Below are 72089 nucleotides of genomic sequence, written 5' to 3' on the forward strand. Positions count from 1 at the left end.
TAACTTGAAACCTTATTTATGTAACCAGTGGTGAATTCATTACCCTAGGATTTTCCTAAAATCAATATCTCCAACTTCAATTCTAATTTTCAATTTAATTTTTTAGTTCATTTTAATTATTATTAGTCTATGAACCATCCATATTGTTATCAAAATTAATTTAGAAATTTAACAATTAAATTAATTTAATTTCACATTTGTCCCTGTGAATCGATACCTGGACTTACCGTTATTCTAAGGAATTTTGGTACAGTTTAGTTTTTATTTTTAGTGTGTAAAACAACTAATCAAATTTTGGTGCTGTTGTCGGGGACTTCTGACAGAATTATTTAATTTAAAGTTATATTCTTATTTTAATTTTTAGTTTAGGATTTTATGTTTTTGTGTTGCTAAGTGTGCAGAGTTTTTGTGAATGGAGCTATCATCGAAGTGCAAGCGGAGCACAATCAAGTTTCGAATAAAACAAAAAAAAACAAAAAACAAACGTAGCACTAAAGTGCTAAAAGCAATTACTAGCAAGCAAAGTACCAAAGTGCTAAAAAAAGAGAGCTTAAGTGGAGATTGGAGACAACAGGCTACACGCCAAGCACCCGCCAGACGAGTAAAGTGTTTTCGTTAAATCGCTATGGGTATTTCCTTCTTTGCTATTTTGCTTTCGTCGTTTAGTAATTTAGCACACAAGAGTCGGAACTGTGTGTGTGTGTGTGTGTGTGTATGTGTGTGTGTGTGTGTGTGTGAGTGGTGTATGCATGGGCGCCATTCTTGCCACCCTGAACTTTGGAGTTTGTATCTCGAACTAGAAAAGACTCTTAGAAACCTTAGAGTCTCGTCCCATGTTCCTAGGCTTGAATACCCATATCCATATCCAGAACCAATAGAGATGGCTGAGCAGAATCCTTTCCTCGAATGGGCCTAACAGGACCCTTAAGGATTACTTCACACCCACTGTATATACTTCACCATCATGCATTCAGTTACTAGACACCACAACTGCTCATTATGAGATTAAGCCTAGCACTATCCAAATTTTCCCATCATTCCATGGACTAGCTCATGATGACCCATATAAATATCTGGACGAATTTCTAGAAATTTGCTCTATAGTGAAGATCCAGAATTTCACCAATGAGGCCCTAATGTTAAGACTGTTCCCATTTTCACTTAAGAAAAAAGTCAAACACTGGTTGAACTCCTTACTTTCTAATTCTATCGCAACATAGGACCAATTACAACAGAAATTTTTGGAGAAGTACTTTCTCATTGGATGGACAAAATTTTTTGGAGAAGTAATTTTGTATCGTAATGTTCCAGATAATTGTTTCACTAACTGATGAAAAAAACAAAGTATGAGACTAAACATTTTTTTCCGTCTACTTGTTGGTTTGATTCAACTATCCAATAAAATAGAAAACATTATCAATTTTTTCCAGTTTTAAAATTGAGAACATTATCAGTTTTTTCATTTTTAATTTTTTTTTAGTTTTGCACATCAATGTTTCATTATCATACTTCTTTATAGACACAAATTTTGAGTTTTGCACAAAAAAAATAAGGGCAACCTTCACTTTACTCCCCGTGATTTGGGCCGGGTGCGGTTTACCCCATTGACATTCGAATATCACCACATAACCCTCATGTGGTTGATGGACTAAAGTGCACCGTTAGCTTTTCTGTCTAACATGACGGAACATGAGAACCACTCACCTATGTGAAGAGTAGGTTCATTTTGAAGATGAAAATACCCCTTGCACAACTTCAAATTTACAAAAAATGCCATTCTTTTTTCTCTCTTTACTATATCTCTATCTGCTCAATTTCTACATATCCATCAACACCTCCTATACTTGCTGGAAAACATCACAATAACATCACAATACCATTCTTTTGTCTACTATGGAAATCTGATTGGGAAAATCAGAGTGTTTGGGGAGTGTCTAAATTTTGGAAGCTTGTAATTTGGGAAAATCGGAGTGTTTGGGGAGAAAATGGTGACAATGAAGAAAAAAAGGAAATCAGAGCTAGTCTTTTCTTGCTTTCCCTGCTGATTCTATGTTAATGAAATAAATAAGTAATAGGATCACATGAAAGATTCATTGTCAAGGATACATTTGATATGTTCAGTGGTAGGAGAAATTATTGTTGATTGGGATCCCTATTTAACAGACCAATTTGAATGACCCATGTCTAACTGTAAATCAAAATTATCATTCACTTGGAGAATGAATTGAAATCAACTCGAAATTCCAATGGTGCTTACTAAATGCAGCCTTAAGTGAGACTATTCTCATTTGATCTATTTATTTTTGGTCCAAGTTTTCTATCGGCATCAGTGCTGCATGATTTGCTTCATATTCAGAGGTACATAATTCTGGCCAGAAACCATCATGGTCAATAAAGAACTCCAAACCCATTTTAATTTATTTATTTATTGATTGAAGAGAGCTTAAATTCCTCCCATACATATACATACATACATATATTTGTATACAAATACAAATCCAAACCCATTTTAATTTTTTTTTGATTGAAAAGAACTGAAATTCTCTCATACATATACATATATATATATATATATATAGTTGTATAATCTGCAGCTATCGGCGCAGCATGTGGAGGCATCGAGGATGACTTTATATCGATTTGGAAACACGCTGTCGTCTTTGCTGTGGTATGAACTAAACTATATTGAAGCCAAAGGGAGGATGAAGAAAGGGTATAGAGTTTGGCAGATTGCGTTTGGAAGTGGGTTTAAGATGAAGATGAGATTGTATAAAGTTTGAAATGGAGAGAGAGAAAAGAAGAAGATGAAAATGAAGATGGAGAGAGAGAACTGGGTTTGGTGAGAGAGAAGAACAAAATGAAGATGAGGGTATAATTGTCAATTTACAACTTCTGTTAACAGAAGTTAGTGTGCGTTTTAGTCCATCAACTACGTGGGGGTTATATGGTGATATTCGAAAGTCAGAGGGGTAATCAGCATATGGCCTAAACCATAGAGGGGTAAAGTGAAGTTTGCCCAAAAAATAATTTAGGTTTTTCAAATTTAAAAAAAAAAAAAACATTATTTTTATTTTTTTTTTGCACATAATTTTTTTTTTATTTTAGTTTTTTCAATTTGAATATTGTTAGAAAGTTTTGAAAATCAAAATAAATGCAAATCATCATGTTTATAGATAATCATAAATGATGAACACTCATTATTTGAAAGGTAATTCTGACTATTAAAAATATAATGAGACTTGAAGGTCTAAAAAATATTAGTTAGAATTTAATAGAGTATAAGTTCATAAATTAGAACTTGTGTGTAAATGCCTCTTTTTTTTAATCTTAGCGGCATCAATGTCATTTGTGTTTGAGGGAGGAAAGGAATTAAATACTAAGGCCTCATTTAAGAACATGTTATTTTAGTAATTTTTTGACTTTTTAGCTAAAATATGAGGTAAAAAATACTAGTATATTTGGAATAATTTTTTAGTTTTTTACGAAAAGATGTGCAAAAAGTAGAGAGAAAAGAGAATCTTTGACTTTTTGGTATAGATTATAGATTTTTTGGTTTCTTTAATAACTTTTTAGCTTTTAAGCTAAAACTATAACATGCCAAACGAGGCCTAAGGGGTGTTTTAAGAAGATAGTTAAAAGTTGGCTTTTTAAATTTTTTTAGTTTTTTTTAAAAAATATATGTAAAAAATGTGAGAGATAATGTGACTTATGAATAACAAATGCAAAAATAGAAAGTCTCTAGAAAAGAAACCAAAAATTTACTCCAAATTTTAAACAAATGGTGTATATTTAATTTTATTATTGTAAGATTACACCATAAATAAAACCAAAAATTTACTCCAAATTTTAAATAAATGGTGTATATTTAATTTTATTATTGTGAGATTACACCATAAATGAATCTTGACTTTTGATTAAAAGTTGTGGGTAAGATACAAGAAAAACTAGATCATCCCAATTAGGTGGATTAAAGTTAAGCTGAATTGAGATGATATTTAACTAAACTTTGTTGAATTCTTTTTTATGAACTTCACATAATTTTATTTGAGTGAACAATTTTAAAGCATGTGTCAACTATTGTGTTATTGATAAAATTTGTCATAATAATAGACATGGAAATTTATTACACTAATATGCAATTTATTGTGTCACACTTGTAATAATACTATTTTTCGTGTCAAATTTGATATCATAGAAGCATCATATCAAATTTCAACACTATGAATCTCTGAGCATTGAATTTTGTAAATTTATTATGGGTAAATTATAACTTAACCCCTTATGGTTTACCCAAAAAACACAGAGCCTCCCTATAGTTTCATTTGTAATACTTAAACATCCTATACTTCATACCAAAGTGCAATTTTGGACGGACATAACAAAAATTGTAAAAAGTCTAAATTACCCTTATTTATTTCTCTAATTTTCTTCTTAATACCATTATAAACCACCATTATGAACCACCAGTCAACAAATTGAATCTATCATTTGATAAGTTAACATATAGACACCTGAGGAGAAGGATAAATGGTGAACCCAAGCTTTGACTTTTCTCTCTCTCTCTCTCTCTCTCTCTCTATATATATATATATATATATAGGTACGAGTACGAAATAATGTTCTCGTATAATCCTGTTAATCAAGTTTGCGCTCCTCCAAACGTCATCGCTTTGCTCCCTGAAAACACAAACGTGAGCTAGCCGGCGAGTGTGTGCCGGATATCTCTCTGATGCCTAAGTCAGCAAAATAGACAAATAGACAAAAGCTCTGTGTATTCGAGAATCAAAGTTGTGTTACCTCTACATAAGTGATGTTGTGAGCTTTTTATAGGTTCCGTGTGGCACAATCCTAGTAGGACTCTTATTCCTCCATCTAGAGTCCTCATAGGAATCACACTCCAAAAAGATAATGTTTATCCTTCAATACCCCCCTCACTGCTTAAGTCAAGTGAGATGGTTTTACCTCGGTAGTATGTGTAGACACCCCATTTTTGACCGTCCTCAAGACTTAGACATCACCGTTTGAACACTCGGTGATCATCCTTGTTTGTGTTCGTCTTGAGTTCCCGGAGGTCTCGGCTACGCGCCTTGCCTCAGGATCTCTCAACTCGACTATTTTGTGTCTGGTTTTGCACCAAACACTTGTGTTTTTGCTTTGGAGGGCAGGGAATGGCTTGTTGGCCATCCCCACACCTCACCGGCCATGGCTTGAGGCTACCAGCCATTGGTTTGTTGCCATCGGCCAAATGTTTGGCCGACCGGCACTCTTTGTGGTCAACCGGCCATCTTTTTTGGTCAAATAGCATTTTTGGCTGGCCGACCACTGTACATCTGCTTTTGCAGATATTTTTATGCCAACTGTGCTAGCTGGCATACACTTTGCTCCCCTCCATACACGTGTATGGAGGGATTTCACTCTTGCTTAGCTTGTTTTAGAAGCTTTGCAAGAGTGAATCTCCATAAGAGGGAACCTCTTCTTCCTCCATTACGGTTACAACATTTTTCCAGAGGGCTCTGATATTAGGGTTAGGGTTTGCATATCCCCCATCTCTATATCTCTCTCTTTTGTGTATAAGTGTGTGTTTTGGTCTTATTATTGCACACAAACACCCACCATTACACCTTACCATGGCTCCTGAGGTGCTAGGGAGCTGTTCTTGAAGTTCTTGACTAGTTTTGAGCTCAAAGAACCAGCTGGAGCACTGTTTGTGAAGGAGGTCTACAAGGGTAACAATCTTACCCCTTTCCCCCCATTTTTGCATAGCTTTTTAACCTATCTTACAATTGTTTTTAGACTTTGTATATAACTAACAAAAGTCTTTCTTTTGAGTGCTTTAAATAGTTGTTTAAGGTCATTTGTTGTTTGAGGTTGTTTGACCCCTCTTAGGGCTTGTTTGGCCCCATTTTTGTGCTATTTTGGTGAGCTCCTGGACCACCTTGTTTGGGCCTCCTCACCACTGAAATCTTGAGGGATTTCAGTGGTGAGAATGGTGGTTTAAGGTCCTAAGAAGGAGAGGGCCATCCCCTCTCCTTGTTGTCTTTAATATATGCCGTTTAAGCCTCATGTGTGAGCACCATTTTTGAACTCATGTTGGACATGTTTCAGTAGGTATTTGCTAGTATTTTGCCATGTTTTGCCTTTGTTTTTTCTTGGTTTAGATACACCATGCATGCCTTGCATACATGTCTTGTAATGCCATGTTTTAGCCTTAACATGCTTTGTGCTTTGAGCCTTGTTCTAGTATGTTTTTGACCAAGCTTTGTGAAGCTTTTGTGCTTGTTTTGATGTGCTAAAGGTCTTTTTTTGGTCATTCGGGTAGTCCATGCTTTGCTTTGTATAGCTACCATACAACCTCTCTTCTATGCCCTAAGCATTGACCCCTCTAGCATGCCACCCTTGCTTTGTTTCAGTGGTTTGGAACCACTTTCCATGCCATTTTAGTCCTTGTGGTATGTTTGTATGCTTGCATTTGGTTTTCCTTTAAGGCTGTAAAGGGTTGGTGTTTCTTGCTCCATGTTTGTGCCTTCATGCACGCCATCATGTTTAGGCCTCTAAGATGCCATGTCATTGTGTTTTTGGCTTTGTTTTAACATGCTAAAACTATGATTTTAGTTGTTCAATTCATGCCATGTTTGGTTTTGTTAAGGGTAGTTCAATACCCCTTTGGTGAGCCTTAGACCTTGGACTTTGTTTGCATACTTTGATTGCCTTGTTTAGATTGATTTGGCATCATTTTATAACATCATTTCAAAGCTTATAATGTATGCCATATGTCCATGTTATCCTCTTTTAAGTGTGCTTAAAAGTTGTCTCCATATGCTTAAGTGTTTAGACCTTAACATGTGCATGTTTGTGTGTGTTTTGCCTCTCATTCCTCAGCATGCTGGCCACTGTTTTGGGCCTGGTATAGGGCTGGCCAAATTGGTATAAGTCCATTGTTCGCATGTTGTCGCATGCTCACCTTGTGTGTTGTCATATACTTAGCCCATTGCATGTGTTGCATGCTTCAATTGCTTTGCATTTGGCACGCATTCTCTTGGCTAAGTTTCCTAACATGTTGTCCATGTTGCACCTTGCATGCTTGCATGGTTAAGTTGTACATTGCATGCTTGATTAGCTTGCATAGTTATTCCACGTCTTGCATACTTATTTGCTTAGGTTGTGTGCCTATTGCATGCTTACTTGTTTGCATCTCATGTTGCACACTTAGCTTACATGTCTAGGTTGCATATCATTGCATGCATCTTTCACCTCTTGATCAAGCCATGATAGAGGTTGAAAGCCCCTTGGTATGTTTCTATGCATTACATTTCATTTGAAATCAAAGTGCACGACTTGGTTCCTTGGGCCATCACGCATTGAAATGCGCAATTGGTGGCCCGAGAATCAAGGAACATACCCCTTTGAGTCACAAACATGATAAGGGATGTGTTGGTGCACACATTTGCTTGAAATACATTGTCATGCCTTGTTTTGCCCTCTGCTGCTGTCAAAACAGGTTCTGCAGGAAGACTTGGCTGGTCGACTACATGGAGTGCCGACCGACCAATTATTGATGGCCGAGAGCTCAACAAATGGTCGATGACCATCTGGACATGGTCGGTGGGGTTTCCGCTTGGTCGGTGGTGATTCACAGTGTCCATGGGGCATACCTTGGGAGTTGTGCAATTTTCAGACGAGCAGAGCAGGGGAAACAGAGGCAAACTTGTGCATGGTGGTGGGTTTCCGAGTGGAACTAAGCGCGCATGCATTGGGCCCTCTTCCCGAGGCTTCTTTTACTGCTTAATTAGCTTAGTTAATTTGCTTAACTAGTTAATTGTCTGTAATATTTAATTAGCTTGATAGTTAGTTAAATTGTATTATTCTTTCGGTTTCTCCGAGTGAGGGCAAATTTGTAATAAGTGTGGGTGTGTATGTGCATGTCTTCCAACCCCCATTTCTTTTTCCCTTTTACTTACTTGCTTTGATGGTTAGTACTAGGGCATATTTAATTTAGCATCCTTATGCTATGCATGCGTGCATCATTCATCAGTATTGCATGCACCGGGCTCGGCGCATCATACTAACTTCATAGTATTTCAAATCAAACTTGAATACATGTTATCTGTCGTATCTCACATGCCATTCATAGATTAGCCGAGCCTATTCTAGTGACATTTTGTATGCGATACATTAGCCACCCTAACATGAATTAAGATCATGCATATGATTACTAACTAGCTCACTATTTTGGCACAGAATACGATGTAAGTATTTATGCTTTAGCACCTTGCATGAGTGTGAATGTTAACATGATAGCATGCTTACCATGTGGCTATATGCTTATGTGATATAACTGCATTAATGCCTATGGGTGAAGGTTGGATTGTTTGAATTGGGATAATTCATCGAAATCCGTATTTTAGCCTACTCGCGAGTAGCAAAATTCAAACCATTTTTCAAACAAACGGAAATGCGATGCTTTGTTCTGACTTAGGCAATTTAGCCAATACTTATTTTGCTGTGCGCATCACATAGTAATTCTAGGCTAATAACCGGTATAAGAACGCATAATGTTTTCAAAACAAGATATCATGGTTAGTAGAGGCCGATCTTCGGATCGGGCAAGAGGGGGTGCTCATAGTTGACCTTCCCCAATCGTACCCAAGTTCCCGAGCTGAGGCAACTTTCGTGATGACGGACACGTGGCCTTAGGCAAACGAGTCAGGGTTTACTGAATTTCCCCATAAAAAATATTTAGGTGGTGACTCTGTATCTGGCAAAGCAGTCCATGTTTGGCACTTCTTTACAAAAAAAATCTGTTTTCAAAAATGATTTGCCAGATTTGGACTCTTTGGTTCAGATTTAGAACCGTGACAATTTGAGTCCGAATTGTAGTGAGCCCAATGTGAACAGAATGGGACTCATCCTTTCAGGGCGTTCGGGGACGTCTACAGTTTCTGGCGACTCCGCTAGGGATTTAGAGAACTTGACTCGAACTCATGATATCTTGTTTTGACTACACTTATGTGTTTCTTTGCATTGCATGTGCATTGGTGCGCCTAGGACACCGTGTTGGCCATCTGCTATGCCTGAGCAGTTTGCCGGAGGCTTGCTTTGAGAAGCGTGCCATAAGGCTGACTGGTTGCGGGCTCTACTAGTATAGGAACACAAACCCCAGTTTTACCGGGGCATCCTTTTTGACCATTCGACCTAGTGCATATCGAAATCCGTAGTGACCATTCCAAGCTAGGACAGGTTGCATACCCGATTATAGGTTGTGTGAAACCGCTGCGTGCGTAGTAAAACCCTAGCTCCTGATAAAATAGGACAGGGAAACCCTACCCCAACATAGGGGTGTTTTGGTTCTCATTTACTTGCTTTGTGCTTTTAGAGTGTATCTCTACAGGAACGCACATGTTAGTTTGCAAGTTTAGTACCAGGCCTAAGGGCATCAGTATCAATGTTTTGGGAAATCGGTTATATCTGCGGATATTAGGTTCAGTTTTTGGGGCAGTGATTTTGGGGAACAGTGATCAGTAGTAAAGTACAGTTATTCAGCTACGCCTGTGTCTGTTCCGTCTGGGCTGAAATGCCGCTTGTTTTCCCTTTCAGTTCAGAGATTTGGGTTCAGAGATTTGGTGTTCTCCTTCGCTAAGGCAAGGCAGACGTCTGATCTGTCAATCGCCGATTGCATCATCACCGTTCAGTTCAGCGGACTTATGATGACGTAGAGTTCAGAAGAAATCGTGGTTATGGAAACCGCACTGGACCGAGGAACCATCTTGCAGGATGAGCCCAATGTCAAAATACCACACCTACCCAGGTCGCCCGCCGCGCGCCCGATCTGGGAGCCCCAATTGTTTCAAGCTTGTGAGCCCACCACGTTTGAATTGATGGGAATGATCGGCGACCTCCAGAGATCTGTGGCCGAACTGGTCTATGGAATGTCGGCTTCACCACCGGCTGCACCATATGCCGGGAATTTCATACCACAAGAGCCCCCGTTACTGGGACGAATTGTGATCGAGCTCAGCCAGCCTGAGGTTGTCCCAAGCTATGGCAATGACATGTCAACAACAACTGGGTTCCGCCCTGATATAGCAACCCAAACCCTCAATCAGGCTGAGGCTAGAGGTAAGAATAAAGTGGGAACAGATGCTGATCCTGTTGAACAACTGCTATGGGCAGTCGAGGCTTTGAAAGCCGGGGGGGTTCAGTAAGCAACAAGTACTCGCAGTCATGGCTAAGACTGTGGATGATGCTTTTCCCACTCCAACCGAAGGCAGTTCAAGCCAGGCAGAAAATCGAGATAGGCCCCGTCATGCCAGAACAGTTCCTTTCGCTCCCAACCCTGCATCGAGAAAAGATCAGAAAGCTAAGGCAGTGCCTGCCGACCCTTTCGCTAGTGTGTCTAGCAAGAACCCTCAGACTTCGAAGTATCTGCCTCGAGGGCGCAGAATCTTTCATGCCCTCTACATGCCTTTGTCTAGGGCGTTTCAAATTTTGGTTAAAAAGGGGCATATTAAACCCCTCGAGCCTCGACCTCTCCCGAAGAATCTCCCTCTCACACATGATGATGCCTTGTACTGCGCGTACCACCAACAAACCGGTCACAGCACCAACAGTAATTTCCGCCCCACGAAGTGCAAGATTTGATCGACAATGAGGTTATCCTCCCACCCAGCTCAGCAAAGTTTGTTACCACTGAGTTGTTGGACTTCGAGGATACTGCAAGTATGTGATCAGGGGTTGGACCACCTGCGGGCGGCACTCGGTGTACTTCAGATATGGCATTTGGCACGCACTCTCAGGAGCATTTGCGAATGTAGTTTTGTAATTTCTGGCTTGGGTGTTGAGTCAGTTCTTTGTTTTGTTTTGGGTCTGTCTCATTGTCTTGAGTCAGTCTTTTGCTTAAAGGTCTGTCTTGTTGTGTCGAGTCAGTCTCATTGTATAGAAATAAGGTGATTCTAGGGTTGTTGCCTTGGATATCATTATTTTGTTTTGTAATTATCCTTTTTCTTTCTTTTAAGTCTGTCTCTGCTATGTAGCCAGTTGTAACCAGGAAATCTGAATGAAACAGCTGCGGCTATCATGTTTCCGTGCTTATTACTACTTTGAGCTAGTTGTGCCAGAGCATTTGAATGAAACAGCAGAGCATCTCACTTACTCTTCTGCACCTCGAATTCATTACATTGACCTAAATTTTTCAAAACTTTTTTAACACTGTGGTGATGAAAACGAAGAGGAAGGAATTCCTCAGGATTTGTAAAACTTTGATCATTTGAGAGAAAGAGAGGCATGCTAAGCCCTTAATGATTGAAATCATGTTTGTTAACATGAGTACTGAGAAGGACCCTGGCTTGATCCAGATTGGTTCCGCACTATCTTCAGTGCGAGTGATTTGTCGCTTTCTTAAAAATTTTCAAAAACAAAATGTTTTGCGCGTTCCTGTGAAGACCTGTGTGGAATCGCTCTTGAGATTGTGCAACATATGATCGCTCTCAGCCTCAAGACTTGAGCCCTTGCTTTCAAACCTTGGACCTTAGTTCAAAATGTTCAACGGTCAACTACAACATGAGGCTTGCGTGGCCAAATTTGAAGCAACCCTCGAACAAGAGGCCAAGAAAGTCAGATCAAGAAGATCGAACCTCATCAGAAGAAGCTTGCAAAGCTAGAATAGAAGCACCCCTCGAACTAGGGCCAAAAATATCCGATGTGCTCGAAGAGTCGAAGATGGATCTTTCTGTAAATCAATACAACAGCCACTCTCCTGGATATGGATGGCTTCAAAATCTTAAAATCATTTGGCATGGACTTGTTACACTTTTACCCTTTGAGAGGCTCGCTGGGCCGAAAACCCGGAAGAGCGACCCAGGCAAAAGTTAGAGCAAGAGAAAAATACAAAAAAAGATGCAAAAAAAAAAAAGAGAGAGAAAAGAAAAGATAAAAAAAAGAAAGAAGAAAAAAGGAATGAAAAGATACAAAAAAGAATTGAAAAGAAAAGAAGAACACAGCTCGCAAGGTCGAAAACCCAGAAGGGCGGCCTTGGCAAAAGTTAGAGCCTAAAAAGTGATTGTTAATACACGAGTGTACCTTAACCGGAACTACGTAAGGCTTGATTCCCATGTTTGGGATACGTAGGCAACTTCATCCTGAAGTCTAGCCCCCAACGCTTTTATAGCGACTAAGTCCATGTAATGGTTTTAATCATCCTTGATTCCCATGTTTGGGATACGTAGGCAACTTCATCCTGAAGTCTAGCCCCACGCACTTTCAAAGTGACTGTGTCCATATATTGGTTTTGACCATCTTCGTCTTCTCTGTATCCAAGAGTCTGGTTGCAATCATCACCAATGAGGATTGACTATAGCATGCTGCAGCGTTGTCCAGACAAAGGGCAACTTTCTGTTGCCATGAGTTGCCATGAGTCGCCATCCAAACCAGAGGCAACTTTCCGTTGCCTTGCTGTGCCCTTTGGGACAAGGGGCAATTTTCCATTGCCTCCGATCCGAGGTTATGCATCTCGAGAGTAAGTTCTGTGCTCGTTGAGTAGTGACCATTCGCGAAGATAGTTTTTGAGAATTTTTTACTGAGGTTGACTATTTTCTCGAAAATTATTTCATTTCTCTAAAACTGGACCATTTTGTTGGACCCAAAAAAGAAAAAATTTCAGTGCTCATACCCTAACTTGCATGATTTCAAATCAAAAATTGAACAAGCATGCTAATCTAACTCTCATCTTGGTCAAAATTGTTTTAGTGGAAAGCCAAAAAATAAAAAATGGTCAAAATAATGAACTAGGGGCACAGTTGAGTCAAGCTTCCTGTCTTTCCCCCATCGCCAACATACTTGCCAAAAAGGGCACAATTGGAGCTATCTGTAAAGGGCTGAAAGCTCTCTCAACCTCCGAGCAACGAGGTACCAAACCAAGTGCGAAGCACAAGCCGGAATGGATCAAAATACTCCATTCCCTCATCTGGGGCATTGATTAGGCGTCACCGGAGGGAATAGCTGCGAGCTAACAGTGTTGGGCATAAACCCACAACCTCTTGTTTATTCACCGACCATATCTGGGGAGGGATGAAAAAAAAATGAGAGAGTAAAGAATAGAGAGATGTGTGCTGAGAAAAAAAAAGTGAGCAAAAGGGTTTTGAGAGAAAAAACCGAGCCTGAGGGCCGAGTGATGTGAGAATCACAAATAAGAAGAGGGTGGGAAATAATACCCGGAGAAACTGGCTCCTCTTGATCTGAGAAGTCTCTCGTTTTATAACGCGTCTGTGTGTCGTGTCTTTTGTTTTGTTTACCTTAACTCTTGTTTTGGGTCTGTTCCGAGTGTGTCTCATTATGTTTAGGTCGTATACCTTTGGTAGAGTCGTAGTATGCTGTGTTCAGTTGTAGGCTCAATACTCGGTTGAAAACCCTCTCCTCAAATCATTTGTGCTCAGAGTGCTGTGCCATTCTCCACATTTGTACAAAGTGACATTGGTTCTTTCAACAACCGCTGGGTTTAACCCAGGACTTGTGAAAACAGTAGAACCAGGACGTATCTGAAGCTTTTGGGTTCCAAATTGCAAAGCAAGAAATTTTGGAGCATTTGAGTGTGTTTCAACTTCGGCAGAGTTCAGAATGAACCGTGTATCCAGAATGGGTAATGTGCTGTTGTGGGCTATGAGTTCAGAATGAGCAGTGTTCAGAATGGGCCGTGTGTTCAGAATGAGCAGTGGGTTGTGCAAGTTATTTGTCATTAGCTGGTTCACTATTTGGTTATTGCAATGCAAGTGTTTGATTTTCAGACAAAAGATTAATCTCATTTACATTGTTGTGTAATATGATACGACGCGATGCGATGCGATATATGAAATACACAAATGCAAGACTTTTTCAGACAAAAAGTTTGTTTCATTTCATCATCTTTTCAAGTACAAAGTTTCGAAGAAAATAAAACCTGCCTGCGGCAATACAACGTACTCAAGCTACCAGCAGAAAACAAAAGTACGAACAAAAAGAAGAAAAGCAACAAAAGTCTGGGTCAGCATCGATCATCTCCGGCCTACGGGTCTGTCCTCGTCCTCTTCCTGGACGAAGGTCCAGGAGCATCATCATCAACACCGTCATCTGAGTCCGAGCCATCTCCAGTCTCCTCCTCGGACGACTCTGCCTCTGCCTCCGTCTCCGCCTCGGACTCATCATCATCAGGAACTGGTGCTTGTGAGCTACTTCCAACATGAGTGCGCTCCGCTTTGGTGCAGGGATATACTCTGCCATCTCGGACAGGAACAGAAGGCCCAGCTGAAGCACCTCCTGCGGCCGACATCTGGAATGGAGGCTGAAAAATACAAATGACTAACGCATCAGTATGCTACGCAAAGCAGGGTATGAATGCCGGATACAGTATGTGAGTACAGTGTATGATTGTTGTGAGCAATGTATGAGTGCAGAATATAGTGTATGAGTACAGTGTATGAATGTTGTGAGCAGTGTGTCGGTACAGAATGCAGTGATTGAGTGCAGTGTGTGGATGCCGTGAGTAATGCTGTGAACAGCCTGTGGTTATAGTGTATCGAATGCTGTGAGGGCCGTATATCAAGTACTGTGTTGACAGTGCGATGCATCAGATTATGTGAAACAGTTTATGTATGGTTTGAGACCGTGGTTAGAAGAACATACCGGAATACTGTAAATGGCCAGCAGATCGAAGCTTCACTGTACCATCCCCATCATGGAGGCGTTCAACTCCAGGGACTAACGAGTGTACTTGGAAGAAGCCTGCAAAAGTGTTAGAAGTATCAGTATTCTACGGAATATCAAGAAAAACGAAATGAAATGACAATGCAAGATACAAAATGCAAAATGCAATAGTACATACTGGGGGTAAGTCGTAGAACCCGACTAACTCGTGATCAGCTGGAGGGGGAGTGAAGGGGATCTGATAGGTCTCCCCACCCTGCCCTCGGCATGTCATCATCGTGGGCAGTACTGGCCAACTAGCCCCCTGTCCTCTCCAGGCCCCACTCCTGCCACGAGCCTGAGCCATCCTCGATGCTCCCGCCCCTACTCCTGCTCCAGTTGCTGGCGCCGCTCGCCTCTCTGTCCCAGATCGACCACCACTACTCAGAGGCCGCATGATGTAGGTCCAGACGTACTCCGTGTAGTCGCCTATGCCTCTGAAGCGTATCGAGTCCCAGCCGATCGTGTAATCAGCCATCTGCTCGGGAGTGAACCTCTCGGTGTCCCTCATATGGTCAGGAGGGTGAACCGGGACTATCTGTCCCGACAAACCCAAGGTCTGGTGCAAGAAGTGCTCACCCAGGTACCAGGCCCGACAGACAGCGCCCTCCAATAGAAGCCTGAAGCGGGCAGTCTCCTCCGCACCGGCAAATCGCTCCTGAATCCCGGCTGGCAATAGAGCCCAAGGCTGCTAGGTGATCTGTAAGCGAAATGCAGTTTGTTATCTACTGTTATTGAAAATACAGTGCAAAGTGAAGCTGAAATAAACTCTAAAGTTGAACATACCTTTGCGGCGGTGATGGTGTCAAAGTAGTGGCTGAAGAAGATGAATGACTCCCGCGGTCTCTGCACACACCTCACATCGAAGCGTCGAGAGAATGGAACGCCGAGGGGAGTCTCCTCGTCCGGCACTGGGGCAAGCCTCGGGAAGTAGGCATAGACCCACAACTACAGAGTAGATATCAGTATGGTTATCGGATAAAGCAGAATGCAGAATAAAGCAAAAATCGCAGAATCGTGTATTGTGCAGTGTATTGTGCAGAGTGTACAGTGTGTGCAGTGTACAGTTAGTGTAAAGCAGAGTATATGTTTGCCGTGTGTGCAGCGTACATTTAGTGTGAAGCGGACCGTAGTGTGTGCAGTGCACAGAGTACAGAAAATGAAAGGCAGAAATGTAAAACAGAGAAAGAGGTGTACCTCCCAAGCTCGCCAGTAGCCTCCGAGCAGCTGTTCGCTGCAACAGGAGGCTGAACTCATGTATCCGTACAGAGTGGCCAAGGCAGCGCCACCCCAGTCGTAACGCAAGATCCTGGTGACATCCACAAGAGCGCTGAGCAGACAGAGGGGCACGGTGTTCGCCTGCTCCACCTCCTCCTGAGCCATCGGTGCCTCCTCGGCCAAGGCCGGCTGAACCGTGAAGTTGCTTTTGAACCATGAGTATCTAACGAATCCTGGGCACACAAGAGGCGGCATCTCGCCCAGCAAGTAAATCTGAGCGGCCTCCCACTCGTCCATGTCTGTGTCAAAGGGGATCGGATCACCCCCTACCCCGATGCCGGTGAGCATCGAGAAGTCATAGGGAGTCATCGTCATGTCTCCCATAGCAGAGAAGTGGAAGGCGCCATCGTCATCATCATGTCTCCACTAGAGCGGCAATGAGAGGCCTGCTCGCAGTGAGGCGCGAGAGTCCTCTGCAGAAGGCGCCGAAACCGGCCTGGTCTACGATGTGGCGGACCGCATCTGGCAGCTCCATATACCACTCTCTGGCAGCAACGTTCCCATACCCCCGGAAGGCATGGGAATCTCCCTGTATTCGAAAGCAAGCAGTTGCGAAGCAATATAAAATGTACAGTTTTGAAGAACATTCAAAATTGGTGACAATACAGCGTGTGTGCACGTTCTCAAGTTCAAACAAACATCGGGTGCCAATGTGCTTGCAGTAAACTACAACATGTGACGTGTCGGCGTGTTTGAGTGGGTCAGTACAGATACAGCGTGTGCGCACGTTTTCGAATTCGAACAAATATCAGGTGCCGGTGTGCTCGCAGTAAACTACAGTGTATGAGGTGTTAGTGTGTTTGAGTGGTTCAGGGCAAATACAGTATGTGTGCACATGTTCCAATTCAAATAGATACCAGGTGCAAGTGTGTTCACAGTCAACTGCAGCATACAGTGTATCGGTGTATCCGAGCTAAGCAGTTAAAGAACATAATCATTTGAGTTTTGGGTTAAAATATTGAGTTAAGTTCAAAAACAAAGACATTAATTTTGTAATTCATCATTTGAGTTTGATTTTTGATCTTTTTCATGAATTTTTGCTCCATCTTTACATGCATCATTGATTTGTACAAGTTTTGATATCTTAACTTCATGTTTGAAAGGAAAATGAAGAAAAGTTATGAAATCTTTATATTCATGAAGTTTTGGTTTTAATCTTTGTTAGGTTTTTGTTATTGGAAATCCCGTTTGACAAAATTCCTTTTAGTTGTAATTCTATTCGCTCTTTTATTTCAGTGAGGATGTGAGTGTTTAGATACGAATCCAACCTGAATTGTGCCTATATAGAGAAGTTTGTGATCTTGATGCTTTCATGTTTGCCAATTCACTGACTATGTACGGGTGACATCATCTAGTATTTTTGTAGAGCGCCTGAACTTCTGGGAAGTAAGTTTTATCGCTCGAGCGATTACAGTTGCGCTCAAGCGGTCAGCCTATATGCTTTGCACCACATTTACTCATATCGCTCGAGCGGTGAAGTGTGCGCTCAAGCGGTTTTCGCAATTCAGTTTACTATAAAATACGCAGTTTGTTGTTTTTAGGATTTAAGCCATCCAAAATTTTAGAGAGAAAGAAAAAACAAAGAGTTTTCTATTAAAAGATGTTTTATATGAGTTTCCTTAGTGTATAGAAGGTGATTGATTGATCAACAAACTATAGATTGTCAAACATCAAGCGTTGTTCTTATTATTTCGTTCACAAAAGAGAGAGTTATTCTTCGGTGGATTCTAGGGAACTTAGGTCTGAAGCTTTGGTGGATTCTAAAGTGACTCATCATCGTAGATTCAACATTGGCGTTGTGGATTCAACGTTGAGCAAGACAATTCCAAGGTGAAGAAGGTGGTGGAAGAGGCGCAACGGGGTCAGTTCAATTCGGGTGTGGATTCGCTAGGTGATTGAGGATATACTTGTGTGATTCCTTTTTGTCTTCTTAGTAGATTGTTTTGTGGCTTTGACCCATGGTTTTTTTTTTTTAATCACAATTGGAGGAGCTCCAATTGTGATTTTTTTCACGTTAAATCGTTGTGTCGATTTATTTTGATTGTTTAACTGGGATTATTATTTATTATTTTAAATTGAAACACAATCACAAATCAATATTTTTGGGAATTTAGATTTTTCAATCTTGAAATTGAGGAAATTTTGATGCAAGTGATTTGAAATTCATTATGTTTTCATGTTTCTTAATGAAATTACATGTTTTGAGTTGAGCCATGCATGAACCCAAGCTTTGAAATTAAGTTTTTGGAACCCATTTCTATAGAATTTTCGAAACAAAGTTTTTGCAAACCGCTCAAGCGGTCTGTTCACCGCTTGAGCAAAAATATATATGAAACAGTATTTTATGTTGCAGGTTGAACTTCTGAGAATTCGAGTTCACGGCTCGACCGCTCGAGCGGTAAAAGTACTGCTCGAGCTGATTGCTTTATTTTAGAAAATTTTGTAAACTATCTTTTTGCTCATATTTTCTCTCTTATCCATTTTCCAAACATCATTAGGCATGAATTAAGTCTAATGAAGAGTTAATCAAGTTAGAAATCAACATAAAATAATTGGTTAGAAAAGAAAAGTAAGAATTCAATTGAATGTTATGTGTTATCGATGTTTGTATGTGAATATGTAGGTTGGACTATTGAGGAGACTTACTGAGATTAGGCCCACTGTGAGCAATATCCTTGTAAAGATATTTTCATAATGTAATTTTTAAAATGTTATGATATGATATGTTTTCTGAAATTATATTTTAATATGGATGAATGAGCTTTCCATTTTATTATCTATTGTGGCATCCTTAGCGAGTCCTAACCTCGGGGACATTTATATGCCTCGGCTTGCGGAGATCTCCATCATATTTTGTTCTAGACCCGCATTCTATATCTAAATGGTTGTTCTGTTTAGTGTTAATGGATGTACCACACAATTTGTTTAGTTTTTGAAAGTCTGATAAAACTTGCGATTATTTATATCTATGAAAAATGTTATGAATATTTTGATACAAGTTTTGTAATCATCTTTGAAATGCTTTATGACAATGATATGAATGTTTATGAATATCTGGAACTCATTCATTAAACTCTTTATTCTGATATTACTCATTGGGTTTTAACTCACCCTCCTTCCCCTATATGTATATAGGTGAGCAAGGTGAAGAGCAACCTTAGAGTTTGCATTTTAAGACCTTTTGTGAAAGCCTATTTGGGAGTTGTCGCCTTTGAGCCGAGGCTTTTGTTTGCCTCCTTTTGGGAATGTTTTGAAGAGTCATGACTTTGAGCTTATGTATTGCGAATATTTGTACTTAATGTAAATTATGTGAGTAAAGTAATAATATGTATGTGATATTCCCATGTCATTTATGCACTGATCAATGGATAGATTTATTTTCTGTATGCTTTCACTTCAGGCCCCATTATACTAAAAAAATAAAAAATAAAAAATAAACATTTTGAAAAGGGCTTAACAGGGTCTAAAAAAGTTTGGCCAAAACGGGTGTAAGGTTGGATTTAAAGCTTGAACTTGGCTCTCTTGCTGAGGAATTTAGAAGATAGTACATTTCAACTTCATCATCGGGTGTTTGGAAAAAAGCGTCCAAGTCTTCGGGACAGTCAAAATGGAGTGTCTACACTAGTATCCTTTGCAGATCCAACAATAAGTAAATGTATACAAGATTTATATTTTACTTTAAATACAATTGTACCATCATGATTAGTTATAGTTACTCTTTCAAAATGCTCTCAAACAATACTAGAAGTGCCTCTAGATGATAATGCTACTGTTGAAAGAGAGATACTAGGTACAATAGAAGGAAAATCAACAGATTAATGTTGTGTATATGCATCAATATTGACATAAACATTAGGAATATTAGGACTCATAGTAATGTAAGTAAAATAATATATATGAACTAACAATTGATTAAAATAATGAGTAAACAATAATGAATTTCGGAATAACAACTAATATATGTTATGAAATAATTGACGTAAAAAAATGAGTAACTAATAAATATTAACTCAAATAATTAACGTTATCGACTGGCGAAAGTGATACAAAAATTAGATTATTCTGATAAAATCTTCTTCTTGTACAATTACAATTGCCACTTAGGCATGAGGCTTCAAAATTAATTGAGAGAGTTGAGAGAGAACGAGAGTTTAAGAGAGAGATTTGTTTGTGAGAAATAAAATGGGAGAGGGGTGGCATTTATAGGAATTGGGAGATGATATGAGTTGATTTATAAATAAAAACATTTGTGGCTGTTGTAGAGAAACGGACATTTGACTGTTTGAATCAGTTTTTTTTCAAAATTTTTTTATCGTTGGAGTTTGATGCCTAGCAGGGGGGCATTGGAGGGGTGCCCGAGCCGGCTAGGGTTGTAAATCTGCCCAGCCTGGCCCATGTCAGGGCTCGCGAGCTCCCGCCAAAATTCAGGTCGGACCAGGCCAGGCCGAGCCGGCCCACGGGTTAAAAAAATTTAGGCACAGGCCTATGCCCAGGGGTATTCGGGCCTGGGCTTGGCCGCGAGCCTATCCCTTTTTTTTAATTTTTTTCTACCAAACTTTTATTATTTTCTACTAAAAAAAACACTGGGTCTCGAGCGGGCCGATCGAGCTGGGCCTTGAATGGGCCTTAAGCAAGCCGATGGGCTGGGCCCCGGGCCGGGGTTCAAAATGATGGTTCAGCCTCAGGCCCAAAAGATCAGACTGGGCTCGGGCCCAGGCCTAAACGGGTCGGGCCCACCCTGTCTCGACCCAAACCCACCCCTATAGATTTAGAATCATAATCGGCCAATAATCCTAGGATTACTGAAGGCCTCTGAATAGATTAAACAAAATTAAGGGGCTAGCGGAAGCAAATACATAAATATAATTGTCCAATGAGCTGATCTGACTTATATGAGACAGAAAACTTTAAACATTTACATACATATGTCATAACATCATTATTACGCCAACCAAATGCAATTACAACATAAATGGAGCTTAGCCCTGAATACAAAATAAACAAAAGACATTAAGAACTTAAAACTTGGTCACAAAAACATCTAGATCACATTAACTTTCAGAAACCTCCATGTGAGGCACGCCGGTTGGCTTGACAAAACAAAGGTTAGACAGAAGCCCTCAAGCTTGGTCCTGCATACGCTCACTTACATATATATATATATATATATACAAACAGTGAACTAAACCCCAATGAATAACATTAATGTAAAGAGGTTAGTGAACGAATTCCGAACATATCATATTCATAAAACAAATCATAACATAATCAATTCTCATATCTGAAATAATGGTACATCCAATAGAACATATCACATCCTCATCCAACTATAGTAATCGGTTCCGTATGCCGATTAAACACATATCACCACAATGAAGTGGCTAACGAGATCTCGTAATCACGTATATGTCATGGACCTGTATTGACATGTCGTCTCCCATGACTTGGAACTATCTATGGATGCCATAATAGATTTCAAACATAAGACATTCGTTCGCATAAACAAATATCATTTCAAAAATCATAACTTATCAAATCACATTTGGAACATAATTCAGATGAACATATATTTACAATAACGTTACTCACTGTGGGCTTCCAGAAACGGTTGGTCAATCTTCGAGTCTTGACCTACAAATACAAATGTACATAGCACAAAACATGTCTCATTATTACTCATTTATATGATCATACATGGCTTAGCTTTCTTGCTTTAACCTCTTATCCATTCCATGTCACATAACTTGTTCATATTGGACCACATACTCGGATTTGACACATATTTTCTAATTCACTTGCGAAGATATGTACTTAAAACATATTTTGAAAACATGCTAAAAATAAGCTGTTGGCTAGAGCCAGCTTTTCTTCACTAAAGCCAGCTGAAGGCAAAAATCGAGCTCGCTTAAGCCACCACTTGGTCGCTCAAGCCAGCTGTGAATTTCTGGGCACCAAGCTTAACAAAAATGGCTTCCAAACAACTTTCAAAACTTGGGGTCTTGCATGATTTGATCAAACACATAAAATAGCTTTAGAAAACTTCAATACAAGACCCGTAAAACATCTTTTATTCAAAAACTCATCAATCCTTGAAAGATTTGAACCAAAACTCTTTCATGCAATATTTTTCAACTCTTCTCATGGTTTTCCATAACACGTAAATGGTGATCAACAAACTCATGAATTTTTGAAACAATGGACATGATTTAAACTCACATGCATGCAAGGACTTTAAAACTCAAACTCAAAATGATAAAATCAAAGATGATCTACCATGAATACACATGAAAGCCATCTGTAGACACCCCATTTTTGACCGTCCTCAAGACTTGGGCGTCACCGTTTGAACACTCGGTGATCATCCTTGTTTGTGTTCGTCTTGAGTTCCCGGAGGTCTCGGCTACGTGCCTTGCCTTAGGACCTCTTGACTTGACTATTTTGTGTTTGGTTTTGCACCGAACACTTGTGTTTTTGCTTGGGAGGGCAAGGAATGGCTTGTTGGCCATCCCCACACTCCACCGGCCATGGCTTGAGGCCACCGGCTGTGTTTTGTTGCCATCGGCCAAGTGTTTGGCCAATCGGCACTATAGATGGTCGACCGACCATCTATTTTGGTCAAATTGCATTTTTGGCTGGCCGACCTCTGTTCATCTACTTTTTCAGATATTTTTGTGCCAGCTGTGATAGCTGGCACCCACTCTGCTCCCCTCCATACACGTGTATGGAGGGATTTCCCTCTTGTCTATAAGAGGGAGCCTCTCCTCCCTCCTCTAGGTTAGAAAACATTTCCAGAGGGCTCTGAGTTTTAGGGTTAGGGTTTGCATAGCTTCCATCTCTACATCTCTCTCTCTCTCTCTTGTGTATTAGTGTGTTTTTTGTCTTACTTTTGTGCACAAACACCTAGTTCTACACCTTCTCTTGGTTGCTGAGGGGCCAGAGGGTTGTTATTGGTGTTCTTGACTGGTTTTGAGCTTTGAGGACCAGCTGGAGCATTATTCTTGAAGAAGGTCAACAAGGGTAAGAACTTACCCCTTTTATTCCCCATTTTTGCATAGCTTTTTCACCTATCTTGCAACTGTTTTTGAGCTTAGCATGTAACATATAAAAGTTCTATTTTTTAGTGCTTCAAATAGTTGGTTAAGGGTGTTTTATGCTTTGGGGTTGTTTGACCCCTCTTAAGCCTTGTTACGCTCTATTTTTGTGCCATTTTGGTGAGCTCCGGGACCACATTGTTTGGCCCTCCTCACCACTGAAATCTTGAGGGATTTCAGTGGTGAGGATGGTGCCTTGAGGTCCTAAGAAGGAGGGGCCACCCCCTCTCCTTGTTGTCCTTGAAAAGGTCCATTTTTGCCTCATGTGTGAGCACCTAGTTTAGGTTCATGTTGACCATGCCTTAACTGTTATTTGGTAGTATTTTGCCATGTATTACCTCTGTTTCATGTTGGTTTAGACACACCTTGCATGCTTTGCATACATGTCTTGTAATGCCATTATTTAGCCTTAACATGTCTTATGCTTTGAGTCCTTGTTCTAGCATGTTTTTTGCCAAGCTTTGTGAAGCTTCCATGCTTATTTTGGTATACTTGAAGTCTGTTTTAGGTTGCTTTGGTCGACCATGGCATGCTTTGTATAGCTACCTTACATTTTGGCTTGTTAGCCTTGAGTTTTGCACCATGTTGCATGCTTGGCTTGTCTTTGTTTAGTTGGTTTGAAACCATTTCTAACATGATTTTCAGAGCTTATGTGCATGCCATTAGTCCATGTTTGCATCTTCTTAAGTGTGCTTGAGAGTTGCCCTTTGTGCCTAAGTGATGGACCATGGTTATATGCATGCTTGTATGTGTATTTGGCTCCACTTCCTTAGCTTTTGGCCACTGTTTTGGGCTCAGTATAGAGCTGTCCAATTAGTGTAAGTCCCTCCTTTGTATATTGTTGCATGCTCTCCTTGTATGTTGTTGCATATTTGTATGTTGTTGCATGATTGAAGTTGCATAATTGAATGAAGTTACATGCTTACTTGCATGCTTGAACACCCACATTGTGTCTTGCATACTTGTTGGTTGCATTGCTTCATGCCTTGCATGATCATTGTATGCCTTGTATGCTTCTTTGCATTTCCATGATTGCATACTAGCTCACATGCCTAGGTTGCATCACATTGGCACGCATGCTTAACCTCTTGAATTGATTGTGATAGAGGTTGAGCCCCATTGTTTGTTTATGTGCATTTCACTCCACATTGAAAATGCACAACTTGGTTTCTTGGGCCATCACGCATTGAAATGCACGATTGATGGTCCGAGAATCGAGAACCATGTCCCTTTGAGTCATGAACATGATAAGGGATGTGTTGGTGCATACATTTGCTTGAAATGCATTGCCATGCCAAGTTTTGCCCTCTGCTGCTGTCAAAAACAGGTTCTGCAGGAAGTTTTGGCCGGTCGACTAAATACAGTGCCGACCGGCCATCCATTGTTGGCCGATGGATCAATTTGTGGTCGGTGATCATTTCCCTGGGCCGGTGGTGTTCCCCTTCAGCCGGTGGTGTCCCACAGCACTCAAAGAAGCAACCTTGGGACTTTGGTAGTCTTCAGAAGAGCAGAGCAGGGAAAACAGAGGCAGCTTGCGCATGGCAATGGACTTTCGAGCGGGACCGAGTGCACATGCATTGGACCTTCTTTCCGAGGCTGCTTTTACTATTTTCCTAGATTAGTCAATTTGCTTAACTAGTTAATGGACTGTAATAATTAATTAGCTTGTAGGTTAATTAATTTGTATATTCTTTTGGTCCCTCTGAGTGAGGGCGAATTTGTAATAAGTGTGGGTGCATGTGTGCATGTCTTCCAACCCTCGCCTCTTTCTCCCTTTTACTTACCTGCTTTGATGGTTAGTATTAGGGCACGTTTAATTTAGCATACCTTATGCTATGCATGTGTGCATCATTCATCAGTATTGCATGCACCGAGCTCGGCGCATCATGCTAACTGCATAGTATTTCAAATCAAACTTGAATGCATGCTATCTGTTGTATTTCACATGTCATCCTTAGATTAGCCGAGCCTATTCTCGTGACATTCTGTATGCGATGCATTAGCCATTTTAACATGAACTAGGATCACGCATGAGTACTAACTAGTTTATTATTTTGGCTTGGAGTACACTATAAGTGTTTTATGTTTTAGCATCTCGCATAAGTGTGAATGTTGATATAACAACATGCTTACCATGAGGCTAACTGCTTATGTGATATAACTGCTTGAGTGCCTGTGGATGGAGGTTGAATTACCAAAATTGGGATGATGCACTAAAACTGTGAGTTTTAAGCCCACTAGATAGTGGCAAAACCATCTTTTCTAAAGCCCACTTGAGGGTGGCAAAATCTGTATTTTAGCCTACTTGCGAGTAGCAAACCATTTTCAAAACAAGCATGAAATGTTTTGTTCCAATTTAGGCGATTTGGTCTATACTTGTTTGCTGTGCGCATCACGTAGTAATTCTAGGCTAATAACCGGAAAAAGAACGCATAATGTTTTCAAAACATGATATCATGGTTAGTAGAGGCCGATCTTTGATCGGGCGAGAGGGGGTGCTCATAGCTGACCTTCCCCAATCGTACCTAAGTTCTCGAGCCGAGGCAACTTTGGTGATGACGGACACGTGACCTTTGGCACCGAGTCAGGGTTTCCTAAATTCCCCCAAAATAAAATATTTAGGTGGCGACTCTATATCTGGCGAAGCAGTCCATGTTTGGCACTTCTTTTCTAAAAATCTGTTTTCTCAAAACGATTTGCCGGATTTGGACTCTTTGGTTTAGATTAAGAAACGTGACAATTCGAGTCCGAACTGTAGCATGGGGCCCACGGGCGCATCTATACCATCTACATGTTCAAAGAACTATTTTCTTGCATTCTTATGAAAGTAGCTCAAAACTTGATGAAATCATGATACATAGAGGAATAGCTACAGAAATTAGACATAGAATCCTTACCTAAAGCTTATTCCCAAATTATAAGAGATGAATCTTCCTAGTTCTCTTCTTCTTCTTCAAACTTTTGAGCTCTCACACTCAAAAGCCAAACTCTCTCTCTCTCTCTCTCTCTCTCTCTCTCTCTCTCTCTCTCTCTCTCTCTCAACACAAAGAACCAAATGAGCAAAAGGAATGATACAAACATTCCCTCACTCAGCTGAATATACACAACACACACTTCACTTCTTGAGCACAATACACATGCACACACATGCAAAACTCCAACACACACACACAAGGGTTTTAATCTCCTACTCTCAACACAAAATGCCCAAATCAAACTACACTTGATCAAATGTTGAATCATAAATAGGACCAAATAAGATACTAATCATGTATCATCTTAATTAAACACAAGTAGACTAAATTTATCAAGGTTAACACATAAATCAATTAACCCAAAACAGTTCTAATTAAGGCTCGATTTAATCACATGCGACTTTACTGAACTGAATCAATTTTTAATAAAATTTTTCATATGATTCTAAAAATTTCGAATAACATATTGACGTAACCAATTTCGATTTCAGAGGCCAAAGAGGCTTTTAATTTTCAGATCAAAGCAGAATTCCAGACAGATATTTCTACAAGTAACAGATAGAAAGTCAAATAACATACAAAATACACAATTAGCACATAATTTCATTCTAAACACTTAGTTAGCATTCTTAATTACAGATCAGTAGTTAATTACGGGTCGGGGTTGTTACACACCTCGGGCCACGGGTAGGCCGTGGGCCATTTTTACACTTCTAAGGTTGGCCAGAATCAGACATAGCAAAAAAAAATTTGGACCAAAGCAAGCTAGGGTGGGCCAGGCCGAGCTGTGAAATAGACAGCCTAGGCCCAGGGTACTGGGCTAGGCTCGGGCCTAGGGCTGGTCCTAAGATTTATGGGGCCTCAAGCGGGTTTTGAAAGTAAGGCCCTCGTACATATATTTTTTTATAAAAAAATTATGGATAAAATATTAAGTTACCAATAATTTTTTAATTATTTAGTAGCTACAAAAAGTTTCCTTACACATATAATCATTAAAATTTATTTTCATATATTAAGATACGAAAAAATCATTACAATGACTCAAAAAAGATAAAATAGGGTCGTTCTGTTTTATAATTTAGCAATAATCAACACAAACAAGATAATTCACTGATATGTGATAACGAAATGATTATGTTATTATAATATGATATCTAATAACACAATCACAATCCACACAAATCACAATCCACTAATTATTTGATAACACAACATAAATTATTGGAATAAAAATTAGGAGAAAAAACTAAGGCAAAATTATTCAATTAAATTATGATAAAGAGAGAGGGCAAAAAAATTAAGCAAACAAAATTAAGGACAATAAATTAGGGTTAAAATTATTCAATTAAAATATGATAAAGAGAAAGGGCAAAAAAATTAAGATAAACTATATATTCTATTAAAATATTAACATTAGACTCTATTTGGACTCATTATATCATATATATTTGTTTGGACTAATTATATAAATTTTGAATTGGGCCTCACAATGATTATATACATGTATATATATATATATATATACATTTTTAATTTGGGCCAACAAATTTTTTTGTGGAGCCTTTTAGACTGTGCCTCAAACAATAAAAAAAGATTGGGTTTTGACCTTTTAGTGTAATATAAAACTAATAAATTTGGGGTTTTATTTTGGGCTAAAATTTGAGATCCTAAACACAAGCCGTAGTGGCCTTAGCCAAAAGCTGGCCATACTCGGGCCCAGGCCTAATCAAGCTGGACCCGCCCGAGTCGCGAGCAGATTTCAGATGACCCACGAATTGACGGGCCAATTTTACACCCCTAATCTTATACTAAAATTACAGAGAAGACAAGAGAATGGTGAGAAGCTTTGCATGGTGTCTCCATCATATCTAAGGAGATAGACATATCATCTCTATTAGGTATCACTATTTTTGTGTCTGTAAGATTAATCAGAGCTCGTTTGGGATGTAGGTTAGCTTTTTGACTTTTTTATTTTTTGGCTATTTTAGCCTGGAGCTAAAAAATCTCGTTTAGAATAGGTTTTTTGGTTTTTTTAACTTTTGTGAGAGAGAAAAAATGAAATAATATGTGATATTTTGTCTTATTCGACTAAAATAGGCTATTTTATCTTATATGACTATTTTAACCCCAAAGGTATCCCAAACAAACTCTCTGTCAATAATTTAGTAGGAGTTAATTTGCATAAATCAAAAATGTTTCAGACCTCTAAATGAGGAGCTCTAGAGGTGGGTCCCACCTTATGATTTGATGTTTTAATTTGTGATTTTATATATATTTTTATTTTTTATTTATGTATTGTCACATCATTAGAAGTGACATTAAAACTCCAACTGTAATGCACTCTATCATTACCGTTGCATAAATAGATGATCAGGAGGGATGGTCTCATGACTCCCTCAAATTGACTGCTCATTCATTTTTGCCAACTGTCAACTGAAATTTGTAGTACAGACTCCACCCTATATACTTTCCAATTTGGATGTTTTTTGTGACAAAAAATCTACGAACACCTAACATTAACGGCTTATATACTAAACGTTAAGTTTGATTAACTTTAGTGGTTCTTATTTTTTTATATATAATTTTATGTTGTTTGTTAAAGCCATGGAAATCCAATTTTTTAATTATAGATTTTGAACAAATTTTGAATTTATTTTTCTAGAATTAATGAATTACTTTTAAAATGAATAGATTACACTCACTTTCCTTGAGGTTTGGAATAAATACAATTAGTCTCATATTACATATAGGTCCTAATAGATGAACTTATTGTCCAATAGATCTTATAATAATTAATAGCGTTTTTTATCAAACACTATTTAATAAAAAGTCATCAATTGATAATTTTTAGCCACAATTTAAAAAAATTGTCATAAAAAATGTCACTAATTATAAGCTTTAGTGACAGTTCTAAAAAATGTCATAAAAAAAGTCACTAATTTTTAACTTCCAACGTCTATTTGAAAATTTCATCACAGAAAAATGTCATTTATTGTAAGTTTTAGTGACAATTTATAAAATCTTAATACAAAAAAGCCACTAATTGTCAATTTTAGCGACATGTGTAAAAAATCATCATAAAAAATTATTTTTAGCAATGATTTTATTTGGACTTATTTTCAATAGGACAAATTAAGTCCAACTATTATGACATATTGATAGTTTACTCTTAGTTTTTACATAAATTTCCTTAGAGATTTTAATTAACATAATACTTAAATTATTTTTTATCAATAATTCGTGACTCGTGTAAATGAAAAAATGATATCGTCGTTTTTGTTTTTTTTTAAATTTATAATTACCTTGACTTGTTTTAGTATTTATCCATCATATATATTAATTTTGATCATTTTAATTTGATTAAAATAAAAATTAGTGTAATTATATACATTTATAGTATTAATTATATATTTTTTTCAAATTTTAAAAGGTTTAAAATACCTCTTTTTTATTTTGTTTATTTAATTTCAAAAATATTTTGAAGCTCTAATTTGTGAGCTCCAATATTTCTAATATGTATGTGGGGCTTATCTGATGTGATGTTTTAGTCATGTATTTTTTTTTTTTTTTTTTTTTTTTTTTTTTTTTTTTAACTATTCAGCTTACTAAAGCTCAATTAAAGCCCTAATTTTAAAAGGATGTATCATTGTTGATTTATTTTTATTTTTTTTATAACCATATTTAAAATATCACTCCGACACATTAGTTTGTTTGTATCTCTACCTATCTATTTCTATCACTGCTTATCGATATATGTCTCTACTTTGTTCGCGAAAGGTCACCTATTAATTTGATAATATATTCTATTTAATTAAATTATATTCATGAGAAAATGATAAATTCACGGCCATGTGTTGTGTGTGTTGGATATCTATCACCCCATGTGAGAGTGATCTCTTCTCATGTGCTACAGCATGTGAATGAGCTGGCCATGTGAAGGAACAAGCTGGCCATGTGCAAGGCCAGCCAACCTCTCCACCTTCTCTTAATGTGTATAAATAGAGAGGGTGAGAGGAGAGTTAATTGAGAGAGAGAGAGAGAGAGAGAAAGAGAGAGCAAACCAAAGAGAGTGAGAGATGTGGGGTGGAGAAGCCGTCTCTCTCGATGTGAGTGAGGGAGACGGGTGAGTGAGGAGAGTGTGAGCTCCTCCTCTATTGTAATCTTTCTGTAATTTCGCCATTGTTATACTGATAACCGACTACTCTCCCGTGGACGTAGGCATTGAGGTCGAACCACGTTAAATATGGTGTCTCCTTGAGTGTGAGTGTGTTTTTTCTGCTTGGTATAATTTCTGGAAGGTCTTGGGTGGGATCCCCGATCCCCAACAAGTGGTATCAAAACCTCGTCGGTCGTTTTCGGAACAAAAACAGTGTGTTGTTCGAAACTAGCCAGAAATCAAGTTGCTCAAAATCAAGTTTTGAGCATACCAAGACCAAGGTCTCGACGAGAGAAGTTCAAAAATGCAAAGCAGAGCCCCAGAGGACACCGGACACGCCCTCACGTGCTTCTTGAAGACGGCGCGTGAGTTCCAGTCTCAACACGCGCCACCACGCGCCGTATACTCAGCCGGCGTGTCTGCCTAGTTGCGTGCATGTGCCACACGCACGGTAGAGAAAGAACACGAGACACGCGTCGCCACGTCATCGCCACGTGGCAACCCATTCAATGCCACGTCGCTGCCATGTCAGCGCACGGAGGAGTGATCCAGTGCTTCGCGACTAAGGTGCAGCCGTAGGAGCAGTGATCCAGTGCTATGCGGCTAAGGAGTAACCACAGATCTGAGGTGTCCAAAATATTTTAGCTTCATCTAAGCCATTCGTAGTCCATTTCTGACGATCCAATAGTGCTTTCCTGCTATTTGGAGTATTCTGGACACATCCGTGCGGTCGGGTTTTGGAACCAGAATTTCTGTAAAATGAAAGAAGATCAAAGTGGCAGACGGCATCAGGTGTAGTGGACGGAATATTTCTTGAACTTCTAAAAATTGGAATTTGGCTCAGAATTTTCAGAAAATTGTGGTATGGCCCAACTTTCGAGGATGTTTTTCAGTGAGGCCCCCGAAAATGCAGCGAAGGTTGACCCTAGCTAAACGGCTCGTTCCGGATGCAACCGCGAGGTCAAAATAGTGAAATTTTGAACGGTTTTTAAAGTTTGTCAAAACATGGGAGTTTGTCATATTCGATAGCCGAAGGAAGGTTGCCGAATATTATGGAACGCTACGAATTCACTAAAGAGGTTAGAATGGGCAGATTCTGACCAGATTGGACAACTAGATACAGATCGAGATAGATCATTGGAGACCAAATGAGATCAAGCTTGATCAAATGGAAGATTAAGGGAGATCAGGATTGGTCAGAGGCGATCAGAGGATTGCAAAGATGATTATCTCCAAAGTTCATTGGAAGATCTGGTTTAATCAGAAGATAAGACCATTCATCGACGAATAGATGATTTGGAAACCAGTTCAGGCTCAGGGAAATGCTGTGGCTGTTGGAGCTACTGTATATGAGTAGGTACTGGTGACACGTGGACGTAGAGAACAATAGTTGCAGAGGAGCATACTGAGCGCAAGCATAGAGGTACAAAAGCACAAGTGAGTACGTAAGAGTGTCATACAAAGTGCAGATATACAGTGCAGAGAAGACGCGAGAAGAGCGTGTAGCAACGAGTTGTTGAAAGTTCACAGGAACTTACAGACAGAGAAATTAAGATGGATAAAACGCAAGAGTGTGCACCAAGGAATGGCAAGTCTCTTTTCTCTATGGTGGTTTCTTGAGTTCCATGGCAGCAGAGGATAGAGTTGATGTGGATCTCTCAAGCGAGCTCGACGCAGGGAGACCAGAAGCCATGGGTGCGAGCACTATGAAAAATTGCATAGCTGACGATGCTTTGATAGATGGAGCTACTATCAACCATCAATCTACTGAATCGTATATCAGGGATTACAAAGGCATAGATGACGAACGTATGGGAATGCTAGGAGGTTGTTTAGAAGTGCAGAGGGCAAAGGCAGATAGTTTAGATACAGAGCTCCGAGCAAAGAAAACCGAGGGCGTTGATGGGATAAACAACGAGTTTTCTATTACTCCAATGACTGGTCCTGCGAGGTAATGCATGACAGTCAAGGGCATTCCAACAGGGGGTGTGGGACATCCATTCAAGGGTGTCGGATATCTTGGTTACGCAAGTTCAAGCATAGCAAGTGAAGGCATCCAAGACAGGAAACATAGAAGAGATCTGTGGGAGATAGGAGCAGAGGCTCTCTGTCCAAATCAGAGAGTGGTGTGAGTTGAGTTGAGAAAGTAGGATTCCCTCATTCTCTTGTATCTCTAGTGTATTATCTCTAGCTTCAGGTGGTGCAAACGTCTCAGTGAGGAGAAGCAGACTATGCTGAAATTTGGGCATGACAAGATTAGAAACAGTGTGTGCAATGGATCACCTCACATGGGTTGAGGGAGTGATTTGTTGGATATCTATCACCCCATGTGAGAGTGATCTCTTCTTATGTGCTGCAGCATGTGAATGAGCTGGCCATGTGAAGGATCAAATTGGCCATGTGCAAGGCCAGCCAACCTCTCCACCTTCTCTTAATGTGTATAAATAGAGAGGGTGAGATGAGAGTTAATTGAGAGAGAGAGAGAGAGAGAAAACCAAAGAGAGTGAAAGATGTGAGGCGGAGAGACCGTCTCTCTCGGTGTGAGCAAGGGAGACAGGTGAGTGGGTGAGTGAGGAGAGTGTGAGCTCCTCCTCTATTGTAATCTTTCTATGATCTCTCCATTGTTATACTGATAACCGGCTACTCTCCCGTAAACATAGGCATTGAGGCCGAACCACGTTAAATATGGTATCTCCTTGAGTGTTGGTGTGTTTTTTCTGCTTGGTATAATTTCTGGAAGGTCTTGGGCGGGATCCCCAATCCCCAACAGTGTGATAGAACATCATTCTCCTACCTCGCATGTTGGGCCTTACATTACATACATGATGGGGGACTTGGGGTTGGGCACAACACTATTGTGCCCCTTTGCGGGAGTTTTCAATGTTTTTTTTTTCTTTTTTTTTTCTTTTTTTGATAATTTGAACCGTTTATGTTTTAGGGTTCGTTAAGAATATTATTTATATAAAAAAATCTAGTTAATCGGATATTCATGACTCTATGATTAGGTCTTAATTATTTTTAAAAATTTATATAAGTTATGTTAACCGTTAATTTTATAAAAATAAATGTACTTTGATTATAGGGTTACAGATATCCAATCAACTTAATGTTTTGCATGAATGATTTACTCGACGAACTCTACAATATAAACGATTCAAATTATCGAAAGAGATTTGAGATGATACAACACAAAGAAACACAACAGCCTGCTATGCCCAAAGGCACACCAAGATCCTCAGATCCAATGATAGGGGGGTTATGGGACAATTTACTATTATTAAAAGTTTGAAGTACATATATATATATATATATATTATTTTTTGTATTTCGATAATATTCTTTCAAATGTATTAATTACACAGTAATTTTTATCTACCAAACAATTAAACATCCTCTCGAATTCAAATATCTTCAAACATTATAATATAATTATTTTTTTAATAATTCTACTACTGTGACATGTTCAATATTTATCTCCTCTAATACCTTCTCATAAATGGTGAGCATTCAAACATCATAATATGATTATTTTTTTAATAATTTCACTAATGTGACATGTTCAATATTTGTCTCCTCGACAATCTTCTCATAAACAGTGAGTGAGAGACATTTTGTGACATTCAAATTAAGAAAAATCATAAAAATATATAAAGAAAATAAATTTTGTGAGATTTAAATCAAGAAAAATCATGAAAATATATAAAGAAAATAAATATTTTTACAATCGATATATTTTGAATGAGTAGTGATGATTCAAAATGGCCTTACAAACAAACCGATAGCCCTTGAATTATTTTTTTCAATTACGCTTTGTGTATTAATAATAGACTCTGTTTTGAAAGGTTCAAAACAACCGCCGATCACAATCCACTATAACATTTTTACAAATAATAATCAATTCTACTCTAGAGGGTTCGGAACAACCATGTTTCACAATCTAAAATATCTGTTACATAACCAAATGGTTTTAAATTAAAACATATACAGCTCATTTTGTTTCAAAAAAAAAATTTAGATCGAGGCAGGCTGGGGTGGGCCTAGCCGAGCTGTGAAATAGACGGCCTAGGCCTAGGGTCTTGGGCTAGGCTCGAGCCCAAGGCCGGCCCAAAGATTTAGGGGACTTTAGGTGGGTTTTGAAAGTAGGGCCCTCCTACATATATTTTTTTTATAAAAAAATTACAAATAAAATAATAAGTTGCTAATATTTTTTTTATTATTTAGTAGTTACAAAATGTTTCCTTACAGAGCTCGTTTGGGATGCTCCATTGGGGCTAAAATAGCCATATAAAACAAAATAGGCTATTTTAACCAAATAAGACAAAATGTCACATCTAACCCATAATCATTTTATTTTCTCTCACAAAAAAAAAAAGCCAAAAAGCCTATCTCAAACGAAACTTTTTAGCTCCAACATAAAATAACTAAAAAGCTAAAAAGTAAAAAAACCAACCCACATCCCAAACGAGCTCACACATATAATCATTAAAATTTATTTTCATGTATTAAGATCCGAAAAAATCATTACAAAGACTCAAAAAAGATAAAATAGGGACTTTTGTTTTATAGTTTAGCAATAATCAACACAAACAACATAATTCACTTATATCTGATAACGAAATGATTATGTTATTGTACTATGATATCTGATAATACAATCATAATCCACACAAATCACAATCCACTAATTATTTGATAACAAAACATAAATTATTGGAAAAAAAATTTGGAGAAAAAACTAAGGCAAAATTATTCAATTAAATTATGATAAAGAGAGGGCAAAAAAATTAGGCAAACAAAATTAAGGAAAAGAAATTAGGTAGAAGTTATTACTCGGAGTCATTACCAAATTCTTTAACTTAATTCAATTTCAGAGATAACATGCGGAAATAAACTCATACATTCAATCCGTAGAAGTGATTAACAATACTCTCATTCGTATGCAAAGTAAATATTACATGAACTAACTTAATAAATTGCCCTTGGGCTTACATCATTAAAAGTACAAGAAGAAGGGTGTAACCCTTTACAACAATGGCATTCCGCCAACATAACTGAGGCCCCGTGGCCAACAAATAAGAAGATCCAAATCTTGTAGCACACCCTGCTAAACACCTGAAGAAAAAATTCAACAACGTGGGATGAACATATAGTCCAGTAGGGAACTCAACATGCTCCTTAACAATAACAACATTACAGATAGCTATGATCATGAACACCCATTCTCATACTAGAATAATAATGTGACAGTTTATACAAAATATATATATATAAATATATATATGAACTTTTCTTGAAAACAATCATTTAATTCACCGCTATAAGCGATTTATCCTTCCTTTTTCCTTCCATTAACCCCCGTTCCCAATCTTTTATAACATTAACAACTACTTAGAAAAATAGATTCATTAAGCCCGTTACTCTTTCATTTGCCACACATACAACAGATGTGCCTTTTCAAAACATATTTGGCATTTCAATACAATTCCAATTATATCATAATTATCCATGCACACCTCTATAAAAAAAAAAAACAACTCAACTACATACATAAAATCAATCAATGAGTCAACTCGTCCCTCTAACACTATAACAAATACAATCCACAATGTTTCCAGATACACTGAAACAATAACAAAACAACACTGCACTACTAGCTATATGTGTAGTAAGCCAAAGATACACTTCTCACCACAATCTACCAGTTTACCAGGCGCTAGCTGGAAGGGTATGGTACCTTAGATTATCAGCGCGTCAGTTCTCCAGGCGCTAGCTGGAAGGGTATGATACCTCTGATTATAAGCGCTGAACACATAAGTGTGTGGAGTCCATCCCCTATCTTCTCACACACACTGGAGTACAACCCCTCTCTTCCCCCAACCGGTATGCAAATATAATGTAATTCAGCATTTCATTACATATGATGTTCAATCAACAATGGTGTAATACATACACAACAATTCAACACAACCTTATCATCCTCCACTGATGACCAAAATCTCCAGATGCATGCATATTATACATCTACTAACAGACCCAACTAACATGAGATTACAAAACTCAGCAACAACATGAACATGGTAGTTAAAGCTATACCCCACACAAGTGTGTTCAATACTCAAGAGACAACATTCCAATTTTATTATACTTGTTTCAAAATACCTTTCCCATTTCACAAAATGAATTCTACTTCCTTTGTTTTCACAAAAATCATTCCCATGGACAAAAGCCATACTTCATTTAAATTGGCTACATTCTTTTCAAAGCCATTTCAAACTAATTATGCACATTAAGTCATAAACAATAATTTAGGGTCTTTCCTTCCTCTTTCTCAATATTGACCAAAAAGGCCCAATTAACATCAACAAACAACAATAACCACAATTAAGACTCAAAATACCTAAGTATTTTCCCAAAGATCAAAACCCCTCAATTAATTTATTAAATCAAATAAAAGAAATTAGGGTTTCCTCTCCTTTCAACAACTACATGCTAATTAACACTCCAATTAGCCCAAACCACAACTAATGATAATAAACCCAAATTCAACAACCAACCCCAGGTTCAGTCCCAATGATTTTCCCAAATCCAACATGATACCATTTTTATGCAATACAAAAACTACCACATGTCTATCTATAGACGAAGTATTGAAAAGAAACAAGGAGAATCCCTACCTCGAACGAAGAACAAAAATGGAGAAGATGACCCAAAATCCAAGTGCTCCAAATCCACTATTTTTCAGATTAGAATGAAGCCCAAGCCGCCCTCTATCTTTCTTACAAAGAACTTAAGATGGATTCACACTAGAAGTAGATGAAAACCTAGAAAGAAGATGAGTTTAGAGAGAGAGAAGTCGTACCTAGGGTTTGGAAACTAGAAGAGGATGAAAAGACTGATCAAAACCCGCTGCTGCCTATTTAAACTGGACAGTCTCGCTCGAGCGAAGACTTGGTCGCTCGAGCGACCAGACACAGGAAAGCCTCGCTCGAGCGAAGAAACGCTCGCTCGAGCTAAGAAACACTGCTCTCAGGTCTAAACTAGACGCAAACTCTCACTCGAGCGAAGAAACCCTGGCTCGAGCCACCAGACACAAAACCCAACCCTCGCTCGAGCGACCAAACTCTCGCTCGAGCGACCAATCCAAATTCTGGACAGTAACACCTGGTTTCCAAACCCAACCAATCTAAAACAAACCTGCCCAACACATTCCGATAACTCAAAAAGAGAAAATAAAGGATGACAACCACAATTATACATTGAGAGAATCCAGGGAACCTAAGTCCGGATACAACAACCAAAAGGAGAAAGACCGGGGTCGCTATAATACATATATATTTTTAATTTGGCCAAACAAATTTTTTTATGAGGCCTTTTAGACTGTCTCAAACAATAAAAAAAAAAAAAAAATTGTGCTTTAAACTTTTAGTATAATATAAAACTAATAAATTTGAGGTCTTATTTTGGGCTAAAATTTAGGAGTCCTAAACACAGGCCGTAGTGGCCTTAACCCAGAGCCAACCCTACTCGGGCCCAAGCCTAATCAGGCTGGACCTGCCCGAGCCGTAGGTGGATTTTAAACGGCCCACGGATTGACGGGCCAATTTTACACCCCTAATCTTGTACTAAAACAGCAGAGAAGGCAAGAGAATGGTGAGAAGCTTGGCGTGGTATCTCTATTAGGCCCCGTTTGTTTTAGAAGATAGAGGGGGGATTGAGATTGAGATGGAGATGGGACCCAGTAATGTTGTGTTTGTTCTGGGAGATAGAGAGGGGATTGATCATCCCTTCGAAATTAAGATGGGTCTTGAGGAGGGGATTAAGATGAAAGCTTGGGACTTGGTATTAGAAAATAGTCTGTCGGACTATTTTTTTATTTTTTATTTTTTATTTTTTACATGTTGGACATTTTTTTTGAACATTAATGTTTAATTTTTTGTATTTTTTGTTAAGTAAAAAATCATAGTTTTATTTTTATTTTATTTTATTTTTATTTTTTACATGTTGGACATTTTTTTTGAACATTAATGTTTAATGTTTTGTGTTTTTTCTATTTGTTTTATTATTTTATATTTATTTTATATAAAAAATAATTTAATAATCCCTCACTATCAATCCCCACATTACGAATCCCCTCACTTAATCCCTTGACTATCAATCCCTTCACTACGAATTCCCTCCATGCTACCTCTGAAAACAAATGGGCCCTAAGGTATCACTGTTTTTGTGTCTATGAGTAAGATCAATCAGAGCTCATTTGGGATGTGAATTGGCTTTTTTGCTTTTTAGCTTTTTGACTATTTTAGCCTAGGGCTAAAAAGTCTTGTTTGACATAAGCCTTTTTGACTTTTGTGAAAGAAAAAAATAAAATGATTATGGATTAAATGTGACATTTGATCCTATTAAGCTAAAATAACTTATTTTATTTTATATAACTATTTTAGCATAGAAGTATCCCAAACAAGCTCTAGTCAATAATTTAGTAGGAGACAATTTGCATAAATAGATGATCAGGGAGGGATGGTCTCATGACTCCCTCAAATTGACTGCTCATTCATTTTTGAAAATGGCCAACTGAAATTTGTACTACAAACTCCACACTACATACTTTGCACTTTGAATGTTTTTGTGACAAAAAAATCTACGAACACCTAACATTAACGGCTTATATACTGAATGTTAGGTTTTATTAACTTTAGTGGCTCTTATTTTTTATTTATAATTTTAAGTTGTTCATTAAAGCTACGAAAACCCAATTTTTTAATGAACAATTTACTCATAAATCTCACATGAGAAATATTGATCCATTTAGTTCTAAGAGTTTTCTTATGAATCAATTAGTCCTTTTTATTTTAGAAAATTGTATTTATTTGATTTGGTACCATTTGACTTTAAGTGAATGCCTTTTATGATTCATTTTTCTAATTTCTAATTTATTTTTAGGATAGGAATGGAAATCTGAGATGTGGAAGAATTTTTTTGGAAGAATTATTCGTTGAAGCGTTGGTTGTCGAGCGTAGAAATCTACATTTCTGAAGTGTGATTTTTTGGTGTTACATTGAAGTGTTACATTAGAGTGCTAAATTTAGAAAAAGTACATTAGGGAGTTTTTGTGTGTTACATCGATTGGAGTACTACGTTTGGTTCACACTAGAATGGGACCTTCAAGTCTATAAGAAAAAAGGGAGGACCAAACAATTTATAAGATTACTATTTAAGATTTATTGGCACTTCATCCTTTTTTAATTATAGATTATGAACAAATTTTAAATTTATTTTTCTTGAATTAATGAATTACTTTTAAAATGAATGGATTACACTCACTTCCCTTGAGGTTTGGAATAAATACAGTTAGTCTCACACTTACGTATAGATCCTAATATGTAGACTTATTGTCCAATAGGTTTTATGACAATTAATAGCGTTTTTTTATCAAATACAATTTAAAAAAAAAAAGTCATTAATTGTTAATTTTCAATGACAATTTAAAATTTTTGTCATAAAAAATGTGTAGACACCCCATTTTTGACTGCTCTTATGACTTGAGCCGTCACCGCTTGCGCATCCAATGATGAATTTGTATATGCTTATCAAGTGTTCGAAGTCCTCAAAAGAATGCACAGCTTTGAGCCTTCAAACCCTACACACCTTTGGCCTTGTTTTGGACCAAAACCACAGTTTTTCAAGCCTAAAAACCCTGGGACCTGCAGGCCCACTAGTGTGGGCTTCCAGCCACCAATGTGGGTTGTCGACTATTTGTGTAGCCTGCCGGCCACTTATGTGTTTTTGCAGATATTTATGTCAGTTGTGCCAGCTGTTTCCACAGGTGAATGCATCTGCTCACACGTGTATGTTTGGATATTTTTTAGGGAGTTTCATGTATTTTTATAAATAAAAGATCTCACCTTCCATTTTTTAGGGTTGAAAATTTTGGAGCAAAAATATTTCTCTCTCTCTACAATTCCCTCTCTCTTTTGCAAATTCTTAAGCCTTTGCCTATACACTCTAAACCAAACATTATGGTATTTGAGCTGAGGTACTTTTGAGCTTACTTTCAACTCTTAAGGGTGTGTAAGTGTTTGTTTGCCACTTAAAAATAGTTCTCCTCTTCAAGAGGTATAAGTCTTGGCTTGTTTATTTGATTTATCTACTATTTTTCCTACTGTTTTTGGACTATTTTTTACACTAAATTTTTGTCCTGAAACTTGTGGTTTAAGGCCATTTAAGGTAGAGGGGTTGATAGCCCTTCTTTGAACCTTGTTTCTAAGGCCTTTGCTCTTGTGTTTCTCACTGTCACGACTCAAACTTGCCCCTAAAAGTTTGGCATCATAACCGGCCAGTAATCTGAGATTACCAAAGGCCTTCCTGTACAATCAAACATAATCGGGGCTAGTGGAAGCAATAGACAAAAACACCAATAATCTAATGAGCTATGCATCTATATGAATAAATATTTACATGCAAAAACATTAATTTATCCACTTAGAATACATCACGTATAACATAATATTATATGCAAAATAAACACACGTTAACAACGGCCTCCCAGGCCTAACCCCAACTCGGAGGCATACGAAATGACTCGGTAGGCTTCAAAACGGTAGCTCAGCTAAAAACCCCTCTTAGGTTTGTCCTCCAGAACACTCATCTATACATATACATAAAAACAGTGAGCTAAAGCCCAGTGAATAACATTAAAGTAAAGGGGTTAGTGAACAAATTCCAAATATATCATGTCCGTAGAACAAATCATGACACAATCATTCATATCAGTCTCATATTAGTACATAACATAATGGTACATCTCACAAAATATATCACATATCGTCTTCAGACTACAGTAATCAGTTCCGGATACCGATTAAACACATATCACCACAATGAAGTGGCTAACGAGATCTCGTATCATATATATATCATGGACCCGCATTTACATGCCGGCCCCCATGACTTGGGACTATTTGTAGATGCCATAATAGATTTGCAAATAGAACATTCATTCACATAATCAAAATAGTATTTCAGAAATTATAACTTATCATATAACAATGGAAACATAGTTCATATCAACATATCTTTACAGAAATGTTACTCACTGTGGGCTTCCAAAACCGGTTGCACGGTCTCCGAGTCTTGACCTACAAACACGAACATTCATAGAACAATTTCTCAATACACAGTCAAATCATTCAGTTGATTCTTAACCTTATTCGGCTATCCGATACTTGTTCATTCAATTATTTCCATGCTTATGAGATGCATATGGATGTTTATGACACGTGAAAACCATGTAAATGAAGGCTCAAAAGTCAGAAAACAGAAAAGAAAACAAAATTCGAAAATCTGCCCTGTTTTGCCGTACGTGCAGTGGCCTTGGCCGCATGTGCAGTGGTCTGGCCGCTCCTGCGGTGGCCTGGCCGCACGAGTGGTGGAACTTCATAATCAAATTTTGGCCAAACCAAGGTTGGCCGCTCAAGCGGTGGCCCAAGCCACTCGAGCGGTTTGGGTGAAAAACCAGTCCGAAAATCTGCTCAAGTGTTGGAACTCAATCTTTTACAAAATCAACCTCAAATTCATACATTTCAAGGCTCAAAACACTTGAAAACAACTTGAATTTCCCATTTCTAACTTCATATAAATATCATAGCTTCAAAACAAAATCCAAATGTCCATGTAAAAGCTCACAAACTTGACTTAAGTTGGTAAAAAGAATAAACATGCATATAAGAGTTCCATTTCTCAAATATATGGAGTTTCCTCCCCAAATATGACAATCATGCAAGAAAACATGATTTATAAACATGAATTTCATAACATTATGCCATGCATGTGATACATATGAACCAATTTCCTCAATTCTTGCCATGTATGCTCATATATGATTTCTAAGTTAAAATATAATACAACACTCTCAATTAGACATGATTTTCTCTTAATTCAACTTAACTACCATGAGATCATGAGTGTATCAACCCTCTTTTAAGATATTTGAGGAAGATTCTTACCTTATAGAGTTGGTTTATGGAGATCTTGCTTATCTTCCTCCTTTTTTCTTTGAACTCTCTGTTCCTTTTTCTCTCTCTCTCTCTCTCTCTCTCTCTCTCTCACACACACACACACACACACACACACAGATATTTGATCTTAAATAATAAGGATGAGCTCAATATGTATAACAAGCCATATAAATCTATTTAGGTCAACCAAACATAACTTAACGAATCAGACGAAATCAATTTTCAATTAAACTTTCCAAATGGCTCTAAAAATTTTCATTAGCATATCCATGTGCTCAATTTCGGTTTCTGAACCCATTATGGTCGTCAATTTCAGTTCCGAAGTCGTAGCCCCAACATATATTTTCCCAATTCAGACAGATATTTCCAAATTAAATCATATTACCTCATAGTTCAAGCAAGATAATTATGATATGCATTTTGGGACTGTTACACCCACATTCTCAACACCTTTTTTAGCTTTTTATCACTGAATTTCAGAATTTTTTCAAAGGTTAAAATCATGTTTTAAAGTCCCAAAAATGGAGGGGGTAGCCTCCTCTCCATGTGCTTGCTTACTAGCTTTACTTGTTCCATGTTGTAGCTTATTGTTTTAGCTTCTTCTTCTCTTTTTTTTTTCTTCTTAATTCCAGCATGTTTTAGGGCTATTTTAGGACTATTTTTAGTTGTTCATTGCATTTGAGCTTTGTATAGCATGCTTGTAGTGTAATTGTTCTCATAGGCTTGGTGGTTTAGGCCTTAGCCACCAACCTATTTGAGTTAATAGTGTTTATTTCTTACTTTCCATACTTTTATTCATATTTAATCACCTCTGCAACCTTCCTCATTTCTTGGCTTTTTATTTTCTTTGAACGTTGTTTCAAACTATTTGCTTATTTAAGCTTGAGATAGAGGTATTGTGCTTAATGGTTTAATCCCTTTGGAGGTTCATTACCAATGGTATGACACTTCTATCATGTCTAAAACAACACTTGGTTTGGTACTCCTTTCCATTAGAGGACTTAACTTCACTTTTGAACTTAATGAACTAAGGAATGATTGGTAATTAAAATGAAGTAATAGAATTGGGACTAAAAGTGATGCAAGATAATAAGCAATTTGGTGTTCAATCGGATGTTAATTGAATACATGAAAACTTGAGGCATTTCATACTTACTAGTGATGAAATGGTTCTAGTTTCCAAGGTCAACCACTTCCCTTGCTCAATCCATGATAGGGAGGAGGTTTTTTTTATTGTGCATTTCTTGAAATTGTACATCTTGGTATATAGGCCATCATGTAATGAAATTGCATCGATTGATGGCTTGCGAATTCAGCTTACCACTCCTTTGAGCTGTTTGATGATAAGGAGGGGTAAGGTATACAAACATTCCTTGAGGATGCTCTGTTTGTGCTCTGTTTGTCCTTTGTTGTAGCAGGAGGAACCAAGCTTCAGTGGCTAGCTGGCCACTTTTTCTGGCCGGCAGGCCACTTCTTTTGGACGGCAGGCTACCATTTGTGGCCAGCCGGCCACTACTTTTGGCTAGCAGGCCACTTTTGTCAACTTGAGCAGCAACTTTTTGGAACAGAACAAAGCAGAGGCTGAGGTGATGAGGAGATGGTGAATCAGCTTTGGATGGATACTGTTGTAGCTGAGGAGATGAGTGAGGAGATGAGTGATCAGCTTGAGGCTTCTGCTTATGAGTCCCCCTCAAACTGAGGGAATTGGGAAAGACCTGAAGTTTGCCCTGAAGATATTGAAATCTGGAAATAGAGAGAGGCTTAGTGAGGACATCTGCAATCTAATCAGTGGAGGCAATGTGGCAAATAGCAGGTTTCTTGGCAGCAACCCTCTCACGAACAAAATGATAGTCTACCTCAATATGCTTGGTCCTAGCATAAAAGACTGGATTGTGGGCCAAGGCTATGGCAGACAAGTTATCACACCATAGAGTAGGAATATCCACAGAGACATGAAGTTCAGCAAGAAGCATGTCAATCCAGCTTAACTCAGCAAAAAACTGCGCTAAAGCACAATATTCTGCCTCAGAGGAAGATCTAGAAACTGTTGGTTGTTTCTTAGCACACCAAGAGATGAGATTGGGACCAAGAAACATACAGTAGCCTGTTGTTGATCTTCTATCAAGAGCACTGCTAGCCCAATTTGAGTTTGAAAAAGCATTAAGAACAAGAGGGCCAGAAGTAAAATGCATGCCATGACTCAAGGTGCCCTTGAGATATCTGAGGAGTCATTTAACAACAACAAAATGACTATTCAACGGATTTTGTAAAAATTGACACAGATAGTTGACAGTGAAACTAAGATCAGGTCTAGTAAGAGTGAGGCATTATAGAGCACCCACTAAGCTTCTGTAAAGACTAGGCTGAGAAAAAGGAGAGTCCACCTCTAGAAGAGCAGCCTTAGTAGCCATGGGAGAAGAATATGGCTTACAGTCACTCATCCCTGCCTTTGCTAAGATTTCAGAAGCATATTTTTGCTGAGACAAAATATATCCTGAAGGAGAAGAGGCAATAGAAATGCCAAGGAAATAGTTGAGCAAACCTAACTCTTTTATAGAAAAGGCTGAGTGCATATGCTAAACAAGGGTAGAGATATAGAGAGGATCACTCCCAGTGAGTAGTATATCATCCACATAAACAAGTAGAATAGTAATAGAAGTAGAAGTGTGTTTGACAAACAAAGAAGAGTCACAGTAACTAGGAACAAAATCATGGGAAAGAAAGAAAGAAGAGAAGGTGGAGAACCAAGCTCGAGGAGCTTGTTTTAAGCCATAGAGAGCCTTGTGCAATTTGCAGACAAGTGAGGGATGATTAGCATCAATAAAACCTTGAGGTTGATGCATATAAACTTCTTCTTCAAGAATGCCATGAAAAAGGCATTTGAAATGTCAAGTTGCTTAATAGGCCAATGATGATGAAGTGCTAAACATAAGAGAACTTTGATGGTGGATTGTTTAGCAACATGACTAAATGTTTCATGATAATCTTTACCCTCAGTTTGAAGAAAGCCATTAGCAACTAGTCTGGCTTTGTGTCTAGCAATAAAACCATCTGAGTTTTTCTTGAGCCTAAAAACCCACTTGCAGCCAATAGCTTATTTATTAGGAGGAAGAGAGACTAAAAACCAAGTACCTTGTCTCTGAAGAGCCTAATATTCATCTAACATAGCAGCTTGCCAGGCTGGAGGCTGAGCAGGTGCTTGATAAGTCTGTGGCTCATTGGAATCTGAAGATGCTGCAGAAGGAAGAAGACAAAGAGAAAGGGAAGAAGCAACAGGACACTGACTCTTACTCTTGAACCTAGTGATCATAGGATGAGTATAAGAAGAAGGTATTGCAGGAAGATCAATATAGAGAGAAGAAATAGGCACCTGAGAAGAAGCAGGAGTAGACAAAAGAGATGGAAATCCTACAGATGTAGGAGGAGCTGCTGCAGAGGAAATATGTGATGTAGAAGGAAAAGAAGCAGTGGGAAGAGCTGCTGGAGAGGAAATATGTGATGGAGAAGAAGCAGGTGTAGTAAAAACAGGCTAGAAAGCAGAAGAAGAGGAAGACCATAAAAAATTAATGAAAGTAGGAAGAGTAGGGACAGAAGAAAAGCTAGATGATGCCTGTTGAAAAGGAAAGATAGATTCATCAAACACAACATGTCTAGACACATAGATTTTCTAAGTAAGAGGGTCAAGACACCTAGAGCCCATAGTAGATGGTTGATGGCCAAGAAATATACAAGGAATATATCTAGGTTGGAGCTTATGAGAAGAATAAGGCCTAAGCCAAGGATAACACCTACAACCAAAAACTCTTAAAAACTGATAATTTGGTTTGTGATGAAAGAGGACTTCAAATGGAGTATGATTATTTAGTTTAAGAGTAGGTAATCTATTGATCAAGAAGACTGCAGTAGCAAGAGCATCAAACTAGTAAATCAATGGCATGGAAGAATGATGCATGAGAGTATGAAGAAAGAGGATAGAGGCCATGAGCATAAGGACCTCTATGCAACACTTTCTGAGTAGCCTTGCCCTGAATCAGAAAAGAATGGGCATCCAAAGTAACAGAACAGTTGTTGTCTTTAGCTCATACAGCTGCTGTCATGTATCTGGCATAGGCTGTTGCAGTTGAGGAGATGATGAATCAGCTTTGGATGGTTACTGTTGTAGCTGAGGAGATGAATGATTAGCTTGAGGCTTATGCTTATCACTAACTGCTTTATTTTGGTATTAGATTTATGTTTTAAAGGGCAATACCAAGATAGGAAGTGTAGTAGGTGTCGTAAGATGATATGATGGGATCTAAAAGGCGATAAACTAAAAATATTTAAGAATAGAATAAATAAAGAATGTAGTTGGGACTTAGAACCAATTGTATGAGAAGAATCTTAAGGGAAGTCCTTAGAGAGTCAAAAGGAAAGGAATCAAATTCTAAGGAAACTTGGTGGTGGAGGGAGGAGGTTGAACTGGTAGTAAAGACAAAAAAATAGTGCTTTAATTAAAAATTGAAGTTATAGTTTTAAGGGAGATTGACCAATAAGTCCTATATTTTGGACTTATAATTCATATAGTCCCATATTTTTCTTGTTATCCATTTAGTCATTTTGAATGCGTATTGACTCATTTGCCCGTCATATTAGAGTGTCACATTTAGAAAAAGTACATTAAAGAGTTTTTAGTGCCACATCATACCCGCTACGTTAGAGTGTCATATTTAGAAAAAAGTAAACTACGGAATTTTTAAATTTTTTAGAGTGTTACATCATACTAATCACGTTGGAGTGTCACATTTCACGTTTGGAAAAAGTACACTAAGGAGTTTTTAATTTTTTTAGTGTCACACTATACTCGCCACGTTGTCACGTTTGAGAAAAGTACACTAAGGAATTTTTATTTTTTTTGAAGTCTCACATCATACTGGCCACGTTGTCACTAGGGGTGGGCAACAGTTTATCCGAACCGCTCAAACTGCCCAACCCGCCCAACCTGCATATAAATGGGCGGTTTTGCACACATAATGCGGGCGGATGCGGTTGGAAAAATGACAAATTTACGAGTTACGGGCGGGTCGCGGGTTAAACCCGCAACCTGCAAAAATCGCCCGCAATTTAATTATTAATATTATTATTATTATTTTTTATATACCAACTTTGTAACTTTAACAGGAGCACCATTATGTTCTCTATGACACTAGGATTCTTATTTTTAAATATTTCTCAACTTTCTTAATGCCGTAGAATTATTAAGTCCTAAACTTGGTTTCTTATATGATTTTCATTGGTGACTCATCCACTTTTTCCTAATAAAATTTTCCTTCTAGTGGTCGATGGAGCTTCTAGTTTGATTATTGATTACTGAACTGGCAATTCTAATTGAGTACAACCTTTAATGCATTGATATATATTTTTTAATGCATTGATATACATTTTTTTCATGACAAAAATGCTAGTGTAGGGTCTCTTTGTTTTGGGTATTTTCATTTAATGCATTGATATTCAATTTTTATTTGTAAACTAATCAGAAAATTGTTGTCAAATGATCACAAATATATAAAATGAATCTGATGCCTAAATTCAATGGGGAAAAAAAAACTCAAAAATTAATTTTTAAAGAAAAAAGTGTAAACCGCAAACCGCCTGCAACTGCCCGCACATCTGGAAACCCTATCCCCACAAACCGCAAACCGCACTGCAGGCGGCTGCGGGTTGACTTTTTCCCAAATCGCATAGATGCAGGTGGGTTCAAAACCGAACCGCAAACCACACAAAATCGATCCGAGAGCAGCCCTAGTTGTCACATTTGGGAAAAATACACTAAGGAGTTTTTATTTTTTTCAAAGTGTTACATCATACTGCAGACGTCCCCGAACGTCCCGGGAGGGAAATCCCGTTTTGCTCGTTTGTGGGTCACTACAGTTCAGTACTCAAATGTCATGGTCCTGTATCTAATCTCGCAGAGTGCAATGCAAGACCGATGATTCATCAAAGAGTCCAAATCCGGCAAATCGTTTTTGAAAACAGATTTTTTGAAAAGAAGTACCAAACATAGACTGCTTTACCAGATACAGAGTCGCCACCTAAATATTTATTTTGGAGAATTTAGGAAACCCTGACTCGTTTTCCTAAGGCCACGTGTCCATCATCACCAAAGTTGCCTCGGCTCCAGAACTTGGGTACGATTGGGGAAGGTCAGCTATGAGCACCCCCGCTCGCCCGATCAAAGATTGGCCTCTACTAACCATGATATCAAGTTTTGAAAACATTATGTGTTCTTATTCCGGTTATTAGCCTAGAATTACTATGTGACGCGCACAATACAAAAATATAGACTAGATCGCCTAATTTGGAACAAAGCATCGCATATCCGTTTGTTTGAAAATGATTTAAGGTTTGCTGCTCTCAAGTAGGCTAAAATACGGATTTCAATGAATTATTCCAATTCAAACAATCCAACCTTCACCCACAGGCATTCAGGCAGTAAATCAACTAAGCGGTTAGCCTCATGGCAAGCATGCTTTCATGTTAACATTCACACTCATGTGAGATGCTAAAGCATAAATACTCACCTAGTACTCCAAGCCAAATCAAGGAATATGTTAGTAATCAAATGTATGATCCAAGTCCATGTTAAGATGGCTAATGCATCGCAGGAAAAATGCAACTAGAATAGGCTCGGCTAATCTATGGATGGCATGTGAAATGCAACAGATAACATGTATTCAAGTTAGATTTGAAATACTATGCAATTAGTATGTTGCGCCGAGCCCGATGCATGCAATACAAATGAATGGATGCAAACATGCTATCATAAGTATGCTAATCAAAACATGTCCTAATACTAACCATCAAAAGCAGGTAAGTAAAAGGGAGAAAGAAGTAGGGGTTGGAAGACATGCATCACACATACGCACGCTTATTACACAATTTGCCCTCTCTCGGAGGGACCAAAAGAATAATACAAACTTAACTAACTAACAAGCTAATTAAATAGTTACAAACCATTTAACTAGTTAAGCAAATTAACTAAGCTAATAAAGCGGTAAAACAGCCTCGGGAAGAGGGTCCAATGCATGCGTGCTCGGTTCCGCTCGGAAATCCACCACCATGTACAAGCTGCCTCTGTTTACACTGCTCTGTGCCTCTGAAAATTGCACAAGTCCCAAGGATGCTTCAGCATCACTCCCTGATCATTGTGGGATGCCACCGGCCATAAGGAATGGTCACCGACCATGGTAAAGTGGTCATCGACCAGTTGTATAGCTCTCGGCCAAAGATATTTAGTCGGCCGGCACTGAGAATGGTCGGTCGACCATATCTTCCTGCAGAACCCTATTTTGACAGCAGCAGAGGGTAAACAAGGCATGGTAATGCATTTTAAAGCAAATGTATGCACCACCACACTCCTTATCATGTTTGTGACTCAAAGGAGTTTGGTACTCGACCCTCGGGCCATCAATCGCGCATTTCAATGCGTGATGGCCAAAGAGGCCAAGTGTGCCATTTCAATGTCAAATGAAATGCACATAAACAAATAATGGACCTAACCTCTATCATGGTGATTCAAGAGGCAAGGTATGCATGCAAAATGCAACCTAAGCATGCGAGCTAAGTATGCAATATGAGCATGCAAATAAGCAATGTGTACTAGGCATACAACCTAAGCAAACAAGCATGCTAGACATGTAACAATAATGCTAATGACCAACATGCAACAACATGTGAGGGGGACTTAGCATAGGAACATGTAAAGCAACTTAACACAAGATGCATGCCAAATGCAACACCACTTAAACATGCAACAACATGTTAATAGGCTAAGCATCTAAATATACAAACATGTATAGCATGCAACAATATGCCAAAGGCCAAGTGTGTAACAACGTACAAGGCAAGCATGCAACAACATGCGAATGATGGACTTACACCAAGATGGACAGCTCTCTACTAGGCCCAAAACAGTGGCCAAATGCTATGGAAATGAGGTCAAATTTACATACAAACATGCATGCAAACATGGTCCAACACTTAAGCATAAAAGAGGGACTTTTAAGCACACTTAAAAGGAAACAAATATGGACAAATGGTAAGCATGATAAACTCTGAAAATCATGTTAAGGATGGTGCCAAACCAACTAAACAAAGCAAGCAAAGCATGCAACCAAGCCCAAAACTTGAAAACTAGCCACGGGACTCAAACCAAGGCTAAATGAAGCAAGCCCCAAAGGGTGATGGGGACCTACAATAGTCCCAATGCAGATCTAAACAAGACCAAAAACACACTTAAACGGCATTCCAAATGCCTAAGTCTAAAGGCATGCACAATGACCAAAACATGGAGCACAAAACACAAACCTTTTGAAACATCAAAGGAGCCATAAATGCAAGTATACAAGCATGCTATATGGACTGAAATGACATGACTAATGGTGCCAAACCACTGAAATGATGCACGTAGAGCATGCTAGAGGATCTAATACTCAAGGCCTACAAGGGAGATTGCATGGTAGCTATACAAAGCAAGTCATGGATGACCCAAATGACCAAAATTAGACCTCAAGCACATCAAAACATGCATAAAATCTTCACAAAGCTAAGCCAAAATCATGCTAAAAACAAGGCTCAAAGCACAAAGCATGTTAAGGCAATTTCATGGCATTACAAGACAAGTATGCTAAGCATGCATGGTGTGTCTAAACCAATTAAAAACAGTGCTATATCGTGGAAAAATAAGCACAAATACTACTTAATACATGGCCAACATGAACTCAAGAAATGTGCTCACACATGAGGCTAAAATGACAAGTATTGAAGACAACAAGGAGAGGGGATGGTGTAGACACCCCATTTTTGACCGACCATAAGACTCAGACATCACCGATTGAGCGCTTGGTGATGTTGCATATCGTGCTCGTTCAGAGGTTTTAGAGTCTCGGTTGCGAGCCTTGCCTCCGGACTTCCGGACTCTTTCATGCTTTGCCTCGGTTTGCGAACCAGGCTCTGTTTTCTCTTCCCGAAGGGAGGGAGAGGTCTCGTAGATCATCTCTCAGTGGCTGTAGGCTACGTTTCGTGGTCGTAGGCCATTTTGCCCGTTTGGAGTCCGGTTTCCAGTTTTTCAGAGCCGTTGGCCGTGTGCCTCGGTTCGGGACCGCTTAACCACCTCCGTTTGCTCTGGTTTTTGGCATGCATCTAATTTTCTCCCTTTTGAGGGACACTGTGGCTCGAGAGACCAACTTCGTGGTCGAACACCACTTCCGGTGCCTAACAGTCAGTTTTCGGGGCCTCGGACTGCGCGTTTCGGCCCCCGAACCTCCATTTTGCATCGGTTTGAGTTCATTTTTGGCAGGGACCTCTGTTTCATTGTTAGAAAGGTCGTAGAAGGGTGGGAGGCCAGTAATTGTTCTGACAACCAATTTTATTCCTCCATCGTCCTCCGTCGCCCGTTTTTCTCACTTGAAAGCCAATGTTGACCACCCTAAGGCCACTTTTTCTTGCCCCAAACCACATATTTGTGTTGTACACACCTGGGAGGCCACCAATATCACATGGCCGGCCAGTAATTGTGTGTGACCCTTTTGAACCCCTCCTAAAAGTGGCCTTTTCTCTCTCCTGGATCATTCTCTCCAGTTTTTGACAACATGGTTGTGTTGTGCACACATGAGAGGCCCTCTTTTTGGCATGGCTGGCCATTAACCTTCATTGACCCTTTTGACCCTTGGCCGACCAGCCATGGGGAAGGCCGACCGGCCACCTAAACCCTAGGAAACCGGCCGACCATGATCCTCTCTCCAGGTACTTTACAGAAATGCCCTCTGTTTCCCCCCAGATTTTGTATCTGGGAGGGCCAACTTTTGAAGGGAAATTTGAACTCCATTCCCTCCCTTTTCCCCCCCCCCCCTTTTGCCTATATAACAGCACCTCCAGCTGCATTTCAAAGGGTTAGAAATTTTGGTTTGGAGCTCCTATATTGTATCTCTCTCTCTCTACACTCCAACCCTCAAAACCTCTCAAACCCTACACCATTTCTACACCACCACCTAGCACCACACCACCACCATCCGTTCCAGCCACTTGGAGCTGTTTTCTAGAGCTAAGGAGCCACCAAAATTGGTCCAAGAGTTTTCAAAGATTTGGTCTTCAAGGGTAAGTCTTCTCCTCCCTCTTTCTTGCCCTATTTTGCTCAATATATTAGCCATACTTGCTTGCATATTTGGACTCCGACCCTAACTGAAAATAGAATTATTTTGAGGTCTTTTTAATGTTTGTTTTAGGGTCCTTCCATGTTTAAGGTCTCTAGCTACCACTTTCTTCTTTACCTCTCTTGTATGCCTCTTTCTTTCATAGTATTTTAGGCCTATTTTTAAACTGTTTTGAGCTTGGTTATAAACTGTAAAGTGGATTATTTTGAGCCCTTATTCAAAATTGTTGAAGGGATCTTCACTTTTTGAGGCTTCCTTTTGTCACTTGCCTCTTTATCCCTCTTTTGGCCTTATTTTTGCATGTTTTGTTAGCCCCTTGTGCTTGTATTTTTGGGCTCTAGTCCGAACTGTAAATAGCCTTATTTTGACCCCCTCTTCATGTTTGATCAAGGGACTTTTGCTTTTCGAAGCTCCCTTTTTCTCTTTGTCTTTAAACCTCTTTTTAGGCCTTATTTTGCATAGTATTTTAAGCTTGCATGTGCATTGTTTTGGGTTTGGTCACTAACTGTAAAACACCATATTTTGGGCCCCTCTTCAACTTTATTGAAGGGCTCTCCTCTGTTTGAGGCCAGAAACCATCACTTACTTCTTTGTCTCCCTTTTGGCCCATTTCTTGCACAATAGTTTAGCCATACTTGTGTTTGTTTTCGTGGCTTGTTGTAAACTGTAAAGTATTTCATTTTGAGCCCCTCTTCAACTTTTTTGAAGGGCTCTTGGCCATTTAGGGCCAGAAGCTGATACTTGCTTCATTATCTCTCTTTTGGGGCCATTTTTGCATGTTAACTTAGCCCTATTTGTGTTTACTTTTTGGCCTTTCTTAAAACTGTAAATATGCTTGTTTTGGGACTTCCTTGATTCTGTATTTATGCTTCATATTCAAATAATGCATGCTTCGTATAGCTATAAGTCATTCCATGTGCCTAGTTTCGAGTGTCGGGTCTCATTTCATGCATCGGGTGCCATGTTTCCATGTTTTGGGGCTGTTTTACATCATATTTTGGTACTGAAATTTTCATGTTTGCATATCATGTTTCATACCTTGCCATGTCTTGTTAGAGTGGCATCCGTGTCTTAGGATTGGTCCTCGGTTTGCGTGCATGTGTGCACGCATTTCGAGTGTCTCATTTTTCATCTGATGGCTACTGATGTGAGTGTGGCTGTGGTCCACTCATGTTGGTATAAGTCCATTGCGCATTGTGTATGCCATTTCATTTTATAGCATTGTGTATGCTAGGTTGTATGTTAGCGCATTGTGTATGCCATGTTACATCGTACATCGTGTATGCCATTTCCAAGCATTTTGCATGATAGGTTGTATCTTAGTTGCATTCATCCATGTCATGCATATTGCATTGTGCTTGGGATAGGAGTTAGCCCGAGCACGGGAAACGAGGGACGTTTCGTACTTCGAGTGACGGAACGTGTCTCAATTCCCTGTCACTGACACTCTGGATTGCCCATAATGGAGTTAGGTCTTGTTGTATTTTCATATGCATTCATTCTATATTGAGTTGCACAATTCGACTCCTCGGCCATCACGCATCGAGATGCGTGATTGGTGGCATGAGGATCGAGGCATGCATACATTTGTGAAAATACATTGCCATGCCCTTTTTCTGCTCTCTGTTGCAGCAAATCAAGAATCAGTAGCCTTTCAAAAGCCTTGCACAACATTTCGGCATCAATCGCAAACAGTGGCTAATTGGGGCATCGTAGTGGATTTCCGTGCCAAGCAACCCGAGCATGCATCATTCATCATCCGGAGCGGAGTCGAGGCAGTCCCTAGCTTGCATGCTAGTTTACAGCTTTCTTAGTTTAATGTGTAAATTAATTAGGATTTCGTATTTATTCGGGACTGTATTATTCATTCATTTGGGACTGTATTATTCTTTCGGACCCTCTGCGCGAGGGCACAACTGTAATAAGTGTGCGTGCGTGTGATGTATGTCTTCCAACCCCACGTCTTTCTCCCTTTTATTTACCAGCTTATGATGGTTAGATTAGGGCATGTTTCAATTAGCATACAGTATGATAGCATGTTTGCATTCATTCATCTGTTTTGCATGCACCGGGCTCGGCGCATCATACTAACTGCATTGTATTTTCAATTCCAAGTTGAATACATGTTAGCTATAGCATTTCATATGCCATGTTTAGAATAGCCGAGCCTGCTATAGTTGCACTTTTGCATGTGTTGCATTAGGCATTTTTGTATAATTATGATCATGCATGGATTTCTAATTAGTTTCTGTTTTGGCTTGGAGTACTCTGTAAGTTTTATGCTTTAGCATCCTTGCATGCGTGTGAGTGACTGCCATGATATCATGCTTACCATGAGGCAAATTGCTTATGTGATATAACTACCTGAATGCCTGTGGGTGAAGGTTGGGTTATTTGGATTGGAACAATTCATTCACTGTGTGTTTTAAGCCCACTAGATAGTGGCAAAATCATGTTTTCTAAGCCCACCTGAGGGTGGCAAATCCACGTCTTAGCCTACTTGCGGGTAGCACCATCAAACCATTTTCAAAATAAACAAACATGAAATGTTTTGTTCCACTTCAGACGATCCAGTCTATACTTGTATGCTATGCGCATCACATAGTAAATCTAGGCTAATAACCGGAATAAGAACGCATAAAGTTTTCAAAACTAGATATCATGGTTAATAGAGGTCGATCTTCGATCGGGCGAGCGGGGGTGCTCACGAAGTGACCTTCCCCAATCGTACCCAAGTTCCCGAGCCGAGGCAACTTTGGTGATGACGGACACGTGGCCTTAGGCAAACGAGTCAGGGTTTCCTAAATTTCCCCAAAATAAAATATTTAGGTGGCGACTCTATATCTGGCAAAGCAGTCCATGTTTGGCACTTCTTTCAAAAATCTGTTTTCTCAAAACGATTTGCCGGATTTGGACTCTTTGGTTCAGACTTAGAACCGTGACAATTTGAGAGTCCGAACTGTAGTGAGCCCAATATCGAACGGAACGGGGGACTCGTTCCTCTCGGGGGCGTTCGGGGACGTCTACAGTTTCTGGTGACTCTGCTGGGGAGTTAGAGAACTTGACTCGAACTCATGATATCTGGTTTTTGAAAAAATCTAGAAATTCCCTAGATGTTGATTTGTGATTATGTATCAATTTTAAGCAGAATATAACAATCCTAATCAAACAATCAAGACAAAGAGAAACAACGATTTAACGTGGAAAAAACCACAATTGGACACCTCCAACTGTGATAAAAAAAACCACGGGCAACAGCCACAAGAACAATCCACTAAGAAGATTTAAAGGAATTACACAGGTATACTCTTAATTACCTAGCGAATCCACAACACCTAATTGAACCAACCTCTATGTGCCTCTTCCAACCCCATCTTCACCACGGAATTGTCTTTCTGATGAGCCACTCCGGATTCCACCAAAGCTTCAGGCTCGAACTCTTCAGAATCCACAACTGAAGAATAACTCTCTCTTTTGTATAGCAAACCAAAAAAACCTTTGATGTACTCTCTTTTAAACCATGAGTTGAATACTCAATAAAACATCAAAGAAAACTAGCAAAATCTCTCCAGATATAAACCTTAAGATCCAAAAAAAAATAAGATCTGGAGAAGTCCCATCAATCCCTTAGTTTTGGGAGAAAACCAAGTATTTATAGAGAACCAAAAGTAATCCTAGATTCAGAAGAAAACCAACTCTTTAATCAAATCTGGAAATCTGGGATCGCGCGGTCCGCTCGAGCTCAACACAGCCCGCTCGAGCGGACTGACCAAAAGCTGCGTGCGAACAAACTGAGATGCGCTCGAGCGTAGGAGAATCCGCTCGAGCGTAAAATCACACCCACCAGTATTTTTTGCTTGCCCTGACAAAATACTGAGACCTGCTAATCTACGCTCGAGCTCACAAGGCTCCGCTCGAGCGGACAGAAAAAAAACACAAAAAATTACAATTGAATCAACACAATGTTTTGTCTCCGGATTTGACAACATAGGTAGTACCTTCTCTGAAAAGCACAATTCGGGTTGGATTCGCATCTAAACACTCATAGCCTCACTGAAATAAAAGTGCGAAAAAAAATACAACTGAAAGGAGTTTTGTCAAACGGGGTTGCCAAGAATAAAACCTAACAATCTCCCCCTTTGGCAATGCCGTGACAAAACACACCTAACAAATAAAATCCTAAACACCCCAACCCATTACAGCCAACAAAAGCCAACTTCTTTCTCAAGGTCATGATCTGCAAAACAGTTATTAGTGCCACAATCTCCAAAACAACTATTAGTCCCACAAGAGTATATGAAAGAGTAATAGACATATGACACGATTATCTTGAAACATGAGATGGAAAACATGAATAGATGAAAACTAAGACTCATGAAAAACAACTCTCAAACAACAAACGCAAGGTCATAAACCACACAAGCAATGATATGACGATGTAAATACCATGAACATACAAGAAGGGTAAATAGGGCATAGCAACATGGAAAACATATAGCCAATCTCCCTTACCAAACATAACAAAGTGTTCATGCTAAACAACTCTTGCAATAATAAACCAAACTCCATTACCAACCCACATCAAGATGAACCAAACTCACCCTCACTAAAAGCAACCACAAACACTAAAAACAGTGAACAAGAAGAAAATGATAAAAATAATATGGTGGTGCAAGTAAGGAATTTCATATTAGTACCTTAAAACACATAAGATTATCCAAGAAGCACCATTACTAGTAAACACAATGGGCACAGTCTGTAGAAAATTCCTCATGAAAGAAAGTGATGCATTATGTGAAAAGCATAGATCCCATGATAAAAAGTGTGTGTGTGACTCTTGGAGTTCGAACAAACACTAGATTCAATCCTAGTAGTGATATGAAAGCTGGACCTCCGTCAAGAGAATCTAAGCACAACAAAGGAAAGTCAAACCACTAGGAATCAAGGGGTATTTGGTGAGTAAAGGCGGAGGCTCCCCCTCAAACAATGAATCTTTATCCTTTTTTTTTTCACACACTTTTTCTTTTCTTTCTTTTGCACATTTTTTCTTTTCTTTCTTGTGCATTTTTTTTTTCTTTTCCTTTTTTTTTCTTTTTCTTTTGCACAATCATTGGTGGGTGACACGCTCAAGAGTATGGAAACCGAACCAGAGAAGCATGGATATAATAAGGATGGCCTGGTTGGTGACTCTGAGGTAGCCTTTTCCTCATGGCTAGATTGCAAAGAATTAAGGGGAAAGCCGTGGAGATGCAAAAGGATGGTAGGTGGTTAAGAGACTCAACATCACCCAAGATATGCTAGTATAGGTCAATTCCTCTAGAAACGCAAAAGATCAATGACAAAAGTCCATAGAGAAAAAATAATCACTAAGGCGGAAGACTCTAAAATTTGCTAATCCAAGAGTGTGTACAGAATGAGACATACTTATCAAAAACACACACTCCATTAAAAACAATACACAAAAACCCAAAAGCTAAAACAAATAAACAAATTAACACAAGTCAAGTTTTCTCACCCAAATCTTTTTGATCTTAACAAAATTAGGTCTAGCGGTCTTGGTAAATGTCGTGGTGTTGTGAACACCCTCATGAATCTTGGTATTCCGCTTAGACATGTAAGGCTGTCTCCTAACCCAAAAAGTATTCGAATTTCTACCCTTTTGAGACACTTTCCCATGCAACTTATAACAATAAGGGCGAATATGACCATGCATACCACAATGATGACAAATAAAAACAGGGTGTACCTTCTTTTCTTTTACCTTACCAACTCTAGGGAGTTTGAGAAGTCTTTCCTCTTGTTGAATCTTTTGTCCTCTCTTTCCTTGAGTTCTTGTATCATAAGATGAGGAAGCAATCTGGTTTTGCTCTTTCTTACCACCAAAGCCAATGCCACTCTTGTCACAACTCATTTGTTGAGACCCAATGATATCCTTCAAAGTCTTTGATCCTCTGTTCCAAAGACCAATGGTAGCCATAGCACACTTAAGCTCTTCCTCTTTCTTGGCCATTAGTTCTTCCAAAGCAACTTGTGACATCTCGAGAGATTCAATCTTTTCTTCATACATGGCATGGGTTTGCAGTAGCTCATTCCTCTCTGTCTCACAAGTCAACAGTTTTGCACAAAGAACTTGTCGATCATCAGCTACCTTGATGGCATTAATTCTGGCCTCGGAAATCTCCTTCTTAAGTTTGACATTCTCACTTTCACATGTTTTGAGTTTCTTTGTGAGTTTGTCATTCAATTTGAACAAGTTAAGAGATTCCTTATACAACTTTTCATAAGCTTGCTCAAGCTCTTCATGATCACTCTCCGAGGATTCATCATCAGTGATATTCTCAACTGACATCTTCGGAGAATCTGTTTGTCCTTCAGCTTCGGAAGCCGCCATGAAAGCAAGAAATTGTTTATGACCCTCTTCACCTTGATCTTCATTGATACTTTCATCTTTATCAGATTCTGATTCATCATCCCAAGTGATAGCGAGGGCTTTCTTCTTCCTCAAACGAGTAGGGCATTCAGAAGCAAAGTGGCCAAATCCTTGGCATTCATAGCACTGGAGTCTTTCAGAGTTCTATTGTATCTTTCCTTTCTCCTTCTTGGCTATAGGATTAATTTTGAGTTTATCTTTGCCTTTAGATTTATGAGAATGAGTAGATTCCAAAAGATTAGGATTCTTTTTCAAAAAAGATTTTTTAAATTGTTTAACAAAAGCAGCCATAATCTTGGAATCTATCTCGCAATCCTCATCAGAATCCTCTACCACTTTATGAGCACTACTATAAGCAATAGTATCTTTTTGTTTCTTTTTGAAATTCCTATGTGCTTCATAAGTTTGAAGGTTTCCAACCAACTGATCCAGCTTGAGGTTGTCAACATCTTGAGCCTCCTCAATAGCCGTAACTTTTGGTTGGAACCGATCGGGCAATTATCTCAAAATTTTTCCCACAACTTTGGATTCTGGAATTTTTTCACCTAAATTGAAGCTGGAATTTACAATGTCACTCAACTTCGCATAAAATTCATCAAAGGTCTCACTATCTTTCATTGAAAGGTTTTCGAAACTAGATGTGAGCCTTTGAAGTTTTGAACGTTTCACAGAAGGAGTGCCCTCATGAATAGTTTGTAAGATATCCCAAGCCTCTTTTGCGACTTCACAATTACAAATACGACTAAATTCTTCAGGTGTGACAGCGCAAAAGAGAGAATTGATAGCTTTACTATTCCAGCTACTATTTTGGTAATCAGTTGTGTCCCACTTATCAATTGGTTTGGGGATTGTAACTCCATCAACGATAATTGTTGGTTCAGTCCACCCATTCATGACGGATTGCCAAACTTTTTCATCAATAGATTTTAAAAAAGATCTCATCCGAGCTTTCCAAAAAGAATAATTGGATCCGTCAAGTAGGGGTGGTCGAACCATAGAATTTCCTTCACGAATTGTATCCATTATCACAAATCAAACAAGATCTCGTTCTAAATTTTTTTTTTTAAAAAAAAAAAAAAAATAGAACGACCCGCTCTGATACCAATTGAAAAAATCTAGAAATTCCCTAGATGTTGATTTGTGATTATGTATCAATTTTAAGCAGAATATAACAATCCCAATCAAACAATCAAGACAAAGAGACACAACGATTTAACGTGGAAAAAACCACAATTGGACACCTCCAACTGTGATAAAAAAACCACGGGCAACAGCCACAAGAACAATCCACTAAGAAGATTTAAAGGAATTACACAGGTATACTCTTAATTACCTAGCGAATCCACAACGCCTAATTGAACCAACCTCTATGTGCCTCTTCCAACCCCATCTTCACCACGGAATTGTCTTTCTGATGAGCTACTCCGGATTCCACCAAAGCTTCAGGCTCGAACTCTTCAGAATCCACAACTGAAGAATAACTCTCTCTTTTGTATAGCAAACAAAAAAAACCTTTGATGTACTCTCTTTTAAACCATGAGTTGAATACTCAATAAAACATCAAAGAAAACTAACAAAATCTCTCCAGATATAAACCTTAAGATCCAAAAAAAAAATAAGATCTGGAGAAGTCCCATCAATCCCTTAGTTTTGGGAGAAAACCAAGTATTTATAGAGAACCAAAAGTAATCCTAGATTCAGAAGAAAACCAACTCTTTAATCAAATCTGGAAATCTGGGATCGCGCGGTCCGCTCGAGCTCAACACAGCCCACTCGAGCGGACTGACCAAAAGCTGCGTGCGAACAAACTGAGATGCGCTCGAGCGTAGGAGAATCCGCTCGAGCGTAAAATCACACCCACCAGTATTTTTTGCTTGCCCTGACAAAATACTGAGACTTGCTAATCTACGCTCGAGCTCACAAGGCTCCGCTCGAGCGAACAGAAAAAAAACACAAAAAATTACAATTGAATCAACACAATGTTTTGTCTCCGGATTTGACAACATAGGTAGTACCTTCTCTGAAAAACACAATTCGGGTTGGATTCGCATCTAAACACTCATAGCCTCACTGAAATAAAAGTGCGAAAAAAATACAACTGAAAGGAGTTTTGTCAAACGGGGTTGCCAAGAATAAAACCTAACAGTTTTGACTATACTTATGTGTTTCTTTGCATTGCATTTGCATTGGTGCGCCTAGGACACCGTGTTTGCCATCTGCTATTCCTGAACGGTTTGCCGGAGGCTTGTCTTGTCAAGGCATGACCATAAGGCTGACCGGTTGTGGGCTCTGCCAGTATGGGAACATAAACCACGGTTTTACCGGGGCACCCTTTTGACCATTCGACCTAGTGCATATTCGGAATCCATAGTGACCATTCCAAGCTAGGACAGGTTGCTTACCCAATCATAGGTTGTTTGAAATCGCTGCGTGCGTAGTGAAAGCCTAGCTCCTGACAAAATAGGACAGGGAAACCCTACCCCAACATAGGGGTGTTTTGGCTCTCACTTATCTGTTATGTGCTGTAAGAGTGCGTCTCTACAAGGGAAATATATGTATCAGTTTATGAGTTTGGGCACCAGGCCTGCGGGCATCAGTCAGTATTTGAGAATCAGTTATCTGCGGGTATCAGATTCAGTCTTTGGGGATAGTGATTCAGGGATAATGATCAGTGATTGAGGACAGTGTGTGTTCAGCTTATCGACCATGTGTTGTTATGCCCAGCTGTGTGTTGTGTATTTACTTTAAGCTGTTATGCTGCCCGTTTATCTATTTATTTATTTCCTTATTGCTTTATTTACCTTTTTACTAGGGCAGTTTTAGCACAATTGCTTCCGACCCAGTAGATATTCCCCAAGCACTTTGGACAAGAGGTCGTCGGCTCAATCGATCTGAGGATCTAGTTGACGGACAGCCAGTGTTTCATTCCCTACCCCCAGTTGTCCGAAGAAGGCCAAGAAGACGCAGTGTGTCTGAGCAGAGGTTACCAGAACAGTGGTCTACCCTAGCAGTGAACAGTCGGGATGAGGTTTTAGTTTCTGCCATAGAGATACACATACCAGTTAGTCAGCAAGATCAGCAGAATACTGCCAAGATGGAAGAAATGATGCGCCAGCTCCAAGAGAGCATGAAACAAATGCAAGAGGACGCTGCCCGCCAAGCAGAGTTCTCTAAACAGCAGGCCACAGTCATGGCTCAGCAGGCCGAGCTAATCACTAGACTACAACAGCAAAATGCAGCATCTGCCTCACATCAAGTTCCTCCTCTACCAGGGGTCCCGTTACCCGAGCAGGCACCTACTATCCAGAATGCCCTGCCAAACACCCAGAACACCTTGCCCAATGTCCAGAACATCCAAGAGGACACCGACCTTCCAACGGGGCCAGCTCCGCCCCCGCTTCCGCCTCAACTGTCCAAGACCCATACACCCAACCACCCGGACTCTCCCTTCGAGTTCGAAATAGACCATACAGCTCTGAAACTGAGCAAGCTCGAGAAGCTTTTCAAGAAATCACAAGGAGTAAAGGCTATTCCGGATATCGAGGACGGATATACCGATGTGGCCGTAACGTTGCCAGATAGATTCAAGATGTCGCAGATTGATTGTTTCGACGGATCCGGGGATCCCATGGTCCACCTCCGGTTATTCTCAGATATACTGCGGCCAATGGGCCTAACCCGACCACAAAAGCTTTCGCTGTTCGGCCGAACCCTGTCGGGTGTAGCCGCTATCTGGTACGCGAAGTTGGAAGATGAGGTAAAAAGAAGTTGGGATGAAATGGCCGAGGCCTTTGTCACACAGTACTCGTACAATACCCAGATCGAGATTACAACTCATGATCTCGAAACAACGAGGCAGGAGCCCAAAGAGACTTTCTCAGATTTCGTAAATCGGTGGAGGGCGAAGGCATCGATGATGACTTTGAGGCCCATTGATAAAGACCAAATCAGGATGATTGTGCGCAACCTCCAACCAAAATTGATGCAGAAGATGATTGTACTCCCCTTCCCCACCTTTTCGGATCTACATGAGATGGGGATACAAATCGAGGATGCGATGAAGCAAGGTCTGATTGACCAGGACAGGGAGCAACCCCGGAGAACATTTAACCGCAACAATAACGCAGGCCCGAGTGGCGCTGCAACCGCAAGAGCTTCGGAGGTCAGCATGCTCGCCACCATTCCCCCACCCCTTCCAAGGCCCATGGCAGCCACACCCTTCTCCGGTGTGTCCGGAAGTAATACCCAAACCACTAAATACCAGCCCAGAGGCCAAAGAACCTTCACCCCACTGTACATGCCTTTGTCTAAGGCTCTGGGGGTCTTAATCAAAAAGGGGCATCTAAAACCCCTGGAGTCGAGGCCATTACCAAACCCACTTCCACCCTCTCACAACCCAGCCAAGTACTATGCATATCACCAGCAGCACGGTCATGATACTGACCAATGTTTCAGGCTGCGTCACGAGATTCAAGACCTCGTTGACAAAAATGTGATTCTACCTCCAGAGAAACCTAACGTCATAACCAATCCACTCCCTACACACAACCAAGCTCCACCTCCCAAAAGAGTCAATCTTATCCAGACTGGGTCGTGTCTTATGATCCTAGCATCTATATTACTTCTACCCATCTACCTAAGCCGGAGGTGCTCCTTCCCGACTGCACTGACTTCTTGTGCATATTGGACATCTCTACAACCCAACCTGAGCCAGTGGTGGCGACTATGGAAGACAGAACAACAGAGGTTGCAGAGGAGGATGGAATGGTTGAGACAGGGTTTGAGCAGTCTGGAAACTTTGCTGGGGAAACCTACGACCCAAGTGAGTGCATCCTGTCAGTGGGCCAATCTGAGCTAAGTGTAGAGCTGCCGGAAAAAGTAGAGCTATGTGTGATTCAGGGGGACAGATTTGAACAAGGAACGGACAATCTGACGACTGTAGAAGAGGGCCTTGCCAACCTCCAGTTCTTCAGTGACCAAGAATCAGGGGATGCGGCAGTCAACTGGTTTGAATATGAGGACTCGGCAGAAGTTACCAAATGGTTAGCTGATCAACCAGACATTGTAGAATTTCAACCAGAACAAGGCCAAGCAGGGGCGAGAGTACCAGTGATGGTCGGAAGGGCCGAAAGTCAGAGTGCATTGCCGGAGAGCGCCGGTACAAAGAATTTCGCTCAGGACAGAAGCATTGTGAATGCAGGGAAAGTTGAACAACAAACTGCACTGACGCAGGTAGAACAACAGGGTTCTGAGAGAACCGGGAAAGCCAAAATCCATGAGGGGATCAGAAGTGCTGTGGGCACAAGAACAGAGGATGCTGTGAGCATGCAGGCTGAAAGTGCTATGAGTACAAACATGCCCGAGCCAGACAGGTGCCTTTTGAATGCCAACGGAATGTGATGGGAAGACGATGACTTATGTCTTGCCGACACAGACGAAGATTGGGGAAGCAATCAACCAGACGACACCTGGTACCTTGATGAGGTTGATCACATGACAAGAAGCGGGCGGTACTTCAAGCCCCCGCACCTAGACCAACCCGAGGCATCTAGGAAGGACAAAGAAGCCGAGGGATAGAAGGAGAAGTAGATCGAAGAGGAAGCTGTACTGAAACAGCTGAAGAAGATACAAGCAGACATCTCCATCTGGGGACTGCTTATGGCGTCGCGAGTACATAGACAGGCTGTTTTATCTGCCATGGACAAGGCCAAACTCTCTATAGATACTACACCAGAACAGCTAGTTGGGCTGGTTTTTCCAGGAGGAGGTTCCCCGGCATTAACCTTTTCAGACAAAGAACTACCACATGAGGGCACAAATCACAACAAACCCCTCTTCGTTTCCGTGGAATGTAGAGACAAGTGGATACCGGTGGTACTTGTTGATACCAGGTCCACCATCAATGTCTGCCCAGCCAGAACAGCGTATGCAATCGGGTTGAAGCCCGCGGACTTTGCGCCGACTGCTCAGGTGATCAGAGCATATGGTAATACTAGCAGGGAAGTGATGGGGACTGTCAAAATTCAGACCCAGGTTGGTCCCGGACAACACAACATTGAATTCCATGTCTTGGACGTTCCCGCAACCTTCAATCTACTCTTGGGGCGGTCGTGGTTGCACCAAGTAAAGGCAGTCTCTTCCACTTTACATCAGATGTTGAAGTACCCTCACGGGAAGCGGGTGGCTATTGTCTTCAGGAATTCATCAATCCATCCGCCGCCAGAAGTGTCCACACCAGTCTTGGAAATTGAGCATGGCACTGAGGATGTGTTCTTATCAGGGTTCACTTTGGCTGAGGCTCGAGTGGTGCAGAATATTATGGCTGTGAATGAGGGGGTGTACGTCAGTGCTCAATCCGTCTACCTCATGAACAAGTTACAACACATCCCCGGGATGGGATTAGGAAGGAGCGGCCGGAAGGGCGTCGCAGCATTGGCCGAATTGCCACACAACCCTTATACCTTTGGCTTGGGTTATATGCCCACCAAAGAGGACTGGGTAAAGAAGGGTAAGGAAATGGTCGGAAGAGCCAGAGCAAAACAGGCTGGGAAGCCTTTCGAATTAATGCATAGGCCCATTCGGGGTACCCAGAACGGACGCTTCGTCAGGGAGGGGAAGGACTTTCCGTTTTGCGGCTTCCTAGAGCCGTGGCTAAACGCAGAGAAGAAGCGTGTGCCAGGTTTCGAGATCTTCTTCGACCTGCAACTACCCGGGGATGATATTGCCAAAGAGCAGACAGACCCATCAGCTGAGATTGGGCAGTGTAAGGCATTGGATTCCAAAGGCGCTGAAATTGAAATTGGGGGTAGCGCTGGCGAGTCTACTCTCAGATCCTCTGATCGACCATAAGTGCTTGGGGGATGACTTCTCGGTTTCCATGATTGGGGATGAAACGGCTGCGGGCCTACCAGCAACTATTTTGGATGCATCTATCGTACCCTCTCTCACTTGGCAGTACGAGGAGGGGTTTTTGTCCAGCAGCGCCGAGTCAGGTAGTGAGCCAGAATCTGATTCCACCGAATCTTGTGAGTCGGAATCAAGTTCCAGCTCGACTGAGTCTGAGTCTGGTAATCCTGGGGATGATAACCCGGATGCCACAGTTATGTCCAGGTCATCTTTTTCTTTCTCGTTTGAGTCTGTTGTAACTGAGAATTCGGATGATTTGGATGTGCTTAATGAGAATCAAGTAACTGTGGTTTCTGAGTACTTTTCTGTGCCCTTAATTTATTGCATAAACTCAGACTTTCAAAATTTTGATGAAAACGACGAGGAAGAAATTCCTCCGATTTTGCAACGTTTAATTGAGCAAGAGCAGGAGAGATTTTTCAAACCCTTAATGGATGAAATCATTACCGTGAATATTGGTACTGAGGAGGACCGGCGGCTGGTCCAGATCGGGTCCACGTTGTCTTCGGAGGAACGCGAGCGCTTAGTCGCTTTATTAAAAGATTTCAAAGATGTTTTCGCATGGTCCTACGAAGACATGCCTAGGATCGATCCTGAGATTGTACAGCACCGGATCCCCCTTGACCCCGAGGCCCGACCTATCAAACAGAAACTCAGAAGGATCCGCCCGGACTGGGCTCTCAAGATTAAAGAAGAGGTCACCAAGCAAATCGATGCAGGCTTCCTGCTGGTGTCCGAATACCCGACTTGGTTGGACAACATCGTTCCAGTGCCGAAGAAGGATGGCAGGATCTGGGTGTGCGTGGATTTCAGGGATTTAAACAGAGCTAGTCCGAAGGACGACTTTCCCTTGCCGCATATTGATGAGTTGGTGGACTTCACAGCAGGGCATGCTTTGCTCTCATTCATGGATGGCTTCTCAGGGTACAATCAGATAGTAATGGCACCTGAAGATCGGGAAAAGACTGCATTCACCACCCCGTGGGGGACATACTGCTACAGAGTAATGCCGTTTGGGTTGAAGAATGCCGGAGCTACTTATCAACGGGCCGCGACCACAATATTACACGACATGATCCACAAAGAGGTTGAGGTGTACGTGGACGATATGATTGTTAAGTCCAAAGAAAGAGAGGGCCACTACACCGCCTTGCAAAAGTTCTTTCAAAGGATCAGAGAATTTCGGTTGCGGCTAAATCCTCAGAAGTGTACGTTCAGTGTTACAGCGGGAAAAATGCTAGGATTTCTGATTACACAAAGGGGCATCGAGGTCGACCCTTCAAAAATCAAGGCCATCTTAGAAATGCCACCACCAAGGACTAAAAAGGAGGTGCGAGGCTTTCTGGGTAAAGTGCAATTCATAAGAAGGTTTATCTCGAAATTAACCTTGACTTGTGAACCACTTTTTGGTCTCCTGAAGAAAGACAAGAAATTCCAATGGGACGGCCGATGCCAAGCTGCTTTTGAATAGATCAAGAAATATTTACAGAACCCGCCCGTGTTGTCGCCACCAGAGCCGGGGAAACCGTTGATATTGTACCTTTCAGTGACTGAGACTACAATGGGCTGCATGCTCGCACAAGAATCAGAGGATAAGGTGGAGAGGGCCATCTACTATCTGTGCAAGAAGATGTTGGATTACGAGACCCGCTACACTCCGCTGGAGAAGGCTTGCTTAGCTTTGGTATGGCCTACCAGGAAGCTGCGACACTACTTGTTAGCTCACTCCGTAATGTTGGTTTCACGACTGGATCCCATCAAATACCTTTTCGAGAAACCGGCACTTACGGGTAGGCTAGCTCGTTGGCTGCTGTTGCTCTCCGAATTCGATCTGAAATATATAACACGCAAGTCAGTCAAGGGAAGAGCAGTGGCAGAGTTCTTAGCTGATCATCCAGTCGAAGGAGGTGAAGCAGTTGAGTACTTATTCCCAAATGAAGCCATTTTGCACATCGACGACGAATATTGGACGATGTACTTTGACAGAGCGTCAAATCAATACGAGTATGGGATAGGAGTGTTGCTGATAGCACCCGACAATTCCCGTATCCCTTTAGCCTTCAAACTCCGGTTCAAAGTCTCGAACAACGAAGCAGAATATGAGGCATGCATTGCCGGTCTAGAAGCAGCCCTGAAATTAGGGGCAAGACGGTTGGACGTCATCGGTGACTCGAACCTTGTTGTGTCTCAAGCAAAAGGAGACTGGAAAGTCAAAGAAGAAAAGATGATGATGTATCACCAGACCTTGGACTTGTTAATTCCTAGGTTCGAGAAGCTAAACTTTGCTCATCTTCCAAGAGAGAACAACAGGTTCGTAGATTCTTTAGTAACTCTATCTTCCATGATAGACATCCCGTTCGGAGTCCGGATGCGTCCAGTCATCATTGACCAGAAATTTGCACCTGCCTACGAGTCGATTGCTGCTATAGATGAGGTTCAGGACGAAAACCCCTGGTACTACGACATTTGGAACTTCTTGGAGAAGGAAGCATATCCACTAGGGGTAAATGCCAAGGATAAAAGGGCAATCAGAAGAATGGTCGTTCAGTTCATCATCTGTGGGGGTAAGCTGTATAAGAGAGGTCATCTGGGAATGCATAAGCTGTGTGTTGGAGCCGAGGAATCGAAGCGCCTGATGGAAGCCATCCATGGAGGGGAATGCGGTGCACACATGAACGGAGTAATGTTAGCACGGAAGATCCTCAGACAGGGTTACTATTGGTCCACCATGGAGGAGGATTGTGTTGGTTTTGTTCGGCGATGCCACAAATGTTAGATCCATGCAAATCGCATGAATATCCCGCCGTCGAAGCTGTACAACATGACTTCGCCATGGCCGTTTTCAGTTTGGGGAATTGACGTGATCGGGGCTGTCACTCCGAAGGGGTCGAATGGGCATGAGTTCATCCTGGTCGCGATAGATTATTTCACAAAGTGGGTCGAGGCCCAGTCTTATGCGGAGTTGAAGGCGTCGCACGTTGCGAAGTTTATCAGAAATAACATCATCTGTCGCTATGGGGTCCCGAACGACGTCATTTCAGATAATGGTTCCCACTTCAAGAAGGAAGTGATTAGTGTAACAAGTCCGTGGGGGACCTCGCTACAGTTCGGACTCGATTTGTCGTCACGGTTCTTAATCTGAACCAAAGAGTCCAAATCCGGCAAATCGTTTTGAGAAACAGATTTTTTTGAAAAGAAGTGCCAAACATGGACTGCTTTGCCAGATACAGAGTCGCCACCTAAATATTTTTTAATGGAAAAATTTAGAAAATCCTGACTCGGTGCCGAAGGCCACGTGTCCGTCGTTGCCAAAGTTGCCTCGGCTCGGGAGCTTGGGTACGATCGGGGAAGGTCAGCTATGAGCACCCCCTTTCGCCCGGTCCGAAGACCGGCCTCTACTAACCATGATATCCGTTTTTGAAAACTTTATGTGTTCTTATTCCAATTATTAGCCTAGAATTACTATGTTATGCGCGCAGCAAACAAGTATAGACTAGATTGCCTAATTTGGAAATAAACATTGCATATCCGTTTGTTTTGAAAAACACTTTTGGAATTTGCTACTCGCAAGTAGGCTAAAACACGGATTTCAACGAGTTTTTTCCAACTCAGGCAATTCAACCTTCACCCGCAGGCATTCAAACAGTTTATCACATAAGCATCTAGCCACATGGTAAGCATGCTGTCATGATAGCATTCACACGCATGCGGTATGCTAAAGCGCAAATACTTACAATGTACTCCGTGCCAAAACAGTAAACTAGTTAGCAAACATGCGTGATCCTAGTTTATGTCAAATTGACTAATGCAACACATACAAGATGTACTTAGAATAGGCTCGGCTAACCTAAGCATGGCATGTGAAATGCAGTCAATTGATGCACGTATTCAATTTGGAATTGAAGTGCAAATGCAGTTAGCGTGATGTACCGAGCCTGATGCATGCGATACAAATGCATGGATGCACGCATGCACAGCATAAGGTATGCTAGTTTTAAAAATGCCCTAGTCTACCATCATAAGCAGGTAAGTAAAAGGGAAGAAAGAAGTGGGGATTGGAAAACATGCACACACACGCACCCACACTTATTACAGATTTGCCCTCGCCCGGAGGGACCAAATAAATAATACAAATTAATTAACTACGCAAGCTAATTAAATATTACAAATTGCCCAATCAGCTAAGCAAATTAACTAATCTAGGGAAAATAGATAAACCGCCTCGGGAGAAGAGCTCGATGCAATGCATGCTCGGTCCTGCTCGGAAGTGCACCGCCATGCATAGGCTGCCTCTGTTTTCCTTCCTCTGCCTCCCTGAAGACTGCCAAAGTCTCAAGGATGCTTCTCTGGATATTGGTAATCACCACCGGCTGAGTAGAATTACCACCGGCAGTGAATTGTGGTCACCGGCATAAAATGGATCCATCGGCTGGTGATTTACTGCCGGTCGGCAATGTATACTGCCGGTCGGCAAAGAATGCCTGCAGAACCTGCAACTCACAGCAGCAGAGGACAGAACTTGCATGGCAATACAATTCAAGCAATGTATGCACCAATCATGTCCCCTATCATGTTTATGACTCAAAGGGACATGCTCCTTGGTTCTCGGACCAGCAATCGCGCATTTCCATGCGTGATGGCCCAAGTGACCAAGTATGCACATTTTGATGTTAAGTGTAATGCAAACCAACAAACCAAAGGGGTCCAATCCCTATCACTAAATCAAGGGACAAGATATGCATGTTCAATGCAACCTAGGCATGTTAGCTAGGGATACAACATGGCAATGTAAACGAGCAAGCAATGAACAAGCATACAAGCTAGTGGTCATGCAAGACACGATGCAATCAAAGCATGCGAAGTGTAAGACATGTAACAACATGTAAAGATTGGACTTAAACATGATTTGGGCAGCTCTAATTGGGCCCAAAACAGTGGCCAAAAGCTTAAGAAAATGGAACCAAACACACATACACGCATGCACATTTTAAGGCCTAAATGCTTAAGCATCAAGGGGTTACTTCTAAGCACACTTAAAAGGGAATAATCATGGACATATGACATGCATTATAAGCCTTGAAAACATGTAGGAACTTATGCCAAATTAACCTACCAACGCAAGCTATGCATGCAACGAAACCCAAGTGTAACAAGCCCGCGGGGGACCTCGCTACAGCTCGGACTCGATTTGTGTTACGGTTCTAAGTCTGAACCAAAGAGTCCAATTCCGGCAAATCGTTTTGAGAAAACAGATTTTTGAAAGAAGTGCCAAACATGGACTGCTTTGCCAGATACAGAGTCGCCACCTAAATATTTTATTTTGGGAAATTTAGGAAACCCTGACTCGGTGCCAAAAGGCCACGTGTCCGTCATCACCAAAGTTGCCTCGGCTCGGGAACTTGGGTACGATTAGGGAAGGTCACTTCGTGAGCACCCCCGCTCGCCCGATCAAAGATCGGCCTCTACTAACCATGATATCTATTTTTGAAAACATTGTGAGTTCTTATTCTGGTTATTAGCCTAGGTTACTATGTGATGCGCACAGCATACAAGTATAGACTGGATCGCCTGAATTGGAACAAAACATTTCATGTTCGCTTTTTGAAAATGGTTTGCTACCCGCAGGTAGGCTTGAAACATTTGATGATTTATTCCAATTTAAGTAACCCAACCTTCACCCAGAGGCATTCAGGCAGTTATATCACGTAAGCATATAGCCTCATAGTAAGCATGCTATTCATGGCAGTCACTCACACGCATGCAAGGATGCTAAAGCATAAAGCTTACCGAGTACTCCAAGCCAAAACAGAAACTCATTAGAAATCATGCATGAATCCTAAGTATACAGAAATGCCTAATGCAACACATGCAAAAATGCAACTATAGCAGGCTCGGCTATTCTAAACATGGCATATGGAATGCTACAGCTAACATGTATTCAATTTGGAATTGAAATACAAATGCAGTTAGTATGATGCGCCGAGCCCGGTGCATGCAATACAGATGAATGATGCAAACATGCTGTCATACTGTATGCTAACTTAAACATGCCCTAATCTAACCATCAAAAGCGGATAAATAAAAGGGAGAAAGACGTGGGGTTGGAAGACATACAACACACACACGCACACTATTACAGTTGTGCCCTCGCGCAGAGGGTCCGAATAAATAATACAGTCCCAAATAAAAGAATATTACAGTCCAAATAATATACAAATTCCTAATTAATTAATCAAATTAACTAAGAAAGCTATAAAACTGGCGTGCAAGCCAGGGACTGCCTTGCTTCTGATGAATGATGTATGTTTGGGCTGCCTTGCGCGGAAATCCACTGGGATGCCCC

This window comes from Camellia sinensis, chromosome 8, assembly GCF_055761805.1.
Source record: "Camellia sinensis isolate YWXY chromosome 8, ASM5576180v1, whole genome shotgun sequence".
Lineage (NCBI taxonomy): Eukaryota > Viridiplantae > Streptophyta > Magnoliopsida > Ericales > Theaceae > Camellia > Camellia sinensis.